We start from the raw sequence: 72,089 nt of genomic DNA, 5'->3' as shown, positions 1-72,089 counted from the left end.
ACTCGGGGGAGGAGGTAGAGAAAAATCAAGGGTGAAGTTGAGCCCAGGAAAAAGGGAGGGGTGGGGGGAAGGTGTTTGTAAGATTTAGTTTTTATTTCTCATTACCCTACTCTGATTTGATTGGCAATAAATTAATTTTGCTGAGTCTGTTTTGCCTGTGACTGTAATTGCTGAGTGATCTCTCCCTGTCCTTATCTTAACCCACGAGCCTTTCATTATATTTTCTTCCCCCTGTCCTGCTGAGGAGGGGAGTGATAGACCAGCTTTGGCGGGCACCTGATGTCCAGCCAGGGTCAACCCACCACAACAGTAAGGATGTCACATACTTCAGGCAGGCCTCTTTTCCCTTTTCTTCTGATTCTCAGTGACTTCTGCATCCAAACTTTGTGTTGTATTGCCCTTTAAATCTCAATAGATTGCCAATTTATAGTACATATTCTTTGCAAATCTGGTATTACCTCTGCCTTCAGGAACTGAATCATGAAAAGGAAGAAAGTAATGATCTAGTTCTATGTTAATATTTGTGAGCTTTGCCACTGGAAGATGGGATTAAAGAAACAGAAGACAACTTATTGATGTTCAGTGTCTCATTTAAAGCTACACTTCACTTAAAGCATACAACGCTTTCTCATGCCAAGCCATTATCTCTGCTAAGATTATCTCTATATATTGCCCACGGTGGTATTTGTCACTTGGACAGACAATTCAAATGTGATACCAGAAATGCAGCAGTAGATGGCATAATTACACTGTGATCTAGTGGAAATTTCAGCTCCACTCTTCTCTTTTGCCTGAGTAATTCACACCAAATATTTATAAAAAAAACCCCAACCCTCTATACCCAATATATTTTGCTCTCAAACTGAGGATGTATGAAGCTGGCTCATCAACTATACAAGCAGAAACAATGCAGTGGAAAATGGAGCTGTGTTTTCTTGTTAGAGAAAGTTGTGCTCTAGGCCCAAATTTTTATAACCATGGTCAGAATCAAGCTGGAATTCAGTGTTTAAATTCCATTCTTGCAATGACAAGCAATAAAGTTTCAGAAAAGAAACCCATCATGTTCTTCCAAAGATGTGTAGACAATGTGGTTAACATTGCTAACCCTTGCTTTAAGATTATTTTCTTCCATACAGATTTTAAGGCAAGGTTGATTGGCCATTATAGTTTTGGTGGGTTTTTAAGCAATCATAATTACATTTAGAACTAACTGTATATCAGAATTTTTCCCTTTACCTTCACAACTATCACAGGTTTTCAGAAATTTCATCTAAAGTTATTTTAAATTACTGTAAAAGCCCTCAGTGCATTTCAGACTATGATCTCAAAGTGATGAGTAGATACTAAAGCACGTTATTGTAAAAAAATGACACCATAATCAATGTAACATAAGAGCTTCAGAGCCACAGGCAACAGCAAAACAAAGCTTCCACTGCCAGCAGGGGTTAGCAGTACCTTAAAGAAAACTGAATTCCATGGTGCTTATTTCCTTTGCACGTAAGAATGTTTCAAGATGCATGCTGTCTTGCAAAACACTTTGATCTTTCTAGAATGCAGAATAAACTCTCCAGTACACAGCATTATCTTGCTCATATGATCTTCATTCACTGAACTGTACCACAGGCTCTCAGAAGGAATTGAAACAAGTAAAGGAAGAGATCCTCAAAAAGCTGTAGCATCAGAGTAGCTAATATCCTTAATATATGACATAGCACCTGGAGACAGCGGTGCCCCACAGGCAACACCAACGCCTCTTAGAATCCCAGATCCCCTCCCGAGAATCACTGTGTCTGCCCATTCCTCAGCTATCTTTACTGCTGCCTTTCGTCATTTAGAGAAATCATGCAGAAAGAGATATTGTCTAGTAACTTTTCGATAATTTATGTGTAAATTTTGAAGACTGTGGGCCAATATGATGTTCTTATGAACAGTTTAGGCAGAGAGAAACATCACCATCCCCTCCCCATTTCATCATCTCTTCTTTCCTAACTCTTGCAGGCAAGCATAATCTGTTTCTAAGTCGCACTCAGAACTTGGTTTATTCTCCTGAACTTGGTTTATTCTCCTGGTTATACATTGGGTACGGACACTTTTCTTATACCAGAAGAGCCTTCTGCAGTCTTCAGTGGGTTCTTCCATCATCTAGAAGATCGTTTTATAGCGCCCTTGGACAAAAATACCCACAAAGGAGGAAAGAGCTGGATCCCCTTATGTAAGACTTTGCCAAGGAGGACTCAAGACTTGGAAGAAAGAAACTATCCTTCCAGTTCCATATACCTGTTCAGGTTTTTTCTTTATATCAGTTGTGACATAAGCAGAGGTTCAGGCATACAAGTTTTGTCTCCCTTGTGCACTTAGCCTTAATTACATGATCAAAATTAAGTAGCCTTAATTACATGATCAAATTTCTTTCCACAAGACAATCATCTGAGTGCTTCAGTGTCCAGGATGCTGATGCTCCCTGAATAGAGGGTACTCAGCATTTTCATGTTGTTATTTCTCAGTGTGCAGCCTCACAATTTAGTACATTCTTCACACTTTATCCTGAACACTCTCCTATTAATTTCCATGTGAAAGTGAAGTGTTTGTCACCAATCACATTGTCTTAGTGTTCCCTTCCAAATGCTCCATAAGGTAAAGGGGCATTACGATTCCTTTGCTTTTACCAGTGATAAATCAAAGCATGGAAGTCAAAGTTAACATTAGGATGACAACTTTTTCAAATCATTACAGTGTGATTCTTGAAGTTTTCAGAATGGAGTTTCCATTCACTAAAATTTAGCTCTGAAATCTCAGCCTGTGAACTGGGATAACGAGGGGACAAATTGCATGCAATTAGTGGGGGGGTTGGCTTGGGGTTCTGCTTTTTAGTTTGGTTTGTTTGAAGGAGTTTGATTTGAGTGACCTACTAAGATTCCAGTAAGACTTTGTGCAAGGGGAATTAAATTCTCAAGGACAAGTTTCACCTGCCTTAGTTTTAAGACCTCTCTCCTCTACATCAGTCATTAAGTGTTCCTGTCTACATATTCAATCTCCACAAACTTCTGAAAGTTTGGACCTTATACTCAAAATGCTTATTACTTTCCCATCAACACTCTTACTGTTCAGTGTACAGTGCAAGTGTACTAGCTGTACAAAATACAGTAGGAAGAACACTCTGTGAGAGATTGTCCTAGTTCACTTATACATGAAGATGTAGTATGTCTTGCTGGAAGCTGTAGTATTCCCAAATCAACTTTTTAAAATGCTTGAGAATAGTCCAACTACCCCCAAACTTTATAGCACTAGCCTCTATGCTGTACATTAAAAACTATGAAAAGGAACAATTCCCCTGCATTTCTCTTCCAGACCAAAATGATTTCAAATGCATATAATCAAACCTACTAAATTCATCAATAATACTTGAACAATTTGAGATGCCTTGCAACATGCCTTTGACTTGAGGGCATAATCACAGAGAACAGTATTACTGCTCCCACGGGGAAATATTTCCATGTGAGATGATGGCAAGGGACTCTTCAGACCTTGCAGATTCCATTCTCACACTCAAGTTGCATCTTGAGGGGATCTGATTTAGTTTCTAAACAAAACAAGCTGGTTTGGGGAAAATGTTTTGCAACAGAAATGTGTTGTGCAATTCTTCTTCTCCCTTCTCCTCTCCCCCTGCAGTACATCCTGGAACCCCAGTGAAGCTTCCAAAATAGAACAAATATTCATCCTTAGGCTCTCTTCTCCCAGTTATTTCTCCTTTGCAGGTAACAGAAATTTTACAAGATTGAGTACACACATAACAAGCAGTCTATGGCCTTCTCCCAACACCTTGCAATATTCTCTGCTGGAGAATCCATTCCATTGCTGGGGAGCTTTTTTGTTGTTGTTGGTTGGTTTTGGTTTGGTTTGTTGGTTTTTTTTTAAGCACTGAAGCCATCTAGATCCTTTTAGCTTTTGTACTTTATGTCTATCACTGCCCTGGCTGAGGATCATCATCTATCCTCCAAGTTTAATTTTTGCAAAGAACACTGAATTCTTCAAAGTCCTATGTTTACATCTTGAGTTGACTCTATAGAACAGATCCTGCTCTACCCGGGGTAGAAGGTGGGGTGTCTGGCATCACTGGAGGATCAGGATATGGGGGTAGCACTGGTGCAGTAGCACCAGGTACTAAGCTTGGGTAGAGGAATTTTGGTGCTACAGCTGAAGTTTTAGAAGGAACCTTTTATTTTCACCTCATTTTCTCTTTTCAATTTGTTCTTTCATTTTTGCATGATTATCTTGTAAGCTAGCTATACTACATTTCTGCTGGCAGTCATTCACCTCCTTGTCCCACAAAAACCAAGCATCCATTTGTCTCGGTTTATTGTCTTTGAGGCAAAGGCAAAGAGAAGTTAATTTATCCAGATCAAAGGTTCCCTCGTCTGGAAATTACAGTTCTGGTGTGGCACAAGTGTAGCCCTGACACTGGTAGGCAAGTTGGACTGACTGCTTGCCCCCATATTTTAACCAATCGTGCACTGTAATTGTGGCACATGGGGCCTAACAAGCTTTTAGAATCTGGACAGGAGGAACCTCGACTCGTTTTCCCAACTAGTTTTCAACTTTTCTCAGTAAGGGAGTACAGAGCTAAGGCCTCTGCATGCCAAAGGGACAGAAGGAGAGGTGTGGGCACCCCCAAGAAGACAGGGCTTTGACTTGATCCCCTCAAAGCGAAAAGCTTTCAGAGACTACTCTCATTCAGCTTCCGGGCCCTTATAAAACTGAGGGAGCGCAAAGCTAAGGCCTGTACATGGCAGAGGGACAGGATGAGAGGTTCAGAAAAGGGGTAGGAAGAGAGGTTTGGGTGTCCCCAAGAAGACAGAGTTTCAACTTAATCTCCTCAAAACCTGAACCCACACACTGATAGGACTTGTCATCACCCATGGAGATGCCCATGCAGCACGACCCAAGCTTTCAGACATCTCAAACTCAGCCTACTCTCATTTGGCTAAACAAAGACATTTTAATTCTGTTTCCCCCTAATTTCCCCCTCTTCTTTATATTATAAGCACAAACTAAGATAACATGGGGTTTGCTTACTGCTGACATGATGGCCAGTCCCTCCCATGGTAAGGGGACAAGACCACACGCAAGTGAGATTTTGAAATGAGGATCTCCTGCTTCTTGTGGTGGCGCTGCATTGGGTCTCCCCACCAGTTCCAGTCTGGTTGCTTCTGCCAACATGCAGCAATCCCACTCCTGACACCAAACTGTTGGGGAATTTTTACTGTATCCCTCAAGGTGAATTGAACACACTTCTGTGCTTAAATATATTGAAAAAAATTGAATGAACAATGCATTGGGCAGAGTCCTACCACAATAAGTGGTTCTAAAGAAGCCTGCACAGATGGGTCACCAGCAGATTATTTATATATACTTGCACCAGCACCACTCCCAGAGGTGGCCCCTGAGCACTCCCATTCCAGAATGCCTACAAGACAAAGCTGGGACTGTTTCTTATCTCACCACCAAGGGAAACTTCACTCCCTTACAGGGAGTCCGTGTCTATCATCCCTGATTCTTGCCAGCTTAATCGCTTCCTGCAGTTGGGCCTTCTGGTCCTCCAATCCAATCTAGGTGTCCAGTGCAGGAGACCACTTTACAAGGCCAGAAATCTTCAACACTTGGCGCAGTACAAATTACGTCCCCAGCTCCGGCTTAGCATTTTTAACAGTAATGATTTTCTTGGGTACGTTTTTAGGAACTGTGTTTCCACCTGTGGACCTTACTAGAACTAGTGTTCCCACATTGGTTTGCTTCCATATGACTTTATGCAAAGCTGAAAAGCTCTCCAACTTTACTGAAGATCTCCAAGTCCTTCTCCTTTTCTGTTCTCAGTCCATTCATTCCCCCAGCCCACCTTGATACTGGGGATTGCCCAGACCCAGGTGCAGAACCTTGTACTTGGCCTTGCTGAACTTCATGAGGCTTGCATGTGCCCATTCCTCAAGCCTGTCAAGGTCCCTCTGGATGGCATCCCCTTCCTCTAGTGAATGAACTGCACCACTCAGCTTGATGTCAACTGCAAACATGCTGAGGGAGCACTCAATCCCACTGTCTATGTTGTTGATGAAGATATCAAATGGTATTGGTGCACGCAGCAACCCTTGAGGCACACCACCCGTCACTGGTTTCCACTGGAACATTGGGCCATTCACTATAACACTTTGGAGGCAGCCATCCAGCCAAACCCTTACCCATCTAACAGTCCATCTATCAAACCCCTCTCTCTCCAATTTAGCATTAAGAATGTTGCAGGGGAACATATATCAAAGGCCTTACAGAAGTGTAAGTAGATGTCATCCACAGTTCTTCCCTGGTCTACTGATGCAGTCACTCCATTATAAAGGGCCACTAGATGAGTCAGGCACGATTTGCCTTTGGTGAAGGTGTTTTGGCTGTCTCTCATAATTTCCTGGTCTTCCATATGTTTCAACATGTCTTCCAGGAGGATGTATTCCATGATCCTAGCAAGCATGGAGGTGAGGTTGAGTGGCTGGTAGTTCTCAAGGTCCTTTTTATCTTTTTTACAAATGGGCACAATGTTTCCCTTTTTTCAGTCACTGGGGACCCTGCTTGACTACCATGATGTTGGAAATCTGATGGAAAGTGTCTTGTCAACTACATCAGCCAGTTCCCTCAGGACTGCATCTCGTTGGGTCCCATAAACTTAGGTATGTTCAGGTTCCTCAGGTGGTCTTGAACCTGGTCTTCTCCTATGCTGGGAGGGCCTTTGTTCCCCCAGTCCCTGCCTTGAGATTGATGGGCTTGAAAGACGTAGGAAGAGAGACTACCATTGAAAATGGAGGCAAAAAAATGCTCGAGTAGCTCAGCCTTCTCCATGTTGGTTGTCCCCAGCTCTCCTGTCCTATTTATGAGTGGCAGGGGGGCGGGTACTTCTTCTTTAATCTTTCTTTTCTGGCCAATGTACCTATAAAAGCCTTTCTTCTTTCTTCTTCATTCTTCTTCCTTTCCAAATTCAGCTCCATGTCTTCCTTAGCTTTGCTGATCCCATTCCTACACATCTGGACAGTGTCCCTGTATTTCTCCCAGGAAACATGTGCCTGGTTCCACTGCCTGTACATTTCCTTCTTCCACTTGAGTTTGACCAGGAGGTCCTTCCTAAGCATGCCAGTCTCCTGCCTTCCTTGTCCCATTTCTTACATGTGGGAATCAAGAGCTCTTGCGCTCTAAAAAACAGGTCCTTAAGAGCTGCCAGCTCTGTTCAGCTCCTTTGTCCCTGAGGGCATCTTCCCACGGGGTCCCATCCACTCATTCCTTAAACAACAGAAAGTTTGCTCTCCTCAAATTCAGCCTCCTGACTCTACTCTTTGCCCAGCCCATATCCCTCAAGCTTGTGAATTCCATCAGGGCACTATCGCTGCAGCCCAGGCTGCCATCAGTCTTGACATCTCTGGTTAGTTCTTCCGTGTTAGTGAGCAGTATGTCCAGCAATGCTTCTCCTCTGGTCAGGCTGTCTATCACCTGGATTACAAAATTGTCCTTGAGGCACTCCAAGAGTCTCCTGGACTGCTGTGTCGCTTTTGCAGCAGATGTCAGGGTGACTGAAATTCCCCAGCAGGATCAGAGCCTGCAAGCATGATGCTTCCTGTTGCTGAAGTAAGAATGCTTCATCAACAAGCTCCCCTTGATCCAGAAGCCTGTAGTAAACACAAGCCATGAGGTTTCCTTTGTTGGCTTGGCCCCTAATTTTTCCCACGGTGTCAACCTGTCCATCACTTTTTTTCAAAGTCAGTTCTGTGCAGTCAATCCATTTTTTGACAGAGGGCCACATCCCCCGCTCTCCTTCCTTGCCTGTCCCTCCTCAACAGTTCATAGCCATCAAATGCAGCACTCTAGTCATGCAATTTGTCCCACCCCCTTTCAGCAATCACGATTAGATCATAGCTTTGTAGCTGCATGACAACTTCCAGATCCTCTTACTTGTTAACCATGCTGCATGCATTGGTATAGAGGCATTCAGCTGGGCTCCTGACTGTGTGTCACCTTTTTAGAGGAACACACCCTAATTCCTTTGAGGCATTTCACAGGTGTTTCCCTATTGGTTCCTTATACATCAGCAGCCACTGGCTCTTCTGTGTTGCTCAAAAGCCCATCCTCTTCCCCTGCTAAATACAGTTTAAACCTCTTGGTATAAACCTCCCCAGCTTGTTGGTGAAGATCCTGTTGCCCCACTCGGTTAGGTGACCCATCAGCTTGCAGCAGACCCAGCTTCTCAAACATAGATCCATAATCACAGAAGACAAGCCTTGAATACGGCACCAGCCCTGCAGCCAGGCATTCACCTGTTCAATTCGTCTCCTCCTTCCTAAGCCCCTTCCTCTGACTGGAACTGCGGAGAAGACCACGTGTGCTTGTGATCCTTTTAACATTGCTCCAAGGGATTGATAGTCTCTCTCATGGTTCTAACTTGCCTGATCACAGTATCACTGGAGCCCACCTGGAACAGGAGTCGCAGATGGTAATCTGTAGGGTTCACCAGGCAGTGACATCACAAAGACAAGCTCCCTGGCAAGCAGCCAACTGCTCTAGAGAAGTTGTCTGAATGGCAAATGGGTGCTTCGCTTCCTCTCAGTAAAGCATCTCTACTAAGTGATACCTGACAGGCTTTTCTGGTAGCACTGTTTCTAATGCAGGTATATGGTTGGATCAGCTCAGCATGTTGGGCCTCCCACGGATTCTGTCTGTTGCCCACATGCTTCTCAATGTCCCAGAGCATCATATCTGTATACATATGGGCACCTTAGGGAAAGGGGAAGGTTCTTCCTTCTATCCTGAGCAGAGACAAGGGCCCAGTCTCCTTCACTGCATGGCTTACTTCTGTCAGTCCACTCGAGGTTAAATTCAGCCTTACCTTCCCCTTGTGCAGCCTTAAGGGCTCAGCCTGAGACAGCGCGCAATACCATTTATCGACCTCCTGCTCACATTCACAATCAAGCATCCAAGCCTGACTGTGATGAGAAATCATTCAAATGCTAGTAAATCAGTCGATTCCACTTAGTTTTTGATGGACGACATCTCAACTCAGCCTGGGATTCCCCTGTAAAAACAGGACACAGAAGGAGGGCAGGAAGGGAAAGAGAATTGCTTGCTGACAGTACTCTTTCCTGTGAATCCTAGGGCAGGGGCTGATACCACGGCCGAGCACCTGTTGGCCACTCAGGACTGGGCTGTAACGTGTCCCTTCCAGTGGGCCATAAAAGCATCCTCATTCATGATGGAGGCTCACCAAGACTTAAGCATGACTGATGTGGTGAGTTGACCTTGGCTGGCCACCAGGTGCCCATCCAGCCGCTCTATTCTTCCCCCTCCATCCTTCTTTTCTGACTGATAATTTTTTTAATCCTCTTTGCTGCAGACGTCACCAGGATCCCGATCCAATTGCACTGAAAACACTCATGCCTGGCACACTTAACTGCCGGACTTCTTCGTATAATGCTACTGCGAATTTAACTAGGCAGATTCACAAAAAATGAGTTGGCTACTGGCAGCATAGTTTGGGTGAATCAAATGTTTGCAGTAGGAGTCACAACATGCTTGGTATCTGTCATTTGGTCTTGGCTCAGAAATCTATGCACAGAAGTGCACGTGTGCACAGTCTGGGTCTGGATTTTATTAAGTTCTTCCTTGAAAAGGATTTTTGTTATTTATTATGCTCTGAGTTTTGTGTTTGTTTGTTTGTTTTTTTAATGGAGGTGCTCAAGAGGAAAGCTAGTGTGTGCCTGTATGATCATCCATTAGATAAGTAGGCACAAATGCAGCTGGAGGCCCAGAATTCTCATCCCTGTATTAGAGAATGGCTTTGTATCTGGGGCAGGATGGGAACCCTACTTCCTAAAGCCTTTTTCATTGATACTGGCCCTATCCGGCTCATGGCTAAAGAACACCAGAATCTGCTGCTACACGATACTTCCAGAGAAAACACCCTTGTTAAGTATCTCAGCCACAAGATGAGGCCTGTGTGGTCAATTAAGCATCTGGAGTCCAAGAAAATCTGTCAAAGCATGTCAGTATTCAAATGAGAAAATGCTAGACGGACACCAACCAGTTCATATATTAGGCAGGTTACTCATTGACACCAAAGCTATTGTACAACAACTTTGGTAATTAAGACCAAGTTATGGTATTTCCTGAAGCTAACCAACAGCTGTAAAACACACAAGAGAGGGAGCAGTGTCTTGACCAGCTGAACTAATGGAGAAAGGTGTATGCGTTCCTCAAGAGGAATGTGAAACTGAAGAAATAACAAAAGCACCGGGTACCTAGTGTGTCTACTTTACTTACTCTGTGGCACAGTGGGGTCCCAGCCATGCGCCTGCACCGACAGAGTTTGGGCTGCAGGTGCAAGTCGGGGAATGAGGGAGTGGCTAGGATTTGGGTGTGTGGCAGCCCTGGCATGGCCAGAACAGAGGCTGCTGCTAGCGTGGACAACCATGGGAAACCATGGGTGCCAGAAGGGAGGCAGGGCAGCCCCGGGGGCCTGCAGAGCTGCTGTGCCTGGCTGCATGGGTGGAAAGGTGGGAAGCCCCACCCCTGGTGCACAAGGTGTCCTGTTGTTCATGGGAGGTATGCCATGGCTTGGTGAAGGAGCAGGTGCAGCAGAAGCAGCCTGCTGGAGGCCAGGCAGGGCCTGGCTGTGCTGTGGTGGTAAAAGGGAGGGGATGCAAGGCTTGACAGCGATGGCTGCACCCCTGGCTGCACATCTGGGCTTCTTGCAGGGCAGTTTTCCTTCCAAGCCAAACATAGTGAAAATGTAGCTTTTGCTCTCCTCTTGCAGCCAACTCTTGGCTTGCACCTCTTGAGCAGGCGGGGATCATCTCTCTGGAAGTTGGGGTTGTAGTGGAAGAGCAACTAAAACATACAAAAGAAGAAGAGTTAGTTGCCAGCCTTTGGAGAGGGGAAAATACCAAGATAGGAGAACTGAGCCTTGTAATGGCAAAATACCAACGTGAGTCCTGAAAAGGTCTGTTGGGTATTTGAAATCTAAAGGTTAGGCTGACCAAAAGGTTATGCTCTGGTTCTGTTAAGTAATGGCCACCCTTCTGTTTTCACCCGAGAAATGACCTGAGAAAGAACTGAATCTCAAGAACATTTCCTGCCTTCCTCCTCCTCTTCTCCATTGTCAAAGCTTATGTTACTGCAACATGAAGCTCTTGTGCCAGAGTCATTCTGAGAGTCAGTTCATGTGCAGAGGAAGTGATGTACCTTGCTGCAAGCAGAAGGTGCTGCTGCTTCTTCTTCCAGAAATTCATCAAGCAAGTCAGATGTTGTGGAGTCATGTTGCACTTTGGGGAATCTGCAGAGCTGGACCTTGGAGAGTTGTGATGGGCAGGGTTGTAGCTGCAGGGCTTGTGGGGTGTCTCCTCCTCTGGACATTGCTTGGCCTTGCCCATGCGGTGCCCTGCGCCTTCTGGCCTCATGTATTTCTCTCTGGGTTCTCCAGCTGTGCATGGAAATGCTTTTCCCAAGCACCGCTCCCATGAGTGGTGCCATGGGGCACCTCAGCCCAGCCTTGGGTCCATGCCCCAGCCCAGCTCTGCTGCCCAGAGGTGGCCCCTGAACACTCCTGTTCCAGGATGCCTACAAGACAAAGCTGGAGCTGTTTCTTATCACCAACGGAAACTTCATTCCCTTATAGGGAATCCTTCTGTCTCTGGCACCCCTGCTTCTTGCCAGCTTAACCCCTTCTTGTAGTTGGGCCTTCTTGCCCTCCATGCCTGAGCAGTTATAATTTGAACTTCCCCTTCATAGTCCCTCCTTTCATGAGCAGTTATTACTCACACACATTCACCACTGCAAGCCTTTCAAATTCCTCCTTATGCTTCTTGCTCTCGATCCCTGTTTCCAAAAACATTTGCTTTGCCTCACGTAGTTTTATTCACTTTGCTCACTTCTTCATTTGGTTACAGCTTAATTTCAGATGCCTTCAGATAAGGATCTCTTTCTCTTTGAAGATCTAGAGTATGGTAGATGGGCTGCAGACACCCAGCCCATGACTTGTGGGAGTCCAGGTCAATCACTGCATAGACATGCTGTCCCATCATCCATTCCTGCCTCCTGGCTTTTTAATCATTTATAGTCATTAGTGAAAGCACGTCTTCCTTTTCATCTTCCTTATCCTCTAACATATTCAACATTTTTGTTCTGACCTCTGCTTGCTTTCTGCCATGCTCTATACTTTTACAGACCAATTGGCTACAACACAAGATCAGCTGAACTAATACATGCACAATTTAATTAAGCCAATAAATTGTACTTCAGTGATGTCTTAAGTAGTTTTTTCCACCATCCTTTCCAGTCTGGGAGCCATCCCCACCAGTCAAAAAGGTTTTTCACCAGCTGTTCCATGCAGTATCTGAACATTACCTCAAATTTTATGTTTGTCTATTTCTATTCTCTGATCTTGCTCTGCATCTGTGCAGCAAGCAGTGTTAACCAGTATCCAAATACCTTCCTTGAGTGATGAACCCATAATCAAATGCCATTCTGCTTTGCAGGGCTACCTGAGATGCTCATTGTACCTCTAACTGTAAGGTTGAAACAGCATTACCCATCTCTTCCATTACAGCAGATATACGTACATTAGCCCTTTATAATTCTGCTTATAATGCAGACCAGTGGAAGCCAGTTTTTCAAATAACAAGTACTGTGCAGAGAGCATTTTTTTTTTGTATACTGGGGTATGTTGTGCCCATCTTTCCAGGAGAGATCTGGATGTACTGAAATAACAAGATGAAAACATTTTAATGTACAAGTCCTAGTCCAATGAACAGGCAGTATCTCATGGGCCTTAGAGCCACATATCCCTCATCATCTTTCATTCCTTTAAGGTCTTACTACATAACAATTCTTACAGCTTAGTATATGACCAACAATAATATAAACCCAAATGCAAAACTCCAAGCTACAATTTCTAAAAACAATCAGCAGGTTCAGATGATGATAATAGGGTCATCAAAGCCTATTGGCAGGGCTGTAGACTGCACTTCCATTGGCATCTGGCCAAAGGAAGTTCATCCAGATCATGCAGCTCTGCTGTGACAGGTGATACGCTCTGCACTGTGTCTGAAAATGGTGACACTCTTCTACCCTGGGAAGCATGGACCCATCAAGCAGGCCTTTGCACATGACTGCAGCATTAGTAATTACCAGTACCGACAAGGTCCGTTCCAGTGCAACTGAAGCACATGTTCTCACTGGTATACCTAAATGTAGACTCAGTCTCCTGATTTCAATGAGTGACAGACTTCGGTGGTGGGTTACGGTAAAACATCTTTCAGCGGTCTGTGGAAAGTCCTTGAACATTTCATTAATAGCTGACAGTATTTCAGGAGATCATTATGTGTTAGTTTTACGTTTGACTGTAGGGAGTGCTGGGTGAGACAGTCACACAGGTCTGCCCATTAAAACCCTGTAAGGTGACAGCCCATATTTTCTATTCACAGTGCTTCTTTATATATACAACTGTGGGACAGGTAACACATCCAGACTTTTCAGACCAGCCTCTGCACAATTTTTTGCCAATTGTGTTTTAAAATGGGAGTCTTTCCTATCTGCAGCTCCACTGGATTGGGGATGAAGGGCACAATGACACTTTGGTTCTATTTGTGGGGCTGCCCAAATTTTTTGCATTACTTGTCCAGTAAAATGGGTCCCCTTATTGCTCTCTAGCATTAGGGGAATATTAAAGCAAGGAATTCGTTCTCTCAGCAATTTTTTTGCCACAGTTGTTTCATCTGCATTTTTACCAGGACAGGCCTCCATCCTGAGAACATACCTAAAGTGACAAGGACATACACAAACTTACAGCATTTAGGCACCTGAATAAAGTCAATTTGGAAATTTACAAAGGGTCCTTGAGGTTTAGGGTGTGCAACTATACTTGTCTTCTCCTTCTGTCTTCTATTATTTTGTTGAAATTGTGTCCAAAAAATATGAAGATTCAAGAATGTGAACAGTACTTTGCTGGCAAGCCTCGGTTGTTTGCACCTTAATTTCTGATAAAACGAAAGCCCCTTCCTGGTCATTCAAGCTATAGAACTATTTGATTAAAATAAAAATGTGTTTAAATTACACAAACCCTAAATTTGTGTAGACTATTAAAAAAAAAGAAATCATCTTTCAAGTTCTTTAACTTTCCTTTTTCAGTATTAGCTGTATCTTCAGATACACCAATATTTTAACATTGTAGTCATTAGCTCAGTTCAGAATGGCATTTGAAACTCTACATGTGAAATTGCAAAGACAATTGGTCTCTTAAGTACAGCAAGAGCACAACATTTTTTCTCAAAAGAACCAAAACAACTATACAGAGACTCAATGAGATATCAAGAATAAAACCCAAAGCCATGCATTTTGATGCCATACCCCCTGAAATAAAAGGCAACACAGGGTCCAGTGCAACCTTTGCCATGTACCCTCAGTAAAGCAGTGCAGGCCAGGACAACTTCACTTTCTTGGTTGCACTCCTTGCACATTTCACCAACAGCCACTTTAACCTTTTAAAGACTGGATAGTCTGAACCCTGGAATGAAAGCAAGGCGTTGTGTATATAATACACCAGCTGAAGCTCCTCTGAGGAGAAGTATACACAGGCATGTTCAGCTAGCAGCGTTATCTAGCTTTGTAACAGGCCTTGGAGATTACATATCACCACCTGCACGCTTTGGATTTAATTTCCATGGTGTGGGACGAGCTGAAAAGCCAAATTTCCAACAGCACACAAATGCCTGCATTTTGATTCGACTGCCAGATGAGGGAAGACTTTTATATTTATTAGAATGAAATCCATTCAGTAAGTAACATGGGAAGCATTAGCAAAATTAATAATTCTTTCTTGCCAACGGTGTTGATGGTTGCAGGGAGTGTGCTGACACCCTTCTGCCTTCCTGCACACAGAGGCTTCATAAAATAAAATCAAGCATACTATGAAACCAAAACATCTCTAAGTCTTTCCTAGTGTGCACTAGCACATCCAGTTGTTACCATAACAACAACAAAAGATGCAGGGGATGAGATGTTATTTTCAACACTGAAATATCTGAAGAACTACTTTCCTCAGGAAAAGAATCAAAAGGATACTAAATATTCTCTTCTTCAGTTGCAATATGATTGCAAGCTCCTACAAGCTGAAAAGCTGCTTTCAAAGTGTTCCTGTGTAGTTTTGGGCAGCACAAATAGACACACGCACACACACAAAAAAAAAAAATCCCAAAGAATTAAAGTATTTAAAACTGTGTAAGTTTACTTGCTTTAAAAAAAACAGGTTTTTTAGTTACTGAAAAAACAGGTTTTTTCCTCAGGCACTTGTAACAACCAGCTGTCAAAGTAAGTGCTGTGCATGCTTTCAGGAGGTAAGCTATTAAATATACACTTTTTAAATGTAATCCAGCCAGAATATTAATTTGCTATTAGAGCTTAGCTGGTGTGCAAGCCAGGAATTCCAGACAGGCCTTTAAGTGCATGACAAACTGAATACATTCTTCATATTCCTAACCTAACACTTAAGATCAAGTTAATCGCAAAACAAACCACAATGAGTGTCATGCATATATAATCTGTTTCATCAGTTAGATATTTAAAAAAAAAAAAAGTCCACTGATGCAATTCAGATTGATTGGAGAGCTTCTTCTCCCCCACAGATGTCATATACAGATAGGTTACAGACTGAAAAATGCTCTTTTTCAAATTGCTGTTATAATTCACTGACAAACATGTACATTTCTCCAATTTTTTTTTAAATACATATCTAAATACTTCCAACACACTATTCTTTTCAACAAAACCTGTGAAAAACTCAGAGAAGGAAACCTACAAGAATAAGGATGCAATTTAACAGAGGGGAAAAAATTTACTAATAGCCAGATTAGGAAACTGTGCAGCAAAGTTTCTTGCAGCTTCAACGCTCCTGCTGTGGTTGAGGTCAAAGGAACCATGCCAAGACACACTTAATGTCCACTAAAATGATGCTTGGTCCCATATTGTGTTGTAACTAAACCATGAAATTTAGCGCTTATGATGAAACAGAGCTCGAGCATATTCAATCCTTATTTTAGTTTGTGTAGTACTGTTTCTCAAGCCCACAAAGCTTATTCTTATAAGCAAAAGTATAAAATGTTTAAGGCAAATACGATGCAAATACAGGCAGTCAGCAATTCTAGCAATCCAGAACCCTGACTATGGACTATGTGACTATCTGTATGCAAGAGGCAGAGCTACTCACTACTTAGAGGAGAAGTTGGGCAGAAGAATTCAGTCTCCAGATCAGGAGATGAAGTTAGACACTGCAGAAGTCTTCAAAAGCCATGAGTTCATAAACAGATAGGTGTAGATGAAGCAAAGGTAAACTAGAACACTTCAGCATATTTTATGGCAAAGTTGATATTTCTGATCCCTCTTCTATCCATCCCCTTTGAGAAAGTGTAATTCATAAAAATGTTGTTCAGAGACTTTTGTTTCCAAAGATGTGAAAAGCAAGTTTGGGATCTTTTTTTCCCAGGGGGTGAGGGCTCTTTTAAACACACAAAAGCCAAACAAGCAAATCACACAAACATGGGTTTTTTTCCCCCCATAAGTAATTCTAGTGCAAAGTTTCCATTGAATTTTCGGAATTCAAGACACATACTCAGCTCCACATGTAATTTCAAGTACTCAATGAGTAGTACTCCTTGCTAATATGAACCAGCACTGTACACACTTCTCCATCAGCTTTAGGACTGTGTAACCACTCCTATTTCTCCAGCTTCAAGTGGGGCTGCATTCAGCTATGCAAACTCAATGTTTCCAGTGGAATATTGTTGCAAGATTGTTATGTGGGTTTACAGGCAGAGAAACAGTCTGTCAACATGTTCTACCACTATGATACTCCTTCATCTTTCAGGACTAAGGGGAACTAGGAAGGAAATAAGTAATAATCACAATAAGCACATCTGTGCATATGAAGAAATCCAAGATGGACATTCCATGTGAAACAGGTGAAGAGCTTCACGCTATCAGGTGTATTGCTACAGGGGAAGAAGCAACAGAAGTCAGACCACTGAATTACTCCCAGAGCTCTCTCAGCTACATAAAGTAAGCTCTACGTCCTGTTCATGTTTCTGTGCACCGTCACACCAAATGAAGCACTGTTATCAATGGGCCCTCTCCAAATGCAAGCTTGACAACAGCCTCCACACCAGCTCTGATCAACCGTCAGATCTGTGTCTGCAAGCTTCTATCATACACCAGGCAGTCTGGATTAGTGTTCATCATTTTAACAAGTATACTCCAGAAAGCAGACAAACTAGGGATTACATAGTTATCACAAAGGGTTTGTGACTGAGCATAGATTCCCTAGCATACACAAAAACAATTCTTCTTTCTAAATCCAGATTCCAGAGCTAAACCTCCTTTGTTACACTTTCTTCCCCATCATATTCAGGACATACTCGACTCTCACGCTTTGCAATTAGGTCAGATTAGGATCTAATGTGTCACTCTCTACAATTCATTTCAGATACGTGATTTAATATACCAAACACCTAATATTTTAAAGCTCCCATATACGACTGGAGGATGAGAAATAACCTCATGGAGGACCAGGGAGAAAAAAAAAAGCACAAGACAACTAAACCCCGCAAGCTGATAAAGCTAAAGCAGAGCACAGACTCAGCAGTTCTGTAGCTAACTAGCCTTCTCAGAACCATGCACATGACCCAAATGCTTCTTTCCTCCCTTTTTCTCTTTTTTTGAAGGCTCAAGCTATTAATTCACAGAAGTTAGTTACTATTCACCACAACCACTATGCAATGTATGAATTATTCACCATAACTTTTATGGCTTCCCTTATAATTAACAAACCACAAACATCCACATCACAAAAGAGCTCCAGCTGATATAGGAGGATGTCACTAGTACCACTCATACCAGGTACACACTTGTTCTACTCTGTTATCCAGTAATCTCAGATGTAGAAAAGGCAATATTGTCACAGACTGTAGACAACTCTGAGTAAAAAGCAGAATGAACATACTTTTTCTATAGAGAAAATATATATACAGCTTCCTTCAATTTGTAAATTTCTTACTTTCTGTCAATTTGCATTAAAACTAGCAAATAACTCACGACAAGTAAATTACCAAGCACCTGTTTTGACATCTGGCTGCTTTCAGATCACAGCTTTCTCATTTGTTCCATCATTCTTGGCTCAACCCCTTAAAGCAGCTTTACAGGGGGGTTGGGCTCAATGATCTCTCAAGGTGCCTTCCAACCCAAAGCATTCTATGATTCTATCAATTCTATGATTCTATCTTCTATTCTTGCAAAAACAAACTACGTTTAGGCTTCATTTTATGAGTGTCAGAAGGACTAATGGATCACAGTTGAAAAAGTTTTCTTTGGAAGAAAGCCCATTACCAAAAAGCTGTGTTAACTATTAGACAGTGCACTGCAGAGATAATCAAGAGCAGTCTCAGATGGGGAATATTTGCGAAGGATGCTCTTTAACGTAAATGTTATCACAATAGTTTTTAGAACAAATAAATAAATGAATTATTAAAGATCCTGAACTCACCCCAAGCTGCAGAAAATTCATGCACTAAATTTTTGCAGTACTATTTTCAAAATTAACCGCAGGACCTGCAGTTTATCATCCGTATTAGCCGCCGTCCCAAGCAAATGGGAAGTGGTAGCTGCAGCACCAGCAAGCGCAGCGGCAAGAGAGGAGCAAGGGCAAAGGGCCGCCGCGGCCCACCAGGTGGCGCTGTTCTCCCGTACATGCAGGACATTTGGCTTCGCACTTCTTAGCACCAGGAAGATATTCGCTGGGGGGAGCGGGTTTTTTAATTAAAGAAGAAAATAGGATAAAGCTTCAGAAGAATATTTTATCAGCTCTCTCCTTACCACCCGTGTGAGTGGTACTGGCTCCATCACATCTGGTTTTTTCAGGCAAGATTAGATCAGAAAATTAAACTTTGCCCTAGCGTTAGAAGCTTGGAGAGGTGTTTTCTCTTTCTTAACTGTTGTTCTCTAAAATAACTGAAGGCTTACACTGCTCTAGTGATAATGTATATTATTCAACCAAATACTAAATTACACCATGGGAGAGTCTTCTTGCTTTACTGATTCAAAGCAGTGTCAACATGTTTGAAAATAATTTACACAGAAAGTGTAATTTACTTTGTAGGTAAAAAAAAAAAAATTTAGATTGCAGGGAACAGAACCTGACCTTTTGTTTCCTGAACATTTTCCAGTTTATACACTGATAAATGTCCAAGTTCACTGCACACAAAGAGAAAGACTATTTTTTCCAGATGGCCTATTCCATTTTGTCTTCATTTCAAAGTAATAGTCTATGCCCTTCCATACCCCTTGAGGGCATACTGAGGCAGGGAGGATGGGAGGGAGGGAGAGACAGTATTTTCAGGAAATTTTGGTGTAAAAATGGCAGTTGAACAGCAAAAGGTGGTAATTTTCTCCTGGAAAAAGAAAGTTACACACACCGCCACCACACCTAAAAAAAAAGAAAAAAAAAAAAAAAGTTACACACAGACAGGATTACAAGGGGAGGCATAATGGGTTGAGTCCTAGGGAAACTTTACTGAAGGGTGGAGGGAGAAATGTGTGGGAAGTACTAAGCCACTAAAGCACAGCAGACTGCCTCAGAAAACATAAGAGAATAAAAAACAGTGGACATTTAATCACTAGCAGTTTCAACAGAATTTAGAAAGTAGGCATCTCTACTGCTGAAGGCCTAAATAAAGTTCGAGAAGAATTCAAGACAGGAATTGCAGATGTCTCAGTGAAGAATCACATTACAATCCACCTTTCCTAGCTTCTAAAGGAAAGCTCAGAAACAAGGCTGAACCCAAAAGTTAGGCTGAACGTACATTAGGCAAAGAACAAATCCAGTGCTTGCCTGAATAACAATACACAGAACACAATCTGCTGATGAAAACTATTATACATGCAAAGTTACCATCACCCCTCAAGAACCTAGTATAAAACAGTTTTAACAGCATTTTTAAGGACATAGGATTAACATTACATTAGAATGGTTGACAAAAAAACAAACTTCTTAAACTAAGCAACGATCTGATTATAAACCAAAGTTGATTCTAAGTATGTCTGCAGAGGTTTAATTTAATCTTTTAGATATAAAATTGACAAAAACCTTAAACGTTACCAACAAATCTAGCAAGTGAGGGGAGGAAAAAAACCAAGTATTTGTGATATTTTCTGTCTTTTCTTAACACAAATAATTTACTGCCAGATTAGATAACTCAGAAAGCAAATTAATAGGTAATATTTATTATAATTAAAAATAGCTAGTAATTAAAAACAATGTTAGGAATTTAAACCTACTTGTTAAAAAGCCTAGTAGTATTGTTTCCAGTTTTACTGGAACACTGGGCTATGTCTCCTGTTTAAGCATAAACAGATTTTGTTCACTTATGGTACTATTATTTTATCAATAACAAATTGATAGCTTTGCATAGTAAACTGACCTACAAATGTATACTCAGGTTTAAAGATAAAAGATTGCTCTGGACACATCAACAACTTATTTGGGCTTTGTATGCTATTAGCTTACTAGGTAGCTTGTTATATTTTTTTTTGTTGACTACAGAAGGTATTTTTCAATACAGAATAGTACAGAGTAATGGTCTGGATGGAAACTCTAATGCCTCTATTTTAAATTATAACCTATGTAACCACTGGAAAGTACAAAATGTTTGTTGCATAATGCCAGATCTAGTACAGATTTTAAAAGTCCTTCCTTATATTTTCAAACATGTTTCTGCATATACTAATGATTAATACAAGTGTTTTTCTGGAAACTTTGTTGCATTAATCTATTTTATTAATCTATTTAGTCTCATTCAAGGGATAGGAAAAATTGCCATAAGAATACCAAAACAGATATGTAAAGGAGGTTGCTAAAAACCTAACCCCAGTAACCATCATCTGAGGAATATATGCAGAGATGAACAGACCAAAATTACCATGGTGCAGCTCCTTTAAGCAATGCTTCCTACCACAAATTGAGCCAAACAATAGCTTTATGTAATTCCTTTGAAGTATTAGGGGACCCCAAGGACACAGTCCTGTACTGCTGGTCAAACTGAAGAGCCGAAGTTTTGAAGGCTCTCCCTGCCTCACGTATCTTAATGGCATCGTGGCTTCAACAGGCCTTTCAAACACTCAGCATTAATTGGTAACAGAGACTAGATCAGAATCAGCCGAGTTCCTTTAACCTTCCCCAAATACCCTCACATCTTCAAGTTTCACTTAATGTAATTGTAAAAACAGGTCTACCGTTATTCAACTCTCAAGGATGGCATTAACTTCATTAGGTGCTGCTTGTACAATGTTTTAAGCTCCTCATTAGAACATGCACAGAGGTATTTTAGACTAATGAGGCACTATTGTTATAACCTATCACCGCATAATTGCAATTTTTTATAAATAGCTGACGTAGTGCAAACTCTCTTAGATGGTAAATACTGGCACAACAATCAGTTTTCACTGATGTGTACTTTAAAACAAATCTTCCCATTAGGCTGCAGACTGCCTAGTAGCTTCAGACAAAAAAGAACTGAAAAAGGAAAAAGAAAAGAAAAACTACACACATGTGATCAACACCTCACCCCTCTGCTGAAGAGTGCTGAAGCTCCTTCCTTCTCCGAGGCCCTACCACACCACCTGATCTGCTGAGCAGACAGCACCAGCAGCAGATAGGCTCTACAGCTACGGCTGAGATGACAAGAGTCCATCTCATCCCGCCTGTGTTTTTCAGCAGCAGCAGCCTTCAGTGACACCCTCAGTTCAGGTATTTCACTGTCTCCTCTCATGCTAGAAGAGAAGCAACCCCTAGAGATCTGGATAGACGGTCTCCCCTCTCACAAGTACTAAATGGCGTTACTACAACCATGCTCTCAGTCACAGGAGGGGCAGATGGGGTCAGTCAACGTGGCAAATGCAGCAACTAATGCTCTAGGCCGGACAAGTACATACAGCAACTCATGCACAACACTTAAGAGTGTCTTGGAACGAAAAAGGTTAAGCAAATCAAGGGAAAACCAAAAGCAAAACCAAGCAAATAAATACCAAGGTTGCAAACAGGAAGTTTGCTTCTGAAACTGTTTCGCAACAGTGTGATTTCTGTCCTCCTTTGCCCTTCAAGAAGGAAAAACACGAGGCTTATGTAATTTAAATCACGTACATAGCTAAAGAGAATAAAATCTTCAAGGTAAAAGAGTGGCACCTAAACTTTAGCACACTTTTTGCCCTGACAAGTCTCCTTCTAATTGCCATACCTGCAAAAAAAGTTTTGCTTTTAGCACAGTTGCACAGACAGCAGACTAAAACAGATGTCTGCATGTACAGGGACAGAAATTTATCTCTGAAAAGACATTTGAAAAGAAAAAAAAAATTAAAAATATTTTTCTTTCATTTGCAGGAAGCACTCTACTGTGCAATCACATAAGAGTAAACTTGTCTCTCTGACTATTCCTCCTATTGTTTGTGTTAATAAAAACATATGGTAAGAGGTAGGAAAGGAATGTAACAGCTGGGCCCATATTCTGATCAGGACTACATCAAAGCAGTAAGTTGCCACTTTCCTTACAAAGGACAGAAAAACAGGCTTGAAGTGCTTCAATTTCCTGGATCTGTTTACTTTCCTCATGGGCTAGTCTAATCACTTCCTGAGAAAATCAAAGTAACCAAACCCATGATTTGTTCAGACTGTCTTTATTGATTACTGTAGGCAAGTTTCTACCAAGTGAAGTTTTCTCCATGCTTCCTACCTACAAATTAAGTTCACTCTTGCAGCACAGGGTTGTATGACAGTGATCTGACTAGAAGTCTGATGAAGCTTCTGTTCACCTCGGTAGGGTTTTGTGTAATGTCTCAAAGCCCTTCCCATTTTAACAATTTGCTACACTGACATTACATCTGGCCTGTTGGAGTTTTATTCCTATTACCACCTTGTTGTTTTACTGACAACCGTATTACCAGCTGCTATCTCACCGACTTCATTACTGTCTCACGCATCTTCCTGGTGCTGCTACACTAGCTAAACATTACTGGAATTTCCTATTGTATTCACTAATGCCTTTGGCCATGCAGCCCTCGAGAGGGGGTGTCACTGCATAGTCAGCAATGGTATTTTACACTGTAAAGACAAGTACCTCATTTCAAGTGAGGTGTTCAATAAAACAGAGGTCTAGACAGAAGACAGCTAGCATAAGCTCACCTCAGAGATGACAGTACTATGGGTAAGCAAAAATTTTCAACATTTCACAGTGCTGATTACTGAATTTATTTCTTCCTATCATGTCAGCAGCCCCCAGCTTGGTAAGTGTTGTCACTTCTCATTCTTAGTAACATTTTACTTCAGGCCTGGCTGTAATCCTCACCATTACCACAGAAAGTTTGAAAACATAACCTTGACAAACTCACCAGATTCAAATGCATAAATAAAAAATTGTTGGTGTTTTTTAAATTATCTGCTTACACTACTCAGAGAAGATAATAAAAGAAAAATCAATTCACATTTTTTAATGCTTGGACTGATAGTACTGCAAGGCTCTAGACATCATTTCAAGAATGAGATACACTTACAAAGCTCATTTTTTTACCTTTTTAAAGCATATCCTGCAAACATCCATAAGGCAAAGAACAGGCCATTTACTCAAATAAGGAGCACCCTGCAAAAGTTAGATGCTAGCAGCCTATTTGCTTTGCATGCCTGTATTCTCGTTTACCACCACAGAGTCAATACTCTCATTCTCACCCAAGCCACGCAGGCCAGGCATCATTAATAGCAGGAGTCCTTCAATCAACCAGAAGATGTATTTTTTTGTTTTATTTACAAACCCAAATCTCTCACATAGAGCAACAAACTCAGACACTTTTTGTCTTGCATTTGTTTACCAGCTTCTGGTGCTCAAGCACTACAGCTGTATGTACACCAAATTTTTAGACTTCAGGGTTTCCTACCATTACAAGAAAATTTTACAAAATCCCATCTCCCAAGTCAGAGTTGCCTTTCATAACCCCACCATATCAGACACTCTTCTCCACTCCAGTGGCTTTCTTCCAAGTTCATTGGGTGTGGATTTGTTTTTTATAAAACTCTTTCCTGCCTGGAAGTACAGGCTCCCAAACACAGAGAAGCCCAAATACTCCATGTGGGTAAGTCTCATCTATGTGGCTCCAGAAGTTGAGCATAAGGGAGCTCCAGGGGAAGGAAAGTAAGCATTCATATAGTGGAGTAAGCACAACAGCATCTACTGAGGTGACCACCGTGCCAGAGAGCAAAGACAATAGTTTTAAGTACATGTTCCTACAGGATCACTGAAGACAAAAACAGTCACTGGCTTCCACAAACATGGACACCACACCATTCAGTTCATTCCCATATACCTCTAGGTGTCATCCTATGCTACATTTTTATCTACCTCTCTCACTGCACCTGACAAGTTGAAGTAGTTCTGTCTCCTTGCTCCATAAATGTGATTCTACCAGTTCTGCTCTCATCCAGCATTCAGAGCAGCACAGGAGCCACAACAATCCTAGGTATCTGCCTGTAGCATCCAACATACTCAACAATGTACTGGTGTTAAGTTTAAGCAGAAAGAGGCACAACTCAAAACTTACTGCATACAAACTGAGCATATCTCACTGTTGCAAACTAACCGTAGGGTAGAACAGATCAAACACAAGTTCAAGAGGAAAACTAAGAAATCTAAGATTAGAAAGAGGAACAGACTATGCGAACCTAAATGTAAAACTTACCTAAAAATGTCCAAACTGATTTTATAGTGAACTAGATGTGATCCATATTTCGTTCTGGAATTATCTGTGGAAAGGTACACTTTTCAAATGTCCAATTCAGAGAAAAAACACTAGTTTTTGCATAGGCTTGGTCCAGGCAGCAAAAAAGAAAACAAAAACTGAAGGCAGTCCTAACCATGGAAGACAGCATCAACTCTGAATCAGAACAGCTGCTTCTTTATATACCACAGAAAAACAAAAATTATGTGAGCCAAACCCATAAAGCAAGAACTCTCTGCTTTAGGCTGCTAGTTAAATGGTGTGTGTGTGTGTGTGTGTGTCCCCAATTATTCTAGGGATCATAACAGACTAATTATGCACAGTCGTATTCCAATTTACAAGCCTGTAAATTCTGGGGCTCAGAACAAACTGATGAAACACCCACTCATCTATTCCCTTGCCCTTCATTATAAAATCTATAAGGTTTTGTGGCTGCACTCCAGCCAAGATGTAAACTGTTCTAAGATTGTACATAAAAACATTTACTACCATCTCAAATCACTAGTATGACATTCTGCCACAAGTACAACGGCTGTTTTATTGTTGATTTGATTCATTCTTAGATGGTAATAAAATTGAATGTTTTGTTCAGAATATCTTTCCAGCCGTCTCTTTACCTTTTTTTTTTAATACCATCTCCCTTTATCATCACTTCAACTTGCAATCTTTATGCAGTTTCTTAGCAGTTACCTATCACAAGGCACAAAGGCTTTACTAGCATAAATTAAAGCTCTCACTCTCAATACCCAGAATTCATCACTTTTTTCTTCCTATCTGATAACATGAGATCATTTTAGTGAAGACATAGGGACTTAAAATAGGTGCAACATAACTGGCATTGCTAATGTATTTCCCGGTATCTCTTTCCTCAGAAGAAACACTTCAGGAATTGAGAAAGCAAAAATAAACTACCATTTCTTTTCCTGGGGCAACTCACTTTCGAAAAAAAAAATTCACAGCAGTCGTGGGGATAAAAGAAAAAAAGAGAATTGTAAATTTGTCAGGACAAACTCCAATCTTTCAGTGATAGCCACTACAGACTGAGAATAAAATTGTATGAGGTTCAAGGACACCGACAACTTTTTTTCCCCTCTGTCTGCCTATCAGAAACAATTGTAACAGTGCTAGACTCCACAAGATATAGTCTAACAGGTAAGCGATAACAGAGTGTCAGTGACAAAGGTCAGAATTAAAGGGCATAGTTTGATAATTGAGAAAAATAAAGATACACTTGGCCAAATACGCATATGGAGTTGAATAAAAGTAGATTACAGGAAGAGAAACAAGAATAAAGCGGGAAAACTGTTTTCATGATATGGGACAGCAAGAGACAAAGAGTCAAAAAATGTGTTCAAGCTTACAAGCCACTAAGCTACCAATTTCTTCAGAACATAAAGAACAATTCTCTGGGGAGACGTCCGTGTACAGCAGACAGCCACACCATCAGGAGTATCAACTTCTCCCCACACCTGATCCACTGCATCAGAAAGAGAAAAGATATTGGTATCTATTAACTACTGCTGAGAGATCTGAAGCAAGCAGCTAAGAAAATTAAGTACTGTATCTGGAACACGTCTCTATAGGTGAAATTTCTGTAGGTATCTAAACCTCCCCTGGAAAATTTTATGGATACCAGGAATTAGACAAGGATTCACTGCTTTAAAAATTTCCATAGTGATTATAAACTACAAGGTATGCATACGCTAGCATCAAAATAGGGCAATCCCAAGGCTGATCATACAGCTTAGATCCCCTTCCAATAAAAATGGCACGAATTCAAGTCTTCACAGGCACCATCAGGTCAGCCCTTTTGGGCTCCTAACTGCCAACTACCATCTCCTCCTTTTCCAGCCCCAAAACAATCTCCAAAACATCTCAAGATCACAATTGTGCAGTCACTAGAAATCAATAGTAAACTCAGTTTGTCTGAGCCTGATAATAAGGAAAGCTCCATCCCTTGGGCATATAATGACATCGCTACCACCACTGTACCTCTCTGCTCCCACCAGGAATGCATGTTGTCGTCCTGCTCCTCCTATTCATATCAATCCAGGCAGTTACTGCTGCAACACTCAAAAAAGGTGAGTCCTCTTAATAAGCAGCAGCAGTAAGAGTCTCAGGGCACTCTCACACAAGCCTCTTTTGCTTCACGTGGCCATACATAACGCCAGTGTCACTGCATAAAGTTCATGTGCTGGACTTGGCAGTGTTAGGTTTACAGTTGGACCTGATGATCTTAAAGGTCTTTCCCAACCTAAATGATTCTATGATTCTATGTAGTCAGGCCTGAGCTAGTCCTAAACTAGCTGAGTAACACCAGCGGTGTAGCCACAAGAGCATTTAACTCACCAGCTAAGTACCTGACCTGCTTAGTATAGCACTGGCATGAGCAAACCTAGGAGCCCTACAGTACTGGCATATGCAGTGTGGTCTTACAGTTGCAGGCTGGAAAGCACAGACTTACTGTGTGGTAGCGTATGATGGAATACAGTAGTTTAGAGGGGGGTACAGCGCTCTGTAAGAGAACTTAACTGTTTTGTGGGCAACAGCAAAGATGTTGTCATGGTTGCTCCTTCCTAAAAATGTTCCTGCAATTACCCATTCAGGGAAAAATTTGATTGCCCTCTCTCTGTGCTTGCTCTTAAACATACAGAAAGAACACAGTTGCCGTTATGACTTTTAGTGAAGTGTTTTCATTACATTTTCCTATACAAATAGATTGTTTTCAAAGATAAATATTTCATATTAATGATTTACGAGCTCACTATGTCACTTAAGTTTTCTAATCAGTTTTAAGGATGTTTGCTTCTTTAAAAAGAATAAAGACTTCCTATCCTAAGTGGATAGATGTGAACAACACAACAGAGCCAAGTCCAATTCTCCTTGTGACTAGAGCACGCAAATAGCTTTTGTTTACTGTATTTGTTGAAGGTTATATCGCTTGTTTTATGGAGGAGGAATAAAGTACAGAGACTTTGCCAAGCTAGCCAGCCCTGTGTTCGTAGTTTATGATCACGCGGGATCTAGCAGAACCACAGTAACAAAAAGGCCTAGATAGCAGGAAAACAAAGATGTATAGCATAGCTACTGAAGGAGGCATTAATTCAGAACATTTAACACAGGAAAAACAAGAAGTCCACTCGATTTCCAAGCAGCTTAAATACTGCTCCTAGGTACAAGTGTTCAATTTTTTCCATTTCATAGGGAATACCTAAGATGATGAAGTGTGTGTATTTCATTCCTTTCTGCCTTTTTTCTTTCAAGACTTCTCACATTTATTCAGAATTTCCACTTCCAAGGAAATTGCTGTTTCATTTCTACCTTTGCTTCTTAGCTATTATGCTAATCCTGTATTTTAATAGTTACCATTTCTCCTGTTGTCTCTGACATTTATAGATTTCATTATCATTTACTTAATACTGATCACAAAGTAAATTTTATCTTTTAAAAAGCAAAGACCAGGTATTCAGTCATGCAAAGAAACCAGAGATTAAAAAAAAAAAAAAAGAACCATGGAGAAAGACATCATAGTTTGACTAGATGTCTTTGAGCTTACAAGTAAAACCTGGGAACAGTCCAAATGCATTTGTATTGTTTCACAATCTATTTATAGATGCTGAGAACAGAAAGAAAGCACTACATTCCACATGTTTGTTCAGTCTTATAGATAAACCCTTATTACCATGCAGGCCCTAAATGAAGTTCAACAGAATTTCTGAAGGCCTTGGGGTGCTAATTTGGTACTACAAGAGGACTTGCAATCTAAAAAAATATCGCTTGTCATTTCCTTGACTAACCTAATCATTATAGTCATCTGCAACAAACAGAAAACTGTGTAAATTTGTAGTTAATATTTGCCAATTCCTATGGAAAAAATGGTAAGGCAAACTGGTTTTGTTCAGCTGGGTTTTGGTGCATAGAAAATTAAAAGATTATATGTATTTACGCTGAACTACAATGACTTGACTTTATAGCAGCTACCTGCGTACATGTGCACCAGTTTGTCACTGGAGAAGTGCAATATAATAATTTTGACATGTCAGGATGGGTGGATACAGTCACTTCTGAAAGATATACAATTATGTTATTCAAACTTGGGTAACTAGAGACAGGTAGGTAATTCACAAAGTAGAATTTGTGACAGACCATGTTACAGTTTTTGGTACAAACCTGTCAATGAAACGTCATTTGAATTAGAGTTCTCATTTTCCATTCCTTCTTTTTCTTAATTCATCAAAACAAGTTATTGTTATTAATAATGACATTCCAGACACAGTGCACCTAGATTTGATGATTTTTGTTTCCAAGTAAACCTATGAAATGCTGCAGATAAAAAAGAAAACCACCATACGATGTCATATCAATATGTTACTCATTAACTGATTTTTAAAAATTAGCCTGAGCTGGAATCACATCAAGACTGCACTTCCTGTAGCAGTGAAAGACTGTAGCAGTGAAAGGCTAGAGCTGTTCAGCTCTAGAACTGAACTTACCTGTGCAGTTAACTCCACTAAAATAATGAGAAAAGGGACTTTTTCCTTGGAGGACTCCGTTTTTCATTCTGAAAGTCAGAACAGCTTCCGAATACCAAGTAGCGACAGCCCCATCAGCCTTACAGAGAGTTTCGGATCAGTATTTATAAGGTAAATCTTGACGTGTTTGAGTGTTCTGTATGTACTTGATGCTGGGGGGGACAGGGCAGCAACACAGGAGGGCACTGGGACAAATACACCATTGAAAATACCCTGAAGAGGAAGCTTAATATGAGAAGGCAATGCATACAGAGATAATTTCACTCACGTTACTGACTGCACTGGGAATGGGAACACTACCACAAAGGAGAAATTTTTAAGGGAGGGCAGGAGGGTGTTGCACTCTCTTTCCTTATCTGTTACACTCAAGTTGGGCTTTGATTGTGCATAGCACTGTACGCAATAAACTCAAGTCTTAAAATGACCTCTGTGTGGTCATCCAATACTATCTATGCTATTTGAGTGGATCTCTGTACAAAACAAATGTAAGTTTTGTTAGAACAGGGAATTTAAGAAAATATTTTCATGTGCATTTTGGCCTATATGAAACTTTACAATGCTTATTAAATTATGTTTCAAGAGAAATGCTACCATATGATAAGGAGTATTCATGGAAGTTAAATGCTTGCATGAATGAATACCGCTAAAGGGTTTGCTGACAGAACAATCGCAAACAGTTTTTAAGGGGAAATCTGTTTTCTTACTTTGGAAGGGTGGACTTGTTGGATTGTGGACTCACACTGAGGTGGAATTCATTGTAATGAAGAGTTCTGTATAAATCATGGACATTTTAGCATAGATAAATGAGGGAAGGCAGTGTCAGAGGGCTACTGGCACTTACTTACCGTTCCCCATCTGCTGCAGGAAAGAGACAAGCAAACATCCATAGTATTTATGTCAACCCATTATGAATAAAATATCTTTAGAAAGCTATTCAAAGCAGCTTTAGACATTTATTGGGTATTAACCAACTTGAAAATTCCTTACCAAGTGCTGTCCTTAATATCAGCTCGGTGCCCAGCCACCCTGAAGTGATTTGGAAGGAGCACCTCTACATATTCTTTGTGTGACTGAACTGTATTTCTTTGTAGCTGTGCACAAATTCTTTATATGGGGTGATGGCTCATATCACTAATTGGGTCACAAGTATAAAAAAGTCTGCTGGCCTCATTTTTCCTCTTCTGAAATATTATTAGGGCTTTTTAATATTCTATCTGCATAACGTCCTTTCTTCCAACTTAAATGTCAGAGAGATAATGTCCAACAGTTTTGAACAGAGAATAAGGAATCAGAAATTTTAAGTTTTAATTAGAGCTCTTAAAGGGTCTTACCTAGAACTAATCACTTAGAGCCTGTTTTTTAAAACAACATCCACATTTGGTTTTGTATGCCAATTAGGCATGGGATATGAGTACATACACTGGCGTATGCAGGGTTCAACACAAGTAGGTGATGTCTAACCACTTCTAAACTGGGAAATGGAAAGTTTGCCCTCTTTTCTCTGTCCTGCCCGGAACACTGGGCAGACAGATTTACCTACTTTTTTATTTACCACTAGATAACCGGTACACAAAAAGCTACCATATATGCTCTGATAGCAACGGGATCAGCCTTTACAAATAACAGAGTCCTTTGCCTCAGATTTCTCAATAATCAACGTGCTGCCAAGTAGCAAGTGGCAGGGGCAGGCCTTCTAGAAATCCAGTTTACTCCATTGCTGTTTCAGTAAGAAGGGTACTATGATTATAAAGCACTGCTGTGAAACTATACCTCTACCAATAGCAAAGATGGAATGGAAAGCTGCAAATACTAGACAATCCAATAAGAAGAATGCGTCATTGCACACAGTAAGCTAGTAGCTGGACTAAGCTCTCACCAAACTTGCTTTTCATGTGTTTATCGCAGTCATGATACACTTATCCAAAATGAGCAACATGACAAATCAGGGAAAATGCTTTTGGGAAAAAGAAATGCAGGGTCTGCATTTTTAGGTACTATTTTCAATACAGTTCTATTTACTTAGAACATACTTCCCATAGATGAAGATGCATCCACAGAGAAAACTTACTGTATTAATGATTGTTCTTGTTTAACCTAATTATTCATGCCTGAGGACAAAAACTGACTATATGCCTAAGTTTTTATATACCTCTGTTTTCACCTCACTGTAATTGGCACCCTGTGGATGATCACAAATTTGCCAGAATCTAGGGGGTTATTAACATTTCAGACAGGGGAGCTCACAGTTTATCACCATGGCAGCACATTATTCCGACACACAGCAGAACTGATTTCAAAAGCAAATTAAGACTCTAGAGGTATAGCTGAGGTGTCAGCCATCCATAATAGATCAGAGATTTGTATTGATAAAAGTATTGGCCACATGTGTATGCAGCATTTTATCAGCATGAACGTATAGAGTTGTATGACATTAGCAGAAAACATTTTCCAGTAGTCCAGATCAAAATATTGGCAAAAAACAACAGGGATCTCAACCTCCCCTTTGGAGCCTATTCCTATAACATGAGTCAATACCCTGCATCCAGATCTCATAAACTTTAGGAAAATCTCAAGCCTTGTGGTTTTGACCAATCTTCAGAATGACCCTGAAAAAATATATTGAACACAAAAGAATAAGATTTTTAAGCAATTTAGATCAGGACTACTGACCACCAGCTCTGTGAATGTCATACCTGCTACGTATGTTAACATCAACCCTAGCAATAATCATATGCAGGCTGTATATCAAATGCTTGTTAAAAAAAAAAAAAAAGCGAGGATTCAGCATTTGCCAGCAACATTGATACTAGGTAAAAATTATAAATTTAAAAAAAAACAGGAAAAAAGTACAGTATGGAGAGGTATGTTTTCTAAATGCAAAGTCATGGAAATGGAAGTCAAAAGGGTCCTGGACTCTACTCTGCCTGACTTGGTAGCTCATTTGGTGCATTGCAATGTAAATCAATTAAATATAATATTTGCATTTTCAATCTGTGATCTGGCATTAATATTTACCTATCTTTTGCAGACACCAGAATAACGGAAAAACTGTAACAACTTGTAACATAAACTGTAAAGATTGTTTTGTTGCAGTTGGGTTTTTGTTTGGACACAAGAAAGGATGATTCAGGTTTTCTCTCTGACGATTTTTGGATGGGAATGTGAACTTTTTTTAAGGAAATTTACTTCTGCATTCAAATTATACCTCTCAGAAACATCCAATGCACTGCTGTAAGGCTGTGGCTTAGTTCAGACTAATCCAAGCAGTCATGTTAAAGATAAGCACATACCTACCATCTTCTAAAAGGTGTATTGTCTTTATAGCTCAATCATGAGTACCCGAAACACTAGCAACCACTTTACTGCTCAAAGGCTGGCACCTGGGATTTGGCATTCACCCTATGTGGTCTTGCTATGCAAGACATATCTACGTTCCGGCCCCACCCCCTGCCCCAAGTAATATAGCTCCTAGTTCTAAATGAGACAAAACAGTAAGTCTATCTGGCTCAACAGAATAGCTTATTATTCACAACCCCATCTGATGTAAAGACTGTGAGAGAACTGATAGCATGATTCATTCTTTCACATTATCTTGTGTCCCTCACTTTAACATTCCTTTCCTCAGAGTAAGAACAATCCTTTCCTAAACTCCTGGAAAGTCTGGGCACTATTTTTTCTTGAGGAAGATTCAATTTATCCTCAAAGAAGCTGTGCTAACTTTCACTTTCTCACATACTTAACATACTATACTGCTGCTCCTTGGAGACTGCCAGATGACTAGTTTCTCTCTAGAAAATGATCACCATATTTAGATATACCATGAATGTTTGCACGCATACATGCATATCTGGTTCAAAGAGATATCCATGTGTATTCCTTTACAATCCTTTACAATACACAGAATTCAATAATTACATACATGCATGCATGCAATGTTATTCATTAGACACACGCAATCTGTTTGATGTCTTAAACATACTGGTGCACCTGGATTGCAATTTTTGTGCATGTAATCTGTATACAGAGATGTCACACTTGGATGTCACCCAGGATTTTTGGACATTTATAAGCAGAGGATGACCAATAAAGTTAAGCTGATCCACCAGTGTAGAACAAGCAATATTTTATTTATCTTTTCCTGCCTAGCGGGCCAATATATTAAATGACGGTTATAAAGGCAGAAAAATTGATTTCACTGCCATGAATAACCACTGTTATTTAATTATAAATTGCAAGATCTAGGCATCACAGCATTCTAATAATGCTATCCATGAGGCATCCAGGGCAATATATCGCTTGGGAAGTATGCCATGACTGCTTTTTTTCTCATGAACTAAGAGAAGACACTGGCTTGTGTTTTTCAGCAAAGTGCCAACTGGCCAAGTGCCACCTCATAGGTAGCAAAACTGAACTATTACATGTCACAAGGTTGGTTTTTTTCGGAATACTAAGAAAGTTGCCATGAACAATTTGGAGAGAGATGGATGTTCCATTACCTTCACCAGTTCCACTGTGTTTTGCCATTAACCCTTCTTCCCATACTGTTCTTCTGATCAGTATGACACACAGTAAGACACATCGGTAAGATGCACAGTATGCAGTGTGTCTTCTGTGACTCTGCATAGTAAGTTGTGTGAAGGTCACTGGTATCAACTGGCAGTAGATGTGCTGATGGAGTGAGCACACATACAATGTGTTACACATTCACTATGAGGGGGCCTGACACCACATTACTAATACCCCAGAAGTTTTGTGTGAGAATTTCTCTCCTTTTTCCTGCTGGGTGCTACAGTACATAATTGTAGTGTAGTCTATATGATCCAATTGCTTGAGTATTCAGCCACAACAAACAGCATCAGCGTGCCTCACCACTTGTGGTGAGAAATGCTCTAACTAGCTTTCAGCCCAGCTTACCTCATGTGCCCTATGCACATTACCAATACTGTAATACAGGCTCATTTAAACAAAAAACAGGAATGGACAGGCAGATAGGAGTTCTAGCAAAATGCTCAGAAGAAACCAATCACCTGATACAGGTCTCTATAAAGCAATTTCACACTTTTAAAAACAAATGAATTACTAAACTCTTAATCCAGGCAAGGAACGGGGATCAACTGGCCAAAACTGCTTTTCACTCCTTACAAAATTGCACCACTCGCTGTATTCTGGCCCTAGTTATCTTCAACGGACTATTTAGGACCTTGATTTACTCCATTTACTTTGAGCATACTTCAAGTATGCTGACTGACTTGCAGATGTTTCTGAACATTCCTGCTTGAGGCAGTAGTATCACCAGCTCAAGATCAGATCAGGTATGCCTTTATCTAGCTGGGTCTTATAACCTCCAAAGACAGAGTCTATAGACTCTTTGGGCAACCTCTTCCAATGCTGGACCACTCTTTTAGTGCAGGTTTTTTATCTTTTCTACTCTGCACCTCCCAAGCTGTAAGACATTTCACTCTGGCCTCTGGCTGACTTGCATATATCCTAGAAATCAAAAGTTTTCACTATTTCAACATCTTTCCAAATGTCTATTACCTTGTTTCTCATAGTATCACAGCTCCTATTTCTGTGGTATCTAACATAAGTGCTTTCCTGTCCAAATTTCAACAGAGTAATATAAGGGCTTATTTAGCAGGTCTTTCATCACTTAATGGCTTCCAAGGCATTTGAGTAGCTTTCACAGAATCCTGCCAATGCAGAATATCATATAGAAAACTGAAGACAAGACATATAATGACCTATAATCCAAAAGAACCTGTATTCAGGTACTGTTAAGGCTGTATCTCTTCAAACCTTTTCCCTCCTGCAAAGAAGTGCGGAAGAGTTCTCTGCTGAGGAGGAATGTGCTTAAAGTATACTGAATGCAGAAATCACTGTGCTCTTTTTCCACTTTGTTCCTTCCCAAGGAAGTTTCCTCGCACTTAGGCATGCTGATACTCACCATATAGAAATATTTTATGAACAGCCTTGATGACTGTACTGAAATAAACCCCCAAGATGCATAAATACTGTTGATTAAGACAATCTCTAACCCTGTTTACTCCCAGCTAGATTGTCTTTTTTATCTTTCATCAACAATATCCTATCCAAGAATCTCCAGGCGTGGATAGCAGTCCTACTACTTTTTTATACTGACCTTTCCAGTGTGTCTCATTGGGCTCCTTTACTCCTCCTTTTCTCATGTCATTCAAGACAGGATTCATAATTATTCTGATAAATTGAAGAAACAGTCTGAAAAACCAAGAGTGAAATTCAAAAAGGATATGTAGAAGGTCATACTTAGTCAAATCTAACAATCAGCTGCTGATGTGCTAGAGAAGAACAACATCTCAGCTGTCCTTTATAAAAGCTTCACCAGGAACATAGTGGTTCAACAATTTCAACACAGAGGTTCAGCTGCCTCACGCTGCTGTGAAACACGTAAACACTTTACTATGAAATAGAAGCAATGGTAGTGTGTATAGGACAGATAAAGTAATCTTTTAATCTTGCCTCTATCCAGCCTTTGTAACACTTCTGGTGTCCAGCTTGGGGCACTGCACTTCTCAAAAGATCTCAACCTATTAGAGACAGTTCATAGGAAAAAAAGAAGTCCAGAAAAAACAATTTATCGTTTATCTTAGGCTAAAGAGAAGAAGGAAACAGGGGAAAATGTGAGACAGTTTTTCACTGTTCTTCATACTGAATAAATTAAGAGGCAATGGCTTTAAATTTCAGCAAGAAGGATTCAGGATCCTGTTAGAGGTTAAGGAGGACTTCCCCTTCCAGCAAACACCGGAACTGATTGCCTGGATACGTTGCTGATTTTTAAGAACAACTTAGACAAGTGTCTTGTCAGGAATGATACAGGAATAGCAGGCCTTGCCTTGGGATAGGGAATGAACTTGATGACTTGGTGAGTCTCTCCTCAGTCTGCTTTTCTGTGATTTCATATGTATTTTACATCTTTTTTTACAATCAAAGTTTTTCCTATTATTTCATCTCTAGTTTTTCATCCTTTGCTGTGTTATACATAATGTTGAAGGTCCTGGTTATCAAAAACCCTCAGCCCTCTCTGAAGCTTAATGTAGTCTCTTCAGAGCAGGAACATGTCAATTTTTGCCTACATGGCATCACCAGTGCTGCAGGCATTAAACAGTAATCCGTAATTTTATAGTACACTAATTTCTCTCTCTCTCCCCAGTCTGCACTTCACCAATTAGAGAAAAACACAGTCCAGATTTTCACACAACAATGTGTCTGTTGGTGACAGCTTGATCTTCACATACTTGCTTTTCTATAGCTGTATACATGAGCAATTATAACTGTACAGTAGAAGGTCCACTGTGCTTTTTTTGCATATGTAAGACTTGCCACAGCATATCAGAATAAAAGTATAAGGTTTTCAAGTATATGCCTCCCACATGAGCAGCTGCAGATTTGATTGTTTAATACAAGGCATTCCTCATACGTATTACTGAGAATCCTGGCATTCAGGACTTTTATCACTCGGGAGTGTGTCCTCTCGCTCTGCAGTTGCTGCACTGTGCAGTTTGACAAAGCTTGGCCACAGGGTTTCTTTTTCAAATCCTCTGAACAACACACGCTATAGTAATTGCTTATTACTTCCACTGTCACTAACAGATAATGACAAAATGTGCCAAAGAGGCACGTATGGAAAATTTGGCAGAACCAAGTCTCTGTCAAGAGTTAAGATATCAACGATACGGAACAAAGTATTTAGTAAGAATTCATTTTTAGTGTCTAGGCTGCAGGCATCAAATTATTTGAATGTAAGTTTCTTCTACAGTGAATACCTTGACTGATTAAAACAGAGAGCTTTGCATACCTTGAGAATGGAGCCAGACGAAACTAAAACAGAGACTGAGCTCCAGGGATCAAGCAGCTCCTTTCCAGTTCTTGCACGACTGTGGTAGAGGCAGGAACCTCTGGAGATGAGTGAACAAAGCAGTCAGTGGTAGCATTTACCTCCTATTGCTAAATCTGCCAGAGACTGAAAATGTAAGCACTCAAAAGGCAGACGATTTTATTTGTTCAAATATCCGAAAGTCAGATGCTCACCGTACTGTAAACCAGCATTGTTCTGCGGGAGTGGGTTGAGCTACACAAGTGTTATTCAACCACAAGCTGCCTTCAGCCTCCAAATTAGGACTAAAATAGCAACTGGTACCTTTCTAGTGCAATGAAAGGCCTCCAAATGTGACATGAAGGGTAGGCAGTCACTTTTCCTGCTGATTCGATATATACTGTGCATGCCTTGGTAGTGCACACTGATACAAGAACAATTCCCAGGGAAGCCAAAACCTCACACAGGTTGCTGCACTCCAGCAAGGGGTCCTGGGTCCAAACAGACACAGGATGCCAACCCTGCCTTCCCTGACTCTTTTAGTTCCAGTTCTACTTGCAACCCAGACAGCTGATACGGAGTCTATTCTGTTCTCTCTTGGATAAATGGGATGCCGCTATATAGCCACAGGTTGCATCTGGCATAAGGGGGTGGGAGAGGCTCTGCAATGCAGTACGAAACCTGCTCAAGTGCTTCACAGGGAAGCATAAGGCAGCAAAGTTTCACATGTGCAGGACCTAACAGGCCTGAAGAATCTTTCTTGTAAATTACATCTCATTTCTTTTCCAGGTGTGCCTTGGTTTTCATGTTAAATAATACATAAACATTAGTTAATGGTGTCTCCCAGAAATAAAGACATTTTAAATGTCTTCCTTTCTACAGAGCTTGGCACATAGTCTTTAAATTTTCTTGGACTGGACCTAATTAAATCCACCTGGTCTAGCTAAGACCATACAACAGTCTCATGTTTTCTGCAGGATCTGTGTGCCCAAGCAGCTATGGCAGTCCTGAGCCTTTTCGCTATTAGCGCCTCTTTCTTTTTATTTATTTTCTGAATATATTGCAACAATACCTAATCCTTAGTTCTTGCACCTTCAGAATCCTGTGCAAGTATCAAGCGATCCTGACAATGCCACTGGAAGGTCGATTGATTTGCTTTGTACATCTTTTAATCTGAAATGTGCATTAGTACGTCTCCTACCCTGATGTCCACTAAGAGACCACTCTTCTGTACACATTCTCCCCTTACCTCCTGTGAACAGTCCAGCGGCTCGGGAGAAAATTTAATATATTCTATTGTTAATTCTATTAATATATTCTAACACATTAAACCATGAAAATAGACCTTTTTCTAGAGATGTTACTTTGAACGCTCATCCCAAGGTTGGCCTTCCCTTAGATTGTATCATTATAGCCACAGACTCCCATCTTTGCTTTGTGAAAGTATTAGTTCACCAAACTGAACCCCGACTCGGGTATTATTAACCAGGTAAGGAAAACATTTCTTCGTAAGCACGTTGGCAGTTCGTGTCTGCCACGGGAGATGACCTGGGCCAAATGCTGCCATTTAACGTTTCTGAGGGCACGCCACTTCCCCAGCAGCGCAAGCTGGGGGAAAGCTATGCTTGCTCTGTTTTTCTGCAACATCAGGCCATCTCCTGGGCAGACAAACGGGCCTGGGGTGCTGCTGAAGAGAGAGGAAAACAAAAAAACACCCGAGGCCGCCACAGATGGAAATACCCGCTACGTAGAAGTTGTTGTTGGTACAGCTGTCCGGAGGCCAGCATCGGTATTTGTGCTACCGCCTGCTTCAAAGAGACAGCAGGGAAATGCTCTGACAGAAACCTGCGGGAGGGCGTTTTCTGCGTTACTGCCGGCCTGCAAACTCTCCGCCAGCCGCCCGGCCCGGCCCGGCCCGGCCGCCATCGCCTCAGGGCCCCGGCCCCGGCCCCGGCCACCGCCACCTTTCCTCCCCCGACCGTGTGCGCCTGTGTGGGACCGCAGCTCCTCTCCCCGCGTACGGAACACTGAGGCCGCCTTTTGCTGGGGCCAGCGGGAAGCAGCGCCTCACGCCACAGCCTCCTGAATAATTTAAGCCGCGTAACGGATCGGCCAGGCGGGGAGCGCGGGCGGCAGCCACCGCCGCCGCCGGGGCCGCCTCAGCCCCTTCGCGGCCGCAGCCGGGGCCCGGGGCGGCAGCCAGCCCCCGGACGGACCGGCGGAACCGGTTTTTAGCGGCTTCCCGCCGCGGGCCCGCGCTCCGGCTCCAGCCGGCCCAGGACTGCCGCGGCGGCGGCGGCGGCGCTGGAGCCCGCCCCGGGGCGGGGCGGCCGGGAAGAGGGCGGTGCGGCCCGGCTCGGAGCGGCCCGGCCCGGCGCGCCGGTTGAGTGCCGTGGGGCGGCGGCGGCGGGCTGCGCGGTGCAGCGCGGTGCCGATGGTGCTCATGACCGAGCAGCGGTGCGATGCGGAGGAGCCGAAGGCTGCGCGGGCCGCCGGCAGGCGGGAGAACAGGGGCGCCCTGCGGCTGTGAGTACTGCCCGGACCGGGCGGGGCGGCCGCCGGCCCGCCCGCCCGCGGGGGCCCTGCGCAGCCCTGCGGGGGCCGCGGCTCCCGCCCGGGCTGCCCCGCAGGGGAGGGGCGGCCGCGGGGAGCTGCCCGCCGGAATTACGGCGGCGGCCGGGCCCTGTGAGGCGGCGGCGGCGGCGGCGGCGGCGGTCAGGGGCGGCGAGGGGAACCCCCCCCGGGGCGGCGGGCGGCGGGCTCGGCGGTGCGGTGAGGGCTTCGCTGCTCTGGGCCTTGGCTTTGGCTTGACGTTCACAGGGAAGAGTCGCCAAGGGGTCTCCGCGTCCGGGCTTAAATTAAGTAAGAACGGCTGTGCTCCGCCGCCATCTGCGCTCTTCAGGAGGCAGCCCCGAGCACAGTGTCGAACTCCGGTGTCGTACTTCTAAGATTCATTCTAATAATGAATATTGCTTCTAGTAATTCCATGCAACAGCATTGGTAAGCCTTCTCTGCCGTGGCACAGAAATCCAGCAGCTGCGCTTTATCACTTACAGCAACGTGCATGGGCTCCAGTGGGAAGCTGTGATCCTCTCCTCTGGGTGCCAAGAAAACCCAGAACTCTGTTGAGAGTTCACAAACTTTGATGCAGGCAAGATGCAGTCAAATGGGAGCTCAGTCTGAATTCTGTCCCAGGCAGAGACAGGATGGGCCACTCCAGCAAGGCGGTGGGCACTCACCTGCCTTGGCATGGTTCCCTACCACACTCCTCACCCAGCGCAGCCATGCCCATACCCGGCCTCCTTCTGCCTTTTAACCTGAGAGGTACTGTAAAAATTGAGCAGATGAAGAGATCAAAAATACTTAATATTCTTCGGGAGGAAGAGGAGGCCTTGCTGTCTGGTAAAGGCTGCTTGGGCTAACTGATGGAAGGTTGGGAGGTCAAGAGGGCTTCCCCTTCCATGGGCAGGAGGACTCCCTGCACTCCCCGAGGCCACTGACCTTCCCAGCATCTGATGGTGGCTGGGGGCGTTAGGAGTTAAAGGCTGGATCTGCTGCATTTGTCTTTGGCTTCCTGTGGAGGTCTCAAGTTGTTTAGGTGCTTGTATGCCATAAATCTTGCTGGAAACAAGCTGCTGTCTGGTTCCATACTGGGGTCCCAATTCATGTGGGACTTGGCAGTCCTTAGGATGCTGTTTGAGAAGTTAAGCATCTGTGAAAGAAGAATCTAAAAAATCTGGGGCTTTCTCCTCAAAAGGAAGAAAAAAAGGTTACTTTCTCCTAATCTGGGACGATTCCTCACCCCAAAAAACACTTCTTCACAAAGATTTAATCTTAAGCCTCCAGGAGAAAGGAGAACAAGTTACCAGCAACTAGCTCTTTCTCCAGAAAGAAACTCTGAGAAGGTCTGGGGTTTTGTTTTTTTTTTTTTTCTTTCCCAACTGTTGTATCCCTGGTCTCTAAGCAGGTGTATTCCCAAAGTATGTATTGCAGTGAAATCTGTTGCCAGAAATAACTTGCTTGTTAGAGAGCACTGGGAATCAAAGTGTCTTCTAAGTGTCCTTTATCCTGTATGCTGTGGTCACATCAGTGACTTCACGTTACAAATGAGACCTAATTCCCGACCTTCTCCAGAGCCTTCTGACTTCAAACCTTGGGTCGTGATCCCCCACGCAGAATTATGCCAATGAACTTAAAGAAGTTCTTCAGGTATGCAAGATCTGTATCTGGTTTTTTTTTCTTGAGCATGTCTTGGACTAGGAGTCCAAGACAGCGTATAGAAAGCCTGATGTCGGAGACATTGCACATGTGCCGACTAACTGACCCTCTGTTTTGTCCCCAGGCGTTCAGTCTTTCAGTGCTGAATCAGCTACAGTTGTAGAAGTGATGTCAGTCTTAACCAGTGTGATAAATGGAGAAGTCTCACTTGCTGTGACTCTCCTTTTTTTTAGCTGTCAATTTTTGCAGTTCAGTAGAAGGTAGGTGTCATGCAGGGGAAAGGTAGGTGGTCTGTTACACTGCAAGCTACAGTGTTCAGGAATACTAGCCTGGGCAGCAGGAGGGTGAAAAGACTGGGGTAGGCAAAAAAGTTGAAATGCTTTGTCTTTAAACTAGAAAATTGTTTAAGCATCTGCTGGCTGGAAACAAAGTTGGAATTTATTTGCCAATCCCATTGAACTGGTAGCTGGATCCTTCTGAGAAACCATCGTGTTCATTTGACTGCAAGTTAACCTCAGAAACCATGTAACTTTGGTTTGACTAACGTGAAGCTACAGGGGCAATTATTGAGCTGAAGAACAAGAACAGAATCTTGGTTTTGATTCAGTTTGAAGTGAACTCGTTAAAAGTTGGATCGCTGATGGTTTGTTTTTAGAAAATTTCATAAACAAGTGTGTGTGGTTGTGGTGGACTTGCATTCCCTTCATGTACTTCCACAAAGCAATAGGCAACCAACAGAGCTCATGCTGACCTCTATTTTAAAAAAAAATCCTAGCAGAGTTATAGAGGCTCAGGGAATATTTTAGTGTTTTCCAAAGCTCAGGGGAGAGAGATTTATGTTTGTACTGTACTCTGTACTTCCTGGAGGTATGCTTAAAATGTTGTTCACTTTAGAGATGGACTTTATAGTTCAGTATGCTTCTGCTGCTACCGTAAAGGTGTCCCTGGGGAATGGGTGCTTCTGAAGGATTAAAGCTGTAGGATTGGGGCTTTTTAATTATTTTGAGATTAGGTCTGAGAAGATTATATTTATCTGCCAGTGATTCAGGAAACTATACAGAAGGAGTTAAGTATGTTCATATTGATTTAGAAAACAGGCTTCTCTGGCATGTTTAGCAATAGTTACGTCTTTGCAAAGTTTGCAGTACATCTCTGTGGGTTGTACAACCCCAGAGATAACACTGAGTGGAAGATGGGTGCTGTTATTTTGTAGACCCAAAATAGCAATGTGCCAAAAGTTTGTCATTACGTGGAGTTCCTCCCAAACAAATCAAAAGTTTCTGGACAGAAAACACCATCCAAGTGGTGTTCCCTGACCATTACATCCTGATGTGGCCCTGGGCCAAAAAGGAATTAACCCTTGCATTGTAGTTAGAGATTTATTTTTTCTGACTTTAAAGTGGGGTGTATTATGTTTGTGGTGGTGCTGGACCTGCCTCAGAAGCTGTCAGCCCCACTGCAGGGACAGGTGGTGGAACAGTTGTTGTATTGTTGAAAACAGAGTGTGGTACATTAATGACAGCGGTATAATAACGAGCAGTTCATATTCCATGTCAGGATCCTTCTGCTTTCACACACGCTTGCCTTTTTGAAGTCAATATAGCATTTTCTGGTTTCCACAGGTAGTATTTGGCCTCGTACCATTAAATCTGCCCATATTAGGGCAATGTGCTGAGTTACCATATAGTGAGATACTGCTAACATTAAGTGGCACATTCTGTCCCCTTACAGTTACAGCATAAGGTAATGTCCAGTTACTGAGCATAACTTAAAGAAATGAGGAGGCTGGGACTTAGGACTCTGAAAGATATGGAAAGTTTTAGGCTTGGGGGGGGGGTGTTTGAGCAAAAATACATTGCAGATACTGAGGAAAATATGCTACTGAAAGCAGTGGAAAGTGCTTGCAGGAAAAGTACGTACTTCTGGGAAGAGAGAGAATGTGACTTTTATGGTTGGTTTATCTGACAGGTTACACTGCCATAACAGATGTTTCCTAATAACTGTTTATCAGTTGATAAGTTAGAAGACAATGAATTGACCTATGCATAATCACAACTGACTAACTTTTTCCCATAATCTCTCTTACTTGAGAGGAATACAAAATGGAGAGAAGAAAGGGGAGGTTATTTATCACTGATTCAAAGTTTTATTTCAGCTTTGATCCAGGTTAACTCCTTTCAAGCAGCCAAACTTATACTGTTTTTTTGTGAAGGAAAAAAGACGTAGGTATGTGCCTACATTATTCATGTTCTGTACTTTTGGTGGATGAAGATGTTAGCATATATTATGTCATATTTTTTAATTCTTCCCTGGCAGTTCTTCCCTGTTTTTATAGTGAAAGTTGTAATGTGTGATCTGAAAATAAAGATAGGCTTGTAAAGTGAAACATTTGAATTTGAGGTATGACAAAAAAGAAGTTTTCAATCTGGGTGACCTGCGTTTGTTCAGGATGATGTTTTTTAATTGATCCTATTTTCTCTTTTTTTCCTGTCATTCTTACTTTGTTCACTGTATATACATGCTTAACTTATAAAAGCAGCTTTTTTAAAATAATTGTGCCAGGTGTAGATGTGGTGCTTAGGAACATGGTTTAGTGGGGGAATTGGCAGTGCTACGTTAGCAGTTGGACTCAATGATCTTAAAGGTGTTTTCCAACCTAAATGATTCTGTGATTCTATGTGTAAATGCATGCCATGAATCTGAACAGCCTTTTCTTTGTACCGAAGTGCCTCATTGGCTAACCTGAAATACTCCCAACTGTGCTGCCTTCCCTGGTTATATGCAGTCTGTGAGAAATGCTTGTTAGGCAACATATACTACGGAGAAGCTTGGGCAGCAGGATTTGTTGCTGGTATTTGACAGGTGATGCATAAACATAGTATCAGAGTATTGTCTTCTTACCACCATCTCCATAAATGTTGCAGTCATGTGGTTAGAAATTATGTGCTTATCTAATGATACCACTGCTGGGACTAATGATCTTCATGCTCTGTACATAGCTGTTGCCAAGTCCATGCATATCCTTTCCAGTTAACCTTGTTAGACTTGAGTTACTGTTATGCCAGAGAGATCTTGCGTTTGGCCTAGCAATCTTTACAGTCTTCTTTTGCAGTACTTTTATTAACCAAAATTCATGGGTAGCTGTCTGGATCCAGCTAGGCTGATCAGCAAAAGTCTCTTCAAGTATTGTCATCACAGAACAAATTATTTCTCTGGATATAATAGGAATACATCAGGACAAGTTGTCTTTCCCTGTTTCTCCACTTTTCCTGGAAAATAAACTTCTTGCTTTATCTGGAAGATCTCTGAACTACCCAAAATTACAGAGAGATTATGTTTTCCTGGCAGAAAGCTGTAAACAAATATTTAAAACATCCATTTCTCCATAATGCAAGGGAGATTCCAGGAGGACAGGGGCCAGTCCACTGTATAGGGCCTTGTCTTCTCTTTGTAAAATGGCACAGTGCGCTGTCTCGTGCTGGGGTGATTGTTACAGTAATGGAATTAAGTACTGGGAGGTGGGACACCTGAACAAAAGGGAGAACCAGGGTTCTAGGGTACATAGAAGGAGAATGCAGTTGCCTCTTCTCAATTCCCTGGTAACTGATCTTCAGTGCTATACTGAAGTATTCACTTCCCTTAACTAAACTCCTACCTGGCACTGACTGGCTTCTGCCTCCACCCTTGAAAAATAGCACACTAAGATGAGGGAGGTTAATAAGCTTCCAGAAATAGTGGCAGGAAATAATGTGCAGGTTGCAGATAGGCAGCAGAGAAATTCAGCAGGGTAGAGGATGTAGATGCAGACTGAAGCCTTCCTCCTCTGTGGATAGATAGGGGAAGCCTTATAGTTACCTTTACTAGGAAACAACAGTTCCTGACATCCCCAAAAAAACAACCGTACCTAGGCATGTCCTCTACAAAGATCCATTCTTGTAGGCGCTTCAGTGGTTTAGCCCTCTGGGAATCTTAGTTTAGGCTGTTTATGAAAGGTAGACCCACCTAGGCAAAAGACTCTTGATGGTAGTTTTGTAGCTACCATTTATGCTACACTAGTTCAAGAAGAGCCATTTATGTTTGTTCAGACTTTTTCTGGACGAGAAGGAATGTTATAGTACAAAAGTCCAGTAAATAACAAAATTATATATATGCCCACTGGTTTTCTGAAATTTTATAATATATGTAAATATGCTATGGCCAGCTTAGGAGAGAGTGGGTGTTGCCACAGAGGACAGTGTGTGGACAGTGGAAAGGCTCATACTGAAGAAAGACACTTAACAGAGCATTCAGACTCAGTGTCGTGGTGACACAGAAGATAAAAAGTCAAGCTGGCCCTAGCATGGATCTGGCCACCACATGTCACATCTGATTCTAGTAAGAATATCTTTTTCTAAGACTTTGGAAGGAAAATGGTTCCTTATATGCAGTGTTGCAGTCAAAGGCACTATTGTGATTAGTGTCGGTTAGATCCATTTTTGGAAGCTAGTATTTCCTACTGTGAAATAATAGCTTTTGTATTAGATTATCTACATTGTTCTGGTCTTTTCCATGAACACATAGATGGGTCTGTAAGAAAAGTTGTATATTGCAAAGATAATTACAGGAAATTCAGTGTTGCCAGACCCTTGGTGAACAGTGAGCCTCCAACAGTGATTTCATGTTGATCTGCATCTATCCTTGATGGACAGTGCGATAAAACGGGATGGACACAACTAGATGTGTTTTGCATTAGGCCTTGTTGTGCACTGTGCCTGGTGGGGAGCCTACAAAAAACGTTGTACTCAGGCATACTGTGGAATACCTACTTTAAATTTTCTCTGCTCAATTAGTGTTGCCTTTTAAACAGAGAAATCTCATTAATGATTGTGGATTATCTGTTGTCAGTGCCAGTTCTCAAAGAAACTGCTGAATGATCAAACCCAACCATATTTCCTTTTGTGCATACCCTGTCTGAAGAACCCAGATTATTTTTTCCCCCCATACATTGATTAAAACACTTTGTGTGCAGCATACTGAGTCATTATTTCTAAAAATGCCATAAAACAGAAGCTTCTGATCAAGTGATTAGTGGCGGCTTCATTTTTTATTTTTCTTAAGCAACAGAAAAAGGAATAAAGGTGTTGGTAGGACTGCTCCCAAGCCTCTCCTATCATCTCTAACTGTTCTGCATTCTTAATAGCAGTTGTTAATATAAGTGCTGGTGTCTGCTTTTTTTTTTTCTTAATCCTAATTCAGTCTGATGTAACTACTCAATTTTTTTCAAAAACATAATTAATGTTGGAAAACTGGCAGACAAGTCTTTTATCATGTGGAGGCATGCTGCTCTGGAGTTCTTCCTCCAAAAAATGGAGATGTAGCTTCAGGTAATGAGGCCAAACCTTTATGCTTATGCTCTGGTGATCAGGCTTCATTTGTAAAGATGTGTCTGTTGTTCCAGAGACATATTTGTGGTGTTTCTGCCTCAGTTATGGAGCAGATCTAATTCATAGATGCCTGTGAGGCTATACTGAACACATGGTTTGTGTATAGATGCAGTATTTATCTTTTTTATTTAATTCGGTATAGAACAGTTGATAGCCCTGACACTTAAGTGTCTTTCCCCTCTTTTCTGCACCCTGAACAAGTCATAGATCAGGAATTCTTCTTTCTTTTCCCTTTTTCCTGTTACCTCTGGAAGCTAAAGTTAGAAATGTGACCTGATACAAGGCTGCATGCTTCCTGTTCAGTATGAATTGTGATCCTGTTTTTTGTCTTGTTCTGGGGTAGAAGATAAGGTAGGCTAGAACTAGGAGATAGGAAAACCTTTCCCCGTAAAGGCTGCCAGCGAGTTGGAGAATGAAAAGAACGCATGCTCCAGTCCGAAGTAGATGTGAATGAGTGTCTCCCCTAAGGTCTTGTGCTTCATGTTTTTTTCAGAAATGTGTGTGTTGAGATTATTTGTGTCATGTGCTGGATTTGGCCATGCCTATGTTCAGTTAAATAGTTGTTGGTCACCCTGCTGAGACTCCGATGAAAACTGCATCATGGGAATCTTACGGGGTTGAGTGCAGATACATATGAGAGGGCTTTTGCTTTTTGAAGTGGATATCTGAAACGGAAACTCTTGAAAAGACAAGAGAGCTAAATGGCTTATGTTCCTGTTCTAGTGTTAACTTAATAAAATATCTTGTTATAGTGTCTCATGTTTCAGAGCACAGGGAATTCTTCTGTAGTTTGTTTTTTTCTATGGAACTTGATAGCAGTCTGGTTTTGATTAGACAGGGAATACAGCCAGTTAATAATAGATGGTATTTAAAGCAGAGAATTTACATACTTGCTAATGACGTCTGCTGTGTCACAATGATCTTGCTGATGTCTAAGTGGTAAGGTAGTGTGAAACTTGATCTGGTTATTAGGTGAAATGTCTATTCAGTTGAGGAAAAAAACTGACTTCCTCTATCCTTAACAATGCTGGAGGGGTTTCTGTTCAGTATTAACTCAAAAATTTCATTCCTCCTTTTAATAAAGATATAACAACATAGACATACAAAACTACTTGCACATGAGTAATTGTGTTCCAAGGTGTAGCTGTGAAATAAAACACAGTAAATATTTCTGAAATTAATTACCTTAATATATAAAATAAGATTCACAGTTAAAAAAAGTCTTCAACAGTTGGGTTGGTTCATCTTTTGGTGCTAGCTGACATTGAGATTCCACCTGTGCCTGCAGACCTGTTTCGTCCTAGAAATGCAAAGAGAAACACGTGGTGTATATGCATGTGTGCCCATCCATATGCATATGATATTAAATTAATGTGCAGCTGTATAACTTTGCCTCCACTATGCTGTGTTTGACTGTGGTATCATCAGAAGAGCATTAGTCTGCTCCTTGAACAACCTGAGGTAGTTAAATCTCAGTCTGGTTCATACCTATTCATATTATAAACTGATCCTTTCCCTCATGCAGGGTTTCATATCTCTGCTCCTTCATTAATGCTTTGTAGCTCTCCATATTTGGTATAAATACATCTGCTAGCTGTATATCTGTCATATAAAATACATAAGAAATGCCATACCTCAGAATCAGCTGCTTTACTTCCTTTACTTTTCAGCCTTAAGTACAGGCTGTGTACTAAGTATGTGGAATTATACAAATACCAAATGCATACATTATGGCTATCTTTAACATCTGTTACAGCTGCTACTAAGCAGCTCTCTGCTCCTTTGTGATTAGGGTAGCTGTAGCTCATTTTCTGCCTCTCTTGATAGTTTTGGAGTCTCGATAATAGTCAATATTTGTTTTTCCAGTTGCACAGTAAAAGTGATACTTCTTCATAGCATTGTTCTGAGGCATGTTTTTTTAGGAGATGTATTTTCTCCCATAAACAGTGCCGTATGCCACGCAACTCTGGAGCATCGCTGTAGAGCCACTGGAGGCATTTTGTCTCTGAGTGACCAGACTTTGTAGAAACAGACAACATCTAAATCCTCAACTTGAGCACTGTTGTTAGTATATCCAATCTGTAATCTGCTATGAAGAGGACAGCAGGAGAGTTTACAGTGGAAAAGGTATTTTCCTCAGTCCAGGGGTGAAAGAATGTAAGATATGAAAGCAGGCTCATCCGATAAAGCACTCCAGATTCTGATTACACGTGCAAAAAAGATTTGTTCAGACTGGTGTGGCATAGAGAAGATGTTTAGCGGAATGATGGGACATACCTTCTGAAAGAAGATTTAAGACTTAAGACTTCAGGCCTAGCAAAAGGAAGGTTGAGGTGATTGCTCCTTCACGGTGTGATAGGTCAAGGAAAGTCTGTGCTGAGGTGGAGGCCTCTGGCCTGCAGCATGCTTAGCGGGGTGTCCCTTCAAGCATTAGCATGTTTCATCTTACCCCCTTGCAGTCATCTCTGCTTGAAGCATGTTGGCGGTATGTCTCCTGGATTCTGCCTAGATAAATCTCTTCATCATGCTCCCTCTCCTGTGCTTTTAAGGCTCCTAAAGTCTGTCATCTTGATTTGGGATCCTGATGTGTTTTGAGCATCTCCCTTTGGCTTTTAGTTTCTGAAAGAATAACCAATTCCTTTATCTGAGTAGACTCATGTCTGGGAGCAAGAACAGCTTAAATAACACTATTTCTTAGTATTTGGGCCTTCTGCACTACTTTGATTCCTTTGCCAAATCCTTTCAGTCTGCTAACAGCTAGCCTGTGAATCCCATAGCTACCCAACAGATCCAGAAGACACAGAAAGTCACTGTATTTGTGACAGATATTTCCCATACGTTGTACCAAGCATGGTTGTGGACAGCAGGGGAGAAATTAGCCCACGCTGTTTTGGTTGATCATTTGCAGTAATACAGCAGTCTAACTACTATTGCAAAATTAATCCTTTTTGTATAAAGAGATGAAGCAGGATAACAGGGCTTCTAAGGTAACATGACAATCTGGTACGTAGACTCCATCCACAGAGGGAATGTTGTAGCAATGCTGACTCACGTTAAACCCTAGGGAAATACTGGTTTGGCTGCAGTTTTGCAAACAATTGAAGTTGTAGCTAACATCTCTGGCTATTCAAGATGCCTTTTTCCTCCTACGTAACTGATCTGTGGTTTGTGGACTGGGGGACTGGTTTGTCATAACTTATTGTGGCTTCTGAGCTTTTTAGACCTGTTATCATGTGGACCAAGTAGCATGGGTGTCCTTTGGGGCAGATCTGAGGAAGCTTTCTAGAAAGTTTTGTGTGTCTGTGGGGAATTAAAGACAGTAACCACTGTACAGTTCTGGTGGTTTTGATATGTCTTATATATGATTGAGAAGTGTTCATGTCTGGTAAGATTGTACTGGGGTTGTCAATGACAACAGTTGTTCTTTAAGGCTCACTTTCCAAACTGTGGCCTATTAGCATGTCTCACATTATTTCTGTTCAGTGCTTCTTATTCAGACTAGTTTTGAAGGGAATGGAGGAAAAGTTTGTATTTTTGATTACTGTCTTTAATTTTCTTCCCTCTTGAAAAATCCCCATTAATGTGACTCAGCATAATTTTCACAGGAATTCTGAATTTTTCAGGTCCTAGAGAAGGTTAGCGCCAAACAAGAAAACCTTTTGAAGTTCAGAAAACTTTCTGCACTACAAGGAGCTTGACACACGTGTCTGTCAGAAAGTTCTTGTTTCACAGAAACCATTGAAATCGGAAGAGATGAACTTCCTCTGACTTCTAAAATACATTGACGAATAATGTACTTCTGAACACTCCATTGGAATGAAACTTAGTTCACTGCCTTGGTTAATGTATTTCATAGCACTCTCCCTTTTCTGTGATTTAATCTTAAATTAGTTCAGTTCTTGGTGTATATTTAAGAAAGAAAAAGAAACATTTCTTGCAAAAAGTTTTAGACTACTTGCAACTAGTATTTATTTTAACTTGCTTAGATACAAGATATAATCCCATATTAAGCACAAGCCTTGGCTTTGAAAATACTCCCTATGGAAACTGCTCTCTATTTGGAAACTACAGACAACTTTTTTCTTTTTTCTTTTAGCTGTTATTTTAAATAGGCTTGGTAGTAGTACCAAGTACACAATATATTGTGTATATTTGAAAAATGTTTATTTTCGTATCAACAAAGCCCTGATGTCACAAAGTTTACGTGCTTTGCCCTGATATTTGAAAATAACAGTTCACTTACACGCAACTATTGCTAGCGGTTGTACCGAGCATCACTTTGTTTCTTAAGTGCACTTGATCTAATTTTTTTTCATGGATTGTTGACTTTTGTGCTCTTTTTACAAAGCATTTATGAATCCTGACTCACAGAGGAAAATGCAGGGAGTGCTTTAATTTGTTTGTGACATGATGGATGATATTGTGCTATTTTTAGGTTGTACCTCTGATCTTTCTTTTTCCAGAAGGTCAGCTAAGAATCTTCTGATACTTTAAAGACACCCTAGTAAGACCTTAGCTGCTGTGTGGAGCTATAGTTACCAGAAGCGTAAGGACAAATCCTTATGGAGTTTTTCATTATGTGAAGGGGGCATATGGGAGGTAGGGTAAAGGATAGACATAGAAAGACCATATCATCTAGTACGAATATATTCAATTGCTACTGTCAGTGGCATGTGTTACACAGGTGAGTCTCCTCATGCCTGAGATGTTTTGGGGGAAACTCTTGCCGTGTTTGGGTACGTTCTCCCTGTTCTCAGCTGCAGAAGATGGTCCTGGAGAGGTGACCAGACTGGCGTGAGATAGCTCAGCATTTCCACACACAAGACTCAGCAGGGTTAGCGTGTTGAGATACCCTACCTCTCCACCATCTGAAAGCAGCTAGAGGGAATGAGTTCAGATAGTAGTGGTTCAGGAATAGTAGTGGTTAATAGGGAAGACAGACAGGATAGAACAGACTCATACTGCAAAGCAGGGATTAATTTATGGGTGAGGGAAAAGAGAATATGAGTGGCAAGTAAATAAAGCGTTTAAGAGCAACAAAACATCTAACCAGGCTGGGAGGTGTTAGTGAACAATAAAACTTGTTTTATAGGTATTTTTGAAACAGATTTGTAGTACAGAAGTGTGGGTGTGATACAGGCTGCTTTGATGAGTCAATAGCATTACAGTGGAAGACTAGAAGGTTGCCCAACGCAATGATGGACACCGGTCAGGCTCCAGGCTCAAGCAACTACATCTTAAAAATACTGTGTGTCATGTAGTCTTACTCACTTGGGAGTTTCCATGCTGCACTGCTCTTTTGAAATGCAAGTGTGATTGAACCTGACAATTTTGCCTCATCCTGTTCTTCATGGCACTCGTGTGTGGTATTCTCTGGCCTCCCTTGAAGCCCAAGAATTTGGGGAACAGAAAAATAACAGCGAGACTGTGGACTAAGACATTTTCAGGATTTGCAGACTCAGAATGCAGGCTCCCCTATGCTTGCAGGAAGCACCTTGGGTTGGCAGTACTCTCTGCTTAAAATCTCAAACAGCATAAAACTACTTATTTGGGTTTTTCAGGCAAAAGATTGAGTTCCACTTAAATCTCTTGAATTGCCCATTTAATTCCGGTTTATGTTGGCTGAAAAAAGCTGGTGTCCTGTGGTCTGGCAGGGCTGATCCAAGAGTGAAGCAATGGGGAAACAATGGTTTTTTCCTCATTGACTTTATTAGTACTGTAACCCTTTGAAGTATATACAAAGTGTGACTTAGGAAGTGTCAGTTCAGTGCCCCTGTGGTGGCGGGTACTAAGGGTTGAGGAAGGATTAGATAGGGGAATAGTTGCTGTAAGTAAACTCAAGTCCCCTGGAGAGCAGGTCCCAGCACCAGTAAGGCAAAACTCCATGGCTTTTGTCCTGTGACATAAGCTCTAGTTTAGCTGTGAGGTAGGATACCACCTCATTGTATCTTAATTAAGATGTTGTGACATGTATCTTCTGATCTTATTCACCAAAGTGTAATCAAAGCAATGGATCTTGTTATGCCCTTCCTAAAAGAAAACAGAAATTAAATTAGTCTGGGAACTTCTGTCAGCAAAACTTTTGTCTTAGTAGGAAAAGAAACTGTTTATTGTCAAGACACCCTCACATGACAGCAGTGGCTGTGTTGTTGCTGTAAAATTGCAGAAATTAAACATTATAATGGAAAGCTTCTGTAAATGGGGTCATTCAAGCCAGGCATTAAATTAACAGGCAACATAGTTTGGCTTTCTTCTTTAATGCTAAGAGCATCCTGTAGTCTTTCTGCAGCTTTAGTCTTCCAAGGAAGGGTGTGTTGTGTGTATATATTTGTCATGTCTTATTTTAAAGTATTGTCATTCTTCAGACCCTGCTATTAATGATGGCTTATTTTCTCTAAATTTTCTGAGTTAACATTTTGTTAGAAAGTTATGAAAAGGGAAGCCAGGGAAAGGCCCTGATGGCATATCTCTTAGCCCTCAGACTCTAATTCCTTAATATGTATTTCTGAGGTAGTGGCGCATGCTGTGAAAGGGCAATGCGCTGTGGTGGCAGTGCTGCTTTTGTAAAATAAAACCAGCACTTTTGATACTTTGAGAGGACCCTTTGTGGTGAAAATCCTGCAGGTGGACTCTCACAGAAGAGGTGAGAGGCAAAATAGGACCCAGCTTTCTCTTGCAACATTGAGCCACAAATAATCTGCTAAGCGCTAGGTCCTGTCATGCAGGATGTTTTTCTCCCAACTTGCCAATCAAATTAATTTCCATTAGTCATCGGGTCTGAGTACTGAACATGGAATGCATTTTTTCCTAAACGAGACATTCTCTTTGGAACGGAAGCTAGAGCTACAAATTTTATGAGCGCTGAAATATTCATGGCAGTATTTCAATTTTCCTCTCTCCATTGCTGAAATTCCAGTACTGGAGCTCAGAGTACTGTTCAGATGTATAATACTGTCACGTCAGTAGATGAAGACCTTTCAGGACCTTAATATAAAAGATGTGTCATAATTTTGTTCTTTAATAGGTGCTGTATTGTCAACATGTTGCAGTGGCATTTGGCATCAGTATGAATCCTGCTATATGCATTTCTGTCTCTTTTTTTTAACCTTTTTCCCCCTCCCCTCTGCAGTTCAGATGGAGAAAATGGAACAGATGAAAAAAGAAAGGCAGGAAAATTGCCTAATGTGTTGCTGCAGACCCCTACCAGTGAAATGGAATATTTTGATGACCGGAAAAAAGTTGATGTTGCTAGGTAATGTCAGAAATGCTCTCAGTTTTCTTCTAGTCGGATCATCAGAATGGTTACAACCCATTCAAGAAGCTACGCTGAGTAGCAAGATTTATCAGACATCCCAGTTGCGGGTTAGCTTACACACTATGCAAGTAAACAGGAATCGCCACTTTCTAGGGGTTGCTCTGTTACCCACCACAAGCAGTCACAATAGTGGGAATTTAGACTTTGGGCTGGCTTAGCTTCCCTGTTCTAGCTAAAAATACATTGCACTGTTTGGTGTCGCTGCTGGTTACATCCCTTTCACAGTCAATTTGACAGGCAGTCAAACTGAGCTGCAGTTTGAGTCCTGGGCTGTTTCCAGAACACTCTCATGCTGGAATATTGATTGTCCATGGTAAAGCTATGACAAAAGTTTTAGTTTTGGACTCTGTGCTGTATATTGCATAATAATAGTTACTAAAGAATTACTAGGTTTCATGGAATATCAACATGTCCTGTTGATAACTTACCAAAACTAATGAACTGAGGCAAAGCTTATATGGGATATCTTTTTTAATCTTCAGGACAAAGAGCAGCACAGATAGTCCACTCCTGACAATGGATATCAAGAGTGACTCCAAGATTGAAAGGAAAAAACGTGCCTCAAATCAGGTAGGGCAGCGGATGGACTTGTTTGTTTATATATAATGAGTAGATACATAATGACCATGAGAGCCCCTTTGTTTAGTGATACTATAGTTTGTGGCTGTATAAGGACATATATTCCTTATTCATTACTGTGTTAGAGTCTGGGTAAAGCAGGATACAGACCTAATAGCCACATAGCAGAAATGAGGGTTCAATGTAAAACAAGTGGGCAAAATGAGAAGGTATTGGGAGGACAGGAAGTAGAATAGGTCACTTGATTGTAAGAATATCTAATAAGGTGTGTGTCTCTGGGTGTGGGGCTTTTTGTTTTTTAGCTGAAGGCAAATGCACAATTTCATAAGCTGTTTCTAGATGTTCCCATTGATGAGCCACTGAAACAAAGTAAGTATTAACCCCCTTGTCTTTGCTGACTGTGGGTCTAAGATAACGTTGTAACCTACCAACTGTGGTGATGTACAAGAGGGACTACCTAAATTTTAAAAACCTTAAACTCCAGCTGCCTAGAGCTACAAGGCCTTCATCTGCATGCAGTGGGTGTTTTTGTTATCATCTTGGAAAACTTAAATCTTCAGATATTGGGCATCTTTGGGAGTTGTAGCCTGCTTTGCACTTTACTAGAGTAACCTAGTACAAGGGTTTATTGGTACTGAAGCTTCCTTACTAAAGGCACTGCTTAATTGAGACAGCACTGGCCAAGTGACTAGCTTGAGTTTTTGCTGGCAGGAGCAGGACTTAAAAAGTTTAAAGATTCTACTGTTCTCTGTGGTAGTTACAAGAGAATTCTACATAGATATGTATAACAAATGTTTCTGGAAAGGAATACAAGGAAAGTGGTTTATGAGTGAGAAATGGTTTGTGAAGTAAAAGCAGTATTACTTTACATGTGTTGTACTTCTGTGGTCATCTAGTACAGACAACTGCTATAGAGCTAAAAGTTTAAAGCCAAAACCTTTCATTAAGCTCTTTACATTTACACAATATAGTTACCTGAAAGCTAGTCAAAAACTTTATAGGAAGTTAGGTGGTACTCTCTCAGAGAGGATTTGTGGCTTCTGGGAGCCAGTTGCGTGTTACTATGCATTTCAGTCATTGTCCTTCAGATATTTTGAGTCTAAACTTAGGCCTGTGAAATCACCAGAGCTTGTCAATATTAGTTATACTTACTGAATATTGCAAGGTTTGACAATATTTATCAAAAAGTATAAACCTAAACGTATTACGGTTTTAAAAAAAGAGCAAAACAAAAGCCTAACTGATAACAGTTGGCTTGGTTTGTGGTTACCTTAAAGATTATAGAGTATCTATTTGTTTCAGGTTTTACCTGTGCTCTGCAGAAAGAAATTCTGTACCAAGGAAAGTTATTCCTTTCTGAAAACTGGATTTGCTTCCATTCCAAGGTTTTTGGTAAAGACACTAAGGTTAGTAAAATCTCTACGTACAGAACTGTAATGCTGTTCCTTAACAGTTTATTCATCACCGGAAGTTCACATTAATATGCAAGGCTAGAATACTACTAATACTTCTAAGTATTATTGAATTGAACAAGTGTAATTGAATTATTGAATACAATCACTGTTCAGAAGTGATGCCCGAAAGTCACTCTAGAACTGGAGCGCTATTATTATTAAAAATCAAGTCTCTCTCTTAAGGACTTGCTGTCTGAAAAAAATAGATGAAAGGAAGGGATCTGACCTTCAGTGGTGAGGGCATTGTCAAGCCTGTGTAGCACAAACTGTACAAAACTGTCTCTCTTGGGGTAAGTATGGAAAAGGGGAGGAGGACGGTAGGCTGGAAAGTATAAGGACTACAAGACTGTAGCTGGGGAACTGGAGGGAAGGATCCAGCATATTAAGACAATTAAAGAAGAACAACTAAAACTGGCTTCTGAGTTGAGTGGCAATGTCTTTGAGGGATTCTTCTAGCAGTCCTTCTGTTCTGTGTAAACAGAGAACCGGCAAAGAAAAACCAGTTTTCTTTAGGTCTTTACTTGTGAGCCTAGTATGAAGAGCAGAAATGGGACATGAACAGTCGGGAAGATCTTAATTTACGAGATCATCATTTACTCTTTCTCGGTGCAGATATGACCCCACGTAAGGCTTGGACCCCCTGTGGTGAATGATATGCATACAGATAAAAATAACACCTTTCCAAACAGATTTGTGTTCTGGTTCTGCTGATTCAGAGCTTTCAGAGTGGTTTTCTTTGTTTACATAAACTCTGCTTTGGTTTTGAGCTTTTGTTGGGAAACAGCTTGATGTGCTGTGAGGATTTCTTTGGCTTCTTTCTCAAGTACTTCCTTGAGCAAAGTTCCTGGTTTAATCCAGACCCTTTGTCGGTCAATTAGGTGCTGAAACCAGTTTAGGAGTTGACAGTATCTCATTTCTCTGCTGTCAACCTTTTTGATGGAACACCATCTATCTTTGAAATGGCTTTTAAGAAGGTGGAATAGTTTTAAAGAATGCTTAAAATTATTAACACATTGTTCATAGTGACCTTACAGGTTACTGTGTTTTACTGCTTGGCCCAAGAAACTGAGTTATTGTTGATTCCTAGTTAATGGATTCTGTTAGTCTTAGGCAGTACATTAATGCAGATAGTGTGTATGTTGGTGAAAGCCATGGCGCAAACAAGGAAATCAAAATTAACAAGTGATTGGATGCTGTCATTCATGATTAGTAACAGCTATCTTGGCGATTAGTTTTATTAAAATTGAAGCTGCTGTACTAGAAATCTGTTAATCACAAACAAATGTGACTACTTCAAACTGCGGGACAGTTTTCTAAATTCAAGCTAAGCTAAATGTGTACAAAAATCTAGTAGAACTCTATCAGGTAGACTAGAAAGACCTGGAAAAAAAGATGCAGAAGGATAGTGATAAAGTAGTAGGAGATGATCTTTGTCAACAGGGTTTTAAATGCAGGAATATGTACACATTTATGTATATGATGAAAAGGGAAAACATACTACAAGATTAGGTAGCGTGGACAGTATTTGTAAATGTGGCTATAGTGATAGTCCAGATTACTCAATTCTGTGTCATTGTTTTCAGAAAATATTGCAGTGAAAATGAAGAATAAAGGGTATAGGCCTGATCATTTACTTCCAGCTGTCTTCCCCTACCCCTGCAACACACACTTAAAGCTTTGTGCAGTCACATACAGCAGGCACAAGCTTTGAGGAATACCATCAATAAAAATGCAGGAAAATTGGGGATATAATGAAAAATAATGTAATGGGAAGGGGAGGAGGAAATCAAGCTTGACAGGAGGAGGAACCTTCTTAGCAGTCAGATACACTGACAAAGTTTCCAAGACACAAAACCTCTATTGCTTAGAACTTGTAAAACAATTTAAGCTTAGTGATAAAGTGTTTTATTGTGAGAAATAGCAGGTCTACATGTTCTAATAAATTTTTCAACATTAATTCTTCTACCTGCAGAATTTTTTTTATTGAATGCTTTGGTGGAGGGAATAGCCATGCAAGCCAGGAGATTTGAATCTGCAGTGTAAGCACTGTGCATATTCAAAAACAAAAGATTGCTTCTGCAGGATTGAATGGACTTTGAAAGACATGACTGTCTTTCCAGGTAGTTCTGGTTTGGCTATATATATGGGCCTTGAGTCTTTCCTGGAGCTAAGCATTATCTTAACACATTTTAGTTGCTTTCCAAGTTGCCTGCAGGTAAACCTTGTTTCCTGAAGTAATTATTACTCCAGATAGAAATGAAGTACTTTGCAGTGATTTTACCATTTTAATCTAATGCTGGGGTAACAGTGCAGTAAGCAAGTACTTAATCCCACTTACGTATAGTCTTGATTACTGTAATGTTATCCATGGAAATAGTGTGCAGTAGAATGGTATTGACATCTCTGATTTAAGGTTCTTTGAGGTGAACTGAAACAATTAGAAAACTTCTAATCCGCTTTTTTTATCATTACTGTTAGCAGGATTTCTGCTGAAAAATCTTCTGGTTTTGGTTTGGTTTGGGGTTTGTTTTTTTTTAAAAAAAAGTGATGCAGATTCTGTTCTGACTACCTGAGGATTCTGGATTTTTCCCATCAAACACACACCATAGCTGCTCCCTTCTCCCCACTCCCAGAAAAAGCTGTTTTGAATAGTGTTGCAAAAGCTTTGTGGAACAATACAATATCCAGTTTAAGAAGAAAAGGTATAGTGGAGGACCTGTTTAATTACCCATTTTCAAAAGACATGGCTTCTGGAGCAGAACAAATAAAGCTGACGTTAAAAAATCAATAGAACAAATGATGACCAGACCTACAGATTATTAGACCCAGGCCTAGGACTAAGAATAATTAAAATTATATGCTTTGGGTTGGGTTGGGTTTTTTTCTGCTAGCACACTTTTTTAAAGAAACTAAGTACTGACTAAAGAGCGGGTTTCTAGGTTTCTAGCCCTTAGATGACAAGCAGATACTTGACTAGCCATGCTTAAACAGTGGCTGGCAATCTTGCACCCAGACTAATGTACACAAATACATATTTTGTTACCTGAAACAGTTTTTCATTTCATGACTTTGTGTTGCTGTTCTGAACAAAAGTTAACAAGGTTTTATGAAGCTGTGCACAGAGTAACTTCATTCTCCTCCTGCACTCACATGTGTTTTTAATTCAGTGCTGTGATCACTCATTGAACAATCTTTGGACACTTTTAATCTTGCTTCTAAATTTCTCAGGTAGTTGTGACAGCACATACCAAAGGAATTTTCAACAGGAGCTGTATCCTAATCATTTGTATCCAGGATTATTATATTTGCCTAACTTGCTAAGCCGTAGGCTTTTCAACTGAAAGTCAAAACAGGTGTGTGGTCCTTTGTAACATGGGGTTTACAAGAAGAGCCCATACAGAATATCTGAAGCGAAATACTGTGAAACTTAGCAGGCATTAAGCTAATGGGGTTGCATGTAAACACAAAACAGGAAGGAAAATTGAGAACTTTTCAATGTAAATGTAGGCAGTGTGGATGGCACACACAGGTAAGTCAGTGGGTGTGTGGGTATTGGATCTTTCGACATTACTGAAGGATGAGCTGTTTACTCAGCTGCTTGTTGCAGACTAAAAGATCAGTAAGTGCTGAGAAGACTTTTATGTTCATTCTTCACAAGCCTCTTGTATGATATATTCTGAAATGTTTTGTTTAAACACGTAAAGCCTAGCTTTAAGACTGCTTTGTTCTGCAGATCTACAGTGAACTAAGCCTGTAGTCTTGTAAGAGCCGGAACGGATCAGGAAAGGAAGACACAAACAAAAGCCTGGATTGGCATCTGAAGAAAACAGAAGTGAAAATAGTTAAGAAATAGTAATAATCTGAAACCATACCTGTTTCATATGAAATATTAGTAATCAGGGACGTAATGGAGAAATCTGTGTGAAGAGTGTTCAAGGTTTGGTTTATCACATTTGGTAGGCTGGCTCCTTGTGAAAGACCATACAGATTTGTATGTGCAAATTGTATTGTATGTCCCAATAGTATTGGGACTCTAACACTACATTGATCTTATTTCAGATTAGTATACCTGTGCTCTCAGTGACGCTTTTGAAGAAAACCAAAACTGCCCTTCTTGTGCCAAATGCTCTGATTATAGCAACAATCACAGATAGAGTAAGTACTGGTAGAGCGTGAAACTATTGTGTTCTGCTGGCTTTCTTTTTCATTTTTTTTCTACTTTTTTTTTTTCCTCCCTACTTATTGGCAGTAATACGAGGGATTCTTGAAGGTGCCAAGTGGCCATTTAAACAGCTGTAGGAACTGGTCACATGTGGGCATTTAGACTTAGGGCCCTGGAGGATCTGGTTTCTTAGGGGATGATTCTAGCTTTTTCTGCCTCCTCTCTTGTGACAGGCAAGGATGATTTTTATTCCTCGTGTGTTTTTTCTTTGGATCTGCAGTAAACAAAGTTATGTAGAACTTGGTGAGAGAATAAGAAACGGAATCTCTGTTTGCCACCTGCTTTCTGTAATCTATTGTTCCCCATTCTCCAAGGCTGCTGTGTAAGTAGCACTGGGTAGAACTGAAACAGCTGGGTCAGAAAGTGCATGCACAGAGAGTTACCTGCCTTGTTGGCAGCTCTGACAGTATTCTTTCATTTACTTGGGTCTCTTAACTGACCAGCAATACCTTAGATGCACAAAATACATTTGCTTACAGTGATACTTGGGAACAGTAATTGTATCATAGAATCATAGAATCATTTAGGTTGGAAAAGACCTTTAAGATCATCCAGTCCAGTCATTAACCTACACTACCAAGTCCACACTAAACCAATCAAGGGTAGCATCAATCAGTAGAAAATATGATTATCCTAAGAGCAGCTTTAGAACCAGCCCATTTTCATTGCACAAATATTTTGTGGATGCAGGAGACTGTACAAAAACAAATTGCATTTTTTGGTTTGTTTTTTTTTTTAAAGGGGTAGGTAAAACATAGTATGCAAAGTCTTTTTTAAAAAAAGAACAGATTTGGACAATGCTCTGGTTCTGCAGCAGAACATGGTAACTGTTATGTGTCTGTTCTGTTTCTTGTGATGAACCTCAGGTCATAGGCTTAGGAGGAGTGGAGATTTTTCCTGCTATAGTAAAGTTCTTGAAAATAGTTACATGATCAGCAAAACCACCTATCAGATTTATTTAGATAAAGGAAGCTTGTACTGTATGCCATTTCTCAAACAGTTTTGGAACTTTTGTTTTTCAGTACATGTTTGTCTCCTTACTCTCCAGAGACACCACCTACAAGCTATTAAAATCTATCTGTGGACATCTTGAGGTAAGTACTAATGGGAGGGAAGGTGGTATGTAGCTTTGTGTTCATTATTACTGCTTTCCTGCTTTTAAATGCTAGGTAGTTTCTGAGTGTGTTCCTTGTTAACACTGCTGCTTTTTTTCAGGATACAAGCATGGGCAACAGTCCAAATCCCTCTTCTGCAGAAAACAGCTTCAGGGCTGATCGTCCTACAACTCTGCCCTTGGTAAATGGCTTAGAGGTTTGTTCTTTTGTTGCATGGCACCTTTAATTGCAAGTACTACGTACAATGTCTGAAGAAAGGAAACTGAAGGAAATCATGGTATCTGTTTCTAAAACTTCCGTGAGTTTTTTTAACATTAGGAAACAATGGGAATGATTGGCATAGGCGTAATTTGATCTGATCACATGCAGTATATATACATGCATATGCTTTGGATATATTCCAAGGTCTGTATGCTTTACATATCTCTCTTTAGCAGCCAGGTTTCATAGTGCTCTGTACTGACTTAAAGTTGCTTCTTCCTCTGCCATGAACAGGTTTTGAAGTGTTTCTAGTGCAGTCCTTCATCTGTGTGGCAGTTCAGACATCTGAAAGAGCTGTGTAGCCACATGTGATGACCAGAGTCTAATTCTAGTAATGACTGGTCTGGACTTCTCAGTTTGTCTAACTTAACAGTCTCTTTCTTTTGTACAGAGACTTAACCGCTTCACTTAAACGAAGGCAGAGGATGAGGCTTGAATTCTCGTGACCATATTTTGCTAACTTGATCTCAACATTTTGGTATCAGAGATTGTTCCTGGTTAAGTGGGTATAAATCTGTAATTATTGGTTCATTTTCTAGAGGGAGGTCAGAGGAAATAAGGTTCTTTAGATTTAGAACAGGGCTGAGCTTTCTGGTAACTGTCTCTCCATCAGGATTTCAATGAAGACTATTGTGATCTGGATGGAATAGTGCAGCAGCGGATACAAGAGATGGAAGAGTCCAGCAGCACAGGCTCACAGACCCCAGAGCTGGAAGGTTTCCAAGGTGAGTGGGATCATGAGGCCCCAAGAAAATGAGAATGGCTTAGCTCTGTTTTGCTTCTGTAATCCCCTTCTGATGCAGAATCTACATTCACCACAGTCCTGGAGAATTACATGTTTTTTAAGGTCTTCCTCAAAGGTACAATGGCTGCATTTCCATCATTATATCCTTTTGCAATCCAGACTCATGCAATGACTTGGTCAGCAGCGGATCTGATTTGTCACTACTGCCTCCAGCTGCTTATCCATGTACTGTCTGCTCCCCTCATCCCCCATCAGTTATGCTAGCAGAGATACAAAGTAGGAGATGTTCCTCCTTTAAAAAAAGAAAAGGAAACGAGCAAGCAAAAACCCCTATTCTAAGGCAGTTCAAGTCACAGTATAACAAATTCTAATCTATACAAATAACGTTCTGTACTATGATGGCTTTTGGTCGTCAAAAAAGTTATTTTTGATAGTGTTTTGGGGCCTTTGTTTTTAAAACCCTTATTTTATTCTTCGCAGTTATTAAGACATTTGAAGATACTGTCCAAAGTTGTTGTTTCTTAACACTACTGTTTGTAGTCTCATATGCCTCAAGTTCTTCACCTAATTAGCAGGAATGCTGTGTAGAAACTCACTGCATATAAGTTCATTAAGTACAGCAGAACTTGTTTTATGTAGCACATGCTGAATGTTATTAGCAAAACCTAGGGTATTATTCTACTGTACAATTAATATATGTTAACATATTAATGTGTTGTTATGCTGTTATTACTCCAGGTTCCATCTTGACTATAAAATAATTTGTATAATAAGAAACTTTTACCATTACTTTTAAATGAAATATTACCATTTTTTTAATGCAAATTTTCTGTCATGTTAGTTTTAATTAACTCTTCTTTTGTCCTATGTGTCTTTTGTTCGGTGGTATGATTTGGGGCTATTTGCTTTCATTCATCTTTGGTGTTTACTCTGTGTGCATTTTTAATTGTTTGGTGGTGTTTGTGAAGCAGGAACTAAATTGTGGTGTCATCACTTGTCACAGCAGTGCTTCACAATAATGATTTAACTTGCTGTCTTACCTCCTTACAGCTAATAACTATTTCAAACCTTTCTGTTTTCCTTTTCCACAATTGAAAAAACAATATACAGTTAAAGAATCACCCTAGAAAAAGGAATAGAGGTCTGGGGGGAACACATCTGTCACTCATGATTCTGTTTCTTGTACATCATTAGAGCAGCCCAGGGTGTGCAAGTAAAGCATGAATGAAACTGAGTGTGAATAGATTTTTCTGTCCCATCTCTTTCAAGACATGATCTGTATTTAAAAAAGTCATGAAAGTGAGCTATATAATCTCCTTTTTAAAGTCATGATGCAATATGTCCATTTGATGTTGCTATTAAAGTCATTTGGAATCATTACTCTAACACATTCAGTCCTTTTGCGAGATGACTTTTGTATGTGTATAATCTTCTGACTGGAAATTGAGTGATAACCTTCAAAGTTTGCACAGGTTGCTATCTTTCAAAGGATCTGGAAATGTAAATGCAGCATACATCGTTCTCTTCCAGTCGAGGTGCTTCTCCATGTTTTGTGATGATGTGGAATTACTATGCAAACTGTTTTAAGGCTACTAAACCAACTGTTGCTTTCTGTCCAGGTCCAGAAATGCACCTGTTAAAATCCTCCTCTTCCCCTACTCCTTGACTCTCTTAAGCTACCAACAGCTTCCTCTGACTTCATATTTCAGCTTTATTAAAAATCTTGCTTTTGACAGATGATGATGTTGTTGAGACACAGACTCACTTGAAAGTTTCCAAGACTGAGGCAAAGTCTGTCCATTCAGATGCACACAGTAAACACGGACCTGATGGAAAAGCCCAAAACAGTTCTCGAAATGGTACGAGTCAAGGGCAGATCTTCAGCTGGAGTTAGTTGAGATAAGTTTGCATAGTTCTGTCAGTTCACATAATTTGGAAGATCTTTCTTGTTTATCCCTCCCTATATAACATGTTACCTGTTGCATGCTTCAAAACATTGTTTGTGTGTTATGGTCTGCTTTGATCAAAGTAACACTCAGTTCTTTTTCTCACAGGTGATTCTGAAGCCTTGAGGTTCTTCCACAAAGTGAAGTCCCAGAAGCTCTTATCTCTGAACCATGTACTTATATTTTATGCAGTTCTGTAAGTTAGCAATTAATACCAAGATTGTCAAAATACTATGATTTTCTTATGCTTACATAGATTAATATAATCTAAGCTTCACTTGAAAAAAGGAAATTATTGGGAATTATGGCCTTTACTCTTTTCAGAACTAGAAATGCTGGGGTAGGCTTACTTAACAGGCCTTTTACTTTTGAAAGCAAAGGGTCTTTTGGTTCAGGAAATGTTAAAAGTGTTTAACTACTTGCAAGTGTTCAAAAAACAGGTAGATGTGGCACTTCGGGATATGGTTTAGTCTAGTCTGCCCTTGATTGGTTTAGGTGGGCTTGGTAGTGTAGGTTAATGGTTGGACTGGATGATCTTAAAGGTCTTTTCCAGCCTAGACGATTCTATGATTCTATGATTCTAAGTTCATTTTACAGCAAAGCCATACTCAAGGCTGAGATTCATATCTGTCTGAATGCCACTGATGGGTATTCCTGAGGTGGTTCTAAGAATGATACCTTTATTATGCAATAAGTACAAGTACAATTTAAATGGCTTTTAACATTAAATTTGTCAGGTACCTGTAAAGTTTCCATTAACTGATGTACCTTATTTTTCTCTTTTACAGTGTGTGTGTGTTAATATTTTCTACCTTCTACATGAGATACAAAATCAGTGTCCTGGAGGAACGTCTTATTTCCATCACATCCTTTGATTCACATATTAAGGAGTAAGATACACTCTGTAAAACTTTGGGGTTTTAAAATCTTTTTCCAGTATCTTTCACGCTCATCTATTTTCTTCAGAAACCACTGTGATACTGTAGTGGCCTTGTGATACTTTAGTGTCCTGTAGTTCTTGTATCTCTACTAGCCTCATCTCACAGCTTTCTGTTTAAGACTTTTAGTACAAATGTGATACATCATGGTGTACTGCTGCCTTGAAAATGTTTCAGATAGCTGTGAGTAACTTGAGTGTAAGCTGCTGAAGTGAGTAGTTCCTTTCCAGAGCAATGATTCTGTGGAAACAGTGTAACTTTGGTCTTCAGTCTTAATGTCATTTAACGAGCCTAAGATGACAGAAGATACTTCATAATCTTCGGGCTAATACATCTGACTTGCTTGTATGTTTTCTAAAGCTTTGGCCTGCCTACATTCTCTTTAGCAGCTGATATGCTGTCATGCCTATATAGATAGATAGATAAATAAATAAACAAATCCCCCCACAAACCCACACCACAAAACCAAACCAAAAAAAAAAAAACCCAAACACACCAAGGGAAGGTTCTTTGTGTATTTGAAGAAGAAACAGGGAAAGCGGCCATAGTTCCACTGATAGTTCCATTCTGTAGCTTGAGTCGTGGATGTCATCTGCCCCTGAATTTTTTTTTTTTTTTAATCTCCATGTTGCATGGATAGGAAATATGCAAACATCAAATGGAGAGGCAGTGCAGGGGCATACACCACAGTAGTATGCCACTGTAAGTTGTATCAGCTTCCTGTTCCTCTCTTAGGACAGAAGGCAGTTAACTGGATACTGCTGAGAATACTAATCAGTTTATTCAGCATTAAATTTTGCATTAACTCTTCTCCCCTTCTTATAACTGATTTTTCTCTGAGCTGCTCTGAAAAACATGGCTGTAAAAGTAAGTTTATAAATCTCACTGCAAAACCTGCAGCCACATAGAGTCTGAGTGGGAATGCTGACAGCTGGAGAAGTACCACCTGAAAAACAGAGCGGAAAAATAAAATTCAAGCCAGAGCTGTAACCAGGCTGGGTGGAACTGTCTTCAAAGTGTTTCAAACCTGTAGCAAGTTCTTGAATAAGGGTGCTTCTTAATTCAGCTTGCTTTGATGACCCATCCATGATGAACAGGTCACTCTTAACAATGCACTTGTGGTCATATTGAACAATGACAATGCTGCTTAGGATCCAACTGCTCTCAGCTGTCTTCTGTGGAAAGCAGTAGGACTTGTGTGCATGTGTCAGAAGACCTAAGTTCTTGATAAAAAAGGAATAGGGAGGAAATGGTTTTTTATCTTACAGGCTTGCATTTATATTTTACCAATAATGCAAGGAGAGGGGTAAACCTACCTCTAATTGTAGGCAATGTCAAAAGCCATTTTCCCACTTGGGCATGTTTTGATTAGCAGGATGCTGTGTCCCTCTTCTGAAGCACTCTTACATGAGAAAGTCCTGTTTTCTGTTGTTCTGACCCGAAACAGTACAAGATGACAGGATGATCTAATGTGCACTCCTGCTGTGTCAAGGGGTTGGGCTTTTTGATTTCCTGCAAGTCACAGGACATGGAACTTATGCAACTTTTCAACTTATTTCCAGTGGAAATACCTGTAAAGTTTTCCATCCAAACTCCTGGAGAATAAGACCATGTAAAGAATGTAGCAAAGAGTGCAAAAGTGACTTAGGCCTTTGTTTTTGTAAATAAGTACAGCTCACAGTGTCAGCATTGTATTCGCATCTACATGCATATCTCAGTTCTGTTTTCCTCTTTTTCACTTCTGTCACACTTACTTCTTTATTCTGTTTGGCAGACATCCAGTGCGCCAAGGTTTGGGATCTCATCTACACATTAATGCTGATGCCCTTTGTGATGAGTTAGCTGCTAATCTTATAAAATTGGAAAAGGTAACTTCCTATGATATAATGCAAATGCTGATACACTCAATCAGGTTCTTGGTTAATTTCTATGGTCTGTTGTTTTGAAGAGTGCCAAGTTACACCCAGATTTGATGTTTTCCTAGGCAAAGGACTGGTTTATGGACTACAAATTATCCCAAGTACAAGCCCAAGTATGTGTAAATGTTTTGCCTTGAGCTGAGGCTTTCAACCAGGAATACTAATAAACTGGACATTTCAGGGGTCATTATTGCCTGTAATGTTGTAAATTTTTTTTATTCATCAAGGCTAAGGATTCTGAACTTAACCTTTATTACTATTTGATGAAATTTTCTGTCTGGGACTTTTGTTTGAGTTTTGTTTTTTTGATTAAGAAAAATGATGCTAGCTTTCATATGTAGTCATCCTCTTTATTTGAAGTGGCTGGAATCTGCCTGTTTCACTTTGGTAAAACAAATGCTGCTGCACCAGTTGTATAATTCCCTATACCTGACCTTTGCTTTTTACCATTATCTCACTGCAAAACTAAATGCGCTTGCTGACTTTAATTGGAAACCTACACAAAACAAGAGTGGGTGTGCAGACCTTATTTTCACTTCAGGTGGTGTGGTGGGCTAACCTTGGCCAGTGGTCAGACACCCACCCAGCTGCCCTCTCACTCCCCCTTCCTAGCAGGGCAGGGGGAGAAGATAGGATAAGAAAGCTCATGGGTCAAGACAAAGGCAGAGAGGTTCCTTACAGTTAACCGTCTCAGGCAAAACAGACTCGACTTGGGGAAAATCAATTTAATATAGTGCTAGTTAAAACAGATTTGGGTAGTGAGAAACAAGGATAAATAATAGAACAATACCTTTCCTCCCCGCTGTCCCAGGCTCAACTTCACTCCTTCGCTCCCACCTCTTCACCCCACTCCCTGCCCCCCAAGTGGGGCTGGTGGAGGGTTACAGTCAGTATGTAACAATTTTCTCTCTGCAGCTCCTTTATTCCCCCATTTTCCCCCTGCTGCAGCATGGGCTCCTCCAAGGGCTCCAGTTTTTCAGGAAATAACCGCCTGCTCTGTCATGGACTCTCTGTGGGCTGTGGTGTGGACATCTTCTCTGCCCTGGAGCACCTCCTCCTTCTCCTTCTCGTTCTCAGACCTTGGTGTTGCTTCTGCTGTTCCCTCACCCTCTTACTCTCCTCCTCTCTCTGTTTGTGTTTTTCCCCTTTCTTAAATAGACTTTCCCAGAGGCTTCACTACTGTCTTGGCTGGGGACCTCAGCTGTGCCCTACAGTGAGTCCATTGGAGGCTGCTGGAGCAGCTGTGTCCAGCACAGAGCAGCCCCTGGCCTCTTCCCACAGCAGCCCCCTGTCCTGCCCCTGCCCCCAAACCTTGACAACTGCACCCCATACAGGTGTGTGAAATGTTACGTGTTGGGAACACATACACTGGCCAAGCGTGAAAAAAGTAGTAAGTGGAGCGAAAACAAAAGTTACTTGAATTCCAATGTGCTTAAGTCACATGGGATATTTTTGCCTCTGTTTCTAAAACTGAGTGCATGCCAAGGTCTTTCAACACCTACTTTTTCCCAAACCAAGTTTCTCAAATAGCATAAAGCTAGGATTATATAATATCACTGTTTACCTGTGAGGCATAGGTTTTACAAAGACTGCCAAAAAAAGAGGTTTCTCCTCCCACATGTCCACCCCCCTGGCTGTGGAAGTCTAGAGTAATGCTAGCATAACCCCTCTGTACGCTCTGGATAAGAACAATGTGAATACAAGGGGAAAATGCTTACCAGATGATTACCAGATACAATCTTTAGCCAAATTAGGTAATTTAAGAGGTTACTGCTTTCCAGCTGTCTCGGACAGGCTGGCAAGATGGTTCATGGGAGACCTTCATTTAAGCAGGAAGCCAGCCAGCCCTTTGCATCAGCCCTTTGCACTTTGCACTCCCTTATATAGTCTCTGCTTGGAGATGCAGTAAAAAGCAGCTGGATGGTCAGATCATTCAGCTATTCCCAGAGAAGTGACCCTCTGTCCTGAATTGGAGTCTTAAGTCATGTGCTTTTTTCAGCTAGTGTCTACAGGTTTGGTTCCTTAAAGTCTTACCTTGTATTTGCCAAATACTGAAGACACAATCAGCTGCTCTGCCTACAAGCTGCATGAGTATTGCCTGTAGCTGCATATTGCCACATCCCAGTCCTCTCTAATCTAGATGAGCGGTGGTTAGACCAGGATGTTTGACCTACTCTTGTACTGCAAAACTGGTAGAAATCTAACAGCTTTATGTTCTCTGAGCAAAGTTACAGCTGTTGCTTAACTGTTTCATATGCTTCAGTGAAAAGTGCTAGTAATTGGCTGCAGCTGGCTTCAGCAGCAAAGGTAGCATAAAAGTTCCAGCATAACTTGTCATCTCTCCCCTTGCTTCCTGTGCGACTGCAACATTGTAAACTAGAGTACAGAAGTTATCTAGGTTAAAACCTAAAAATTTCTCTCCAGTTAAAAAATGTTCAGTGCAAGAGTATGTTGCAATGACTTTTTCAGTGTGACCTTGTGATTTTCATACTGGAGCCAAGGAATTACCATGGCTTAGTAGAATTTTGATTTGGCGTTTAAGTGTATTTAACAGGTTGTGAAAATGCACCATTTGTATCAGAGAATAAAGCATTAAATAGGGGGAGGCAAAACATGGCCTGATGTTACCCATGCCCTTACTCTAATGCAGCTTGTGAAGAGGGAGTTGCTCTGTGTGCGTTGACTCTTACAAAATTCAGTGCTTCTTACTGTTTTCCTTTCCCCAAAATGCCCCTCTTGAAAAAGGTGTACATCTGGGGTGGAAATCATGAGGCAGGATTAAGAAGTGGTATCCTTGAACAGCAAGTACCATGGCTCCTCCAAGTAAAGTCTGAAAGTAGCTGTGACTAAACCTTCTGTAGCCAGTGACTGCTAGTTACTAAGATACAGAGAACACAAGTGCCAGGGGATGTGACCCCCTATATTCCCTGCTCTCTGCTTTTAAGGACAAGGAGATGTAAGGTGGATAAATAGCCTGTGTAAAATAGGTCTGTGCAAATCATCCTTGAGGATGTGACTGGCTGGCATTGCCTTCAGTGTAACTAAGGAAAGATAACCCACAATCAATACACTAAATCTGGCAAATGGGACATGTCTGCTGGTGGTTAGAAGACCTTATTTTGCTGCACACATCATAGCCAGCTGTGTAGCTGAAGGTGTTACAAAACTGTTTGAACTATCCACTTACACCTAAGAGCTGCAACTTTGAAGTTTGAGGCTTTTATTCGGTTTTGATCGAATTCAAAATAATTGGGTTTCTTGTCCCTTTCTTTCTAGCTCTTATTTTTTCCCTATCTTATTTTCTCATACCTAGTGAAGGAGAGAATCTATAGAAGGAAACTGCAGGAGATACTCATAAGATGAAAGCTAGGTGTGCTGCCAGCTGATCCAGATGTTTCCTTTGACTGTAGTGCAGAAAGCATTTAACATGAATACCATTGGTATGAATAGTTCTGACAGAATTAACGTGCATACACAGAGTATATTGAAGAGCATATGTTGATTTTTTTTTCTTTTTTTTTTTTAAATGCAGTATAATACTTCCTGCCTCCCAATTATTTTTCTCTCTTTTTCTAAGATACAGAACAACTTACAAAAACTACTTGAAGATGGTAAATGAAACGTCGATGTTCTTGGACTGCTTCAGACCTCATTCTTCTCTCTTAACAAACAGTTCCAAAGGAGCTCTGCTGGCCAGAGTTCAAGTCTCTTTATTTTCAGTCCAAGCCAAGCTTAAACTACTGTAAAGCTCATGTCATAATGGAGGGAGTCAGTTTATTCTTGAGCATGTATGTATATGTTTTGAAAACATACATGTTTTGATCTACATGTATCTATATGTTTTGAAAATAAGGGGATTTTTCCTTCTCTAATGTGTGTGAATTAATGGATTTTATAGCTTGCTTGCTCCTAGACTTGCTTACACCGGTGCAAACCTGGTGCAACTCCCTTTACCTCAGCATTTGCCTTCTGTCTATTGTCATTGAAGTGTAAATGGGAAGAATTTCAGTCATGACTCATGTGCTGAAGTGTTGTGTGAATGAGCTGGTATCTGTCTCAGCTGTGGTTATGGATCGGTGCTGTGCTCTTCATTTTTACTTGTTTGTGCCCTGGCATCCCAAAGATCAGAAATCAGACACCTCTGGATTTGGTTATATGAAGTTCTGAATGTTCAAGGTGTGCTCAGTTTTCAGGTGCTGTAAAAAGGCTCAATTTCTGTGTCATTGCATCACCAGTGAGGGTAAGGTCTGTTTCTACTGGGCATTCAGTTTCCACTGAAGTCAAGCTTGAAATACGTATGGACTCGCCAACTTGCGATCAAGTTGCTTATGAATGGCAGTATGGGTGTGACATCTGCACGACTTTGATCTGCTAGGTTTTTTGTCCACTCATATGGTCTCTGTCCATTAAGTTAATCATTGTGAAGACTCTCACCTTTCTGTGGAGTTGCATGGGGATTTGGTTAGCTGAGCAAGTGCAATTTGTGTTCCAGTTGATGGAAATCTAGTCTTGGTATGTGACTCCAGGGACCAGATATTTCCACTTAATAGGAACTTGTGAATTAATGATGCAGCAATATAATCAGTAGAGTGAATGAAAAAGTGGATACCTGCTTTGTTACATCATACTGTTTGTTTCACAGTGCCTAAGATTGGATAACTGGGGATTTTAGCTTTCTCATTTCTGGTTAGTTTTTAAAA

General features: G+C 40.9%; 1 protein-coding gene across 1 annotated transcript; it reads left to right on the top strand.

Moving 5' to 3' along the window:
• The first annotated feature begins 17,005 nt into the window (after positions 1-17,005).
• GRAMD2B (GRAM domain containing 2B) lies at positions 17,006-71,008 on the top strand. The gene is made up of 15 exons (XM_075727108.1): positions 17,006-17,124; positions 29,271-29,516; positions 54,025-54,147; positions 54,693-54,780; positions 55,092-55,158; positions 56,092-56,195; positions 60,303-60,398; positions 61,488-61,559; positions 61,681-61,761; positions 62,455-62,566; positions 64,323-64,445; positions 64,641-64,728; positions 65,321-65,422; positions 67,245-67,338; positions 70,967-71,008. Exons 1-15 carry the CDS (start codon positions 17,006-17,008, stop codon positions 71,006-71,008), a joined length of 1,557 nt encoding a protein of 518 aa, XP_075583223.1.
• The last annotated feature ends 1,081 nt before the right edge of the window (positions 71,009-72,089 follow it).

This window comes from Pelecanus crispus, chromosome Z, assembly GCF_030463565.1.
Source record: "Pelecanus crispus isolate bPelCri1 chromosome Z, bPelCri1.pri, whole genome shotgun sequence".
Lineage (NCBI taxonomy): Eukaryota > Metazoa > Chordata > Aves > Pelecaniformes > Pelecanidae > Pelecanus > Pelecanus crispus.
Note: the sequence above shows the minus strand (reverse complement) of the source record. Positions and strands in the feature narration are given on the sequence as shown.

Excerpts from the sequence above, each read along its gene's own strand:
- GRAMD2B (XM_075727108.1), top strand. The coding sequence starts at position 17,006 with ATGGACATTCCATGTGAAACAGGTGAAGAGCTTCACGCTATCAGGTGT. Across the intron at positions 56,196-60,302 it reads TTTTTGGTAAAGACACTAAG|ATTAGTATACCTGTGCTCTC; the intron begins GTTAGTAAAATC and ends ATCTTATTTCAG. Across the intron at positions 64,729-65,320 it reads CTTATATTTTATGCAGTTCT|TGTGTGTGTGTTAATATTTT; the intron begins GTAAGTTAGCAA and ends TCTCTTTTACAG.